This window comes from Ranitomeya variabilis, chromosome 1 (genome assembly GCF_051348905.1).
Source record: "Ranitomeya variabilis isolate aRanVar5 chromosome 1, aRanVar5.hap1, whole genome shotgun sequence".
NCBI lineage: Eukaryota > Metazoa > Chordata > Amphibia > Anura > Dendrobatidae > Ranitomeya > Ranitomeya variabilis.
The window spans coordinates 874985277-875057365 of NC_135232.1; the positions used below are offsets into that span (position 1 = coordinate 874985277).

Below are 72089 nucleotides of genomic sequence, written 5' to 3' on the forward strand. Positions count from 1 at the left end.
TACTACATGGCTCTGTGCTGTATACTACGTCGCTGTGCAATATACTACATGGCTCTGTGCTGTATACTATGTCGCTGTGCAATACACTACGTGGCTCTGTGCTGTATACTACGTTGCTGTGCTGTATACTACGTCACTGGGCAATATACTACGTAACTGGGCAATATACTACGTGGCTCTGTGCTGTATACTACATCACTGGGCAATATACTACGTAACTGGGCAATATACTACGTGGTTGGGCAATATACTACGTGGCTGGGCAATATAGTACGTGGGCTGTGCAATATACTACGTGGGCTGTGCTATATTCTACGTGGGCTGTGCTATATTCTACGTGGGCTGTGCTATATACTACGTGGCTCTGTGCTGTATACTACGTCACTGGGCAATATACTAAGTAACTGGGCAATATACTACATGGCTGGGCAATATACTACGTCACTGGGCAATATACTACGTAACTGGGCAATATACTACGTAACTGGGCAATATACTACGTGGTTGGGCAATATACTACGTGGGCTGGGCAATATACTACGTGGGCTGTGCTATATTCTACGTGAGCTGTGCAATATACTACGTGGACATGCATATTCTAGAATACCCGATGCGTTAGAATCGGGCCACCATCTCGTCCATCATAAATGCCTTCTTAAGATTTTGACATTGTTCATTATAGTTTTACATTCTCTGCCTTCTTTATGTAATGTGCTGTAATATTCCTTGTACTTATGCTAAACACTGAGTTTATGCAATAGCAACCTATTACACAAGCACATAGAAGGGTACAGCTTCAGGGATAAGTTCCAAAATATAGAAAAAAGTCTAAACAGTAATAAGAATATCTTTAATAATAAACATACATTGCATGTTACTTGTTATACTACGTTTGAAAATGACAAAATTTAAAGAGGCTGTGCATTACATTCCATAAGCTGCAATTCAGTTTAATTTACTAAAACAAGCACTTATTTGAATACCTTCTGCTGTCGTCTCAACCACTGAGGGGTGCAATCCTATGATGTCACGTCAACTTCCGGCCTCTGAGGAGCTGAATGGCGCTGTTTGGAGATAAGAATGAGGTTTTCTTCTTTTTTTACATAGAACTAATTGTTAGTGATCTGAGGATGTATTTTTGGGGCAAAGAAACATTGATAATATTACTATATGGGGACTAAATGCGTGATGATGATGCATGCTGTGGGAGGTATTGCGTGGGGCTGCTTACAGGGAGACTGTGCAGGGAAGGGGGTGATGTCCCTCATGTGAGGTTGCCTGTTGGGCTGCAGCGCCAGAAAGAGGATGATGTGATTCACATGGTGCTAATCAGTTATAGAGGTCATATGGGTCAAAACAATTTTTACAGATTTTTTTAAAGGGACATATGTTGCTGAGGGTCTGACTGCCGGTGTTCCATAAGACAGGCTCTGGCAGAGGTCACACTACATATTTTAAAGAGGGATAAAAATACACTTCTTAGCAATTTTGAGGAGTTTATCTAATGAGAAGGACATAATTTGCAGTAAATAACTCAATCTGTAGTAAATAGATGTCTGTACACCTACATACAGTTGTTCTCAAAAGTTTACATACCCCGGCAGAATTTTTGCTTTCTTGGCCTTTTTTCAGAGAATATGAATGATAACACCAAAACTTTTTCTCCACTCATTGTTAGTGATTGGGTGAAGCCATTTATTGTCAAAATACTGTCTTCTCTTTTTAACCCCTTTACCCCCATGGGTGGTGTGCACGTTAATGACTCAGCCAATTTTTACATTTCTGACCACTGTCCCTTTATGAGGTTATAACTCTGCAACGCTTCAACGGATCCCGGTGATTCTGACATTGTTTTCTCGTGACATATTGTACTTTAAGATAGTGGTAACTTTCTTTGATATTACATGTGTTTATTTGTGAAAAAAAAGGAAATTCGGCGAAAATTTTAAAAAATTTCACAATTTTCCAACCTTTAATTTTTATGCCCTTAAATCACAGAGATATGTCACGCAAAATACTTAATAAGTAACATTTTCCACATGTCTACTTTACATCAGCACAATTTTGGAAACAATTTTTTTTTTGTTAGGGAGGTATAAGGGTTAAAATTGACCAGCAATTTCTTATTTTTACAACACCATTTTGTTTTAGGGGCCACATCACATTTGAAGTCATTTTGAGGGGTCTATATGATAAAAAATACCCAAGTGTGACACCCAAGTGTGACACCATTCTAAAAACTGCACCATTCAAGGTGCTCAAAACCACATTCAAGAAATTTATTAACCCTTCAGGTGTTTCACAGGAATTTTTGGAATGTTTAAAAAATAATTAACATTTAATTTTTTTTCACAAAAAAATTACTTCAGCTCCAATTTGTTTTATTTTACCAAGGGTAACAGGAGAAAATGGACCCCAAAAGTTGTTGTATAATTTGTCCTGAGTATGCTGATACCATATATGTGGGGGTAAACCACTGTTTGGGCGCATGGCAGAGCTCGGAAGGGAAGGAGCACCATTTGACTTTTCAATGCAAAATTGGCTGGAATTGAGATGGGACACCATGTTGCACTTGGAGAGCCACTAATGTGCCTAAACATTGAAACCCCGACAAGTGACACAATTTTGGAAAGTGGACCCCCTAAAGGATCTTATCTAGATGTGTTGTGGGAGCTTTGAACCCCCAAGTGTTTCACTACAGTTTATAACGCAGAGCCGTGAAAATAAAAATAATTTTTCCACAAAACACCCAGTTTTGTATTTTTCCAAGGGTAACAGGAGAAATTGTACCCCAAAAGTTGTTGTGCAATTTGTCCTGAGTACGCTGATACGTGGGGGAGAACCACCGTTTGGGCGCATGGCAGAGCTCGGAAGGGAAGGAGTGCCATTTGGAATGCAGACTTAGATGCATTGGTCTGCAGGCGTCATGTTGCATTTGCAGAGCCCTGATGTACCTAAACAGTAGAAACCCCCCACAAGTGACCCCATATTGGAAACTAGACCCCCCAAGGAACTTATCTAGATGTGTTGTGAGAACTTTGAACCCCCAAGTATTTCACTAATTTATAACGCAGAGCCGTGAAAATAAAAAAATCATTTTTCCCACAAAAATGTTTTTTAGCCCCCCAAATTTTTATTTTCCCAGTGGTAACAAAAGAAATTGGACACCAGAAGTTGTTGTCAAATTGTTCTGAGTACGCTGATACCCCATATGTTGGGGTAAACCCCTGTTTGGGGGTACGGGAGAGCTCGGAAGGGAAGGAGAACTGTTTTACTTTTTGAACGCAGAATTGGCTGGAATTGAGATCGGATGCCATGTCGCGTTTGGAGAGCCCTGATGTGCCTAAACAGTGGAAACCCCCAATTCTAACTGAAACCCTAACCCAAACACGCCCATAATCACAACCACACCCTAACCCCAACCCTAACCACACCCCTAATGCTGACACACCCCTAACCCTAATTCCAACCGTAAATGTAATCCAAACCCTAGCCGTAACCCTAACCCCAACCCTAACCCTAGCCCCAACCCCTAACCCTAACACTAGCCCTAATGGGAAAATGGAAATAAATACTTTTTTAAATTTTTTTATTTTTCCCTAACTAAGGGGGTGATGAAGGGGGGTTTGATTTACATTTATAGTGGGTTTTTTTAGCAGATTTTTATGATTGACAGATGTCAAACACTAAAAGACGCTTTTTATTGCAAAAAATATTTTTTTGTGTTACCACATTTTGAGAGCTATAATTTTTTCCATGTTTTGGTCCACAGAGTCATGTGAGGTCTTGTTTTTTGTGGGACGAGTTGACATTTTTATTGGTAACATTTTCGGGCACGTGACAGTTTTTTATCGCTTTTTATTCTGATTTTTGTGAGGCAGTATGACCAAAAACCAGCTATTCATGAATTTCTTTTTTTTGGGGGGGGCGTTTATACCGTTCCGCGTTTGGTAAAATGGATAAAGCAGTTTTATTCTTAGGGTCAGTACGATTACAGCGATACCTCATTTAGATTTTTTTTTATGTTTTGGCGCTTATATTCAATAAAAACTATTTTATAGAAAAAATAATTATTTTTGCATCGCTTTATTCTGAGGAGTATAACTTTTTTTTTCACTGATGATGCTGTATGGCGGTTCGTTTTTTGCGGGACAAGATGACGTTTTCAGCAGTACCATGGATATTTATATGTGTCTTTTTGATCGCGTGCTATTCCACTTTTTGTTTGGCGGTGTGATAATAAAAGGTTGTTTTTTGCCTCGTGTTTTTTTTTTTTTTTTTACGGTGTTCACTGAATGGGTTAACTAGTGGGACAGTTTTATAGGTCGGGTCATTACGGATGCAGCAATACTAAATATGTGTACTTTTATTGTTTTTTTTTATTTATATAAAGGAATGTATTTATGGGAACAATATATATTTTTTTTTTCTTTATTTAGGATTTTTTTTTTTTTTTTTTACACATCTGAATATTTTTTTTTAACTTTATAACATTGCCCCAGGGGGAGGGGCATCATGTTATAGGGTCAGATCACTGATCTGACACTTTGCAGAGCACTGTGTCAGATCAGCGATCTGACATGCAGGGCTGCAGGCTTACCAGCGCTTGCTCTGAGCAGGCGCTGGTAAGCCATCCTCATTTTGGATCCGGAGCCTGCAGGGAGGAGATGCTCGGTACAAGGTGAGCACATCGCCTTGTACCGAGGGTCTCAGGGAAGCCTGCAAGGAGCCCCCTCCCTGCGCGATGCTTCCCTATGCCCTCGGAATGCTGCAATCATGTTTGTTGCAGTGTGTCGGGGGTTAATGTGCCGGGGGTGGTCCGTGACTGCTTCTGGCACATAGTGCCGGATGTCAGCTGCGATAGTCAACTGACACCCGGCCGATCGCTATAACATACCATAGTGCATCTAATGTCAGAAAGGGGTTAAATAATAATGACAACCCAAAACATCCAAATGACCCTGATCAAAAGTTCACATACACCATTTCTTAATACCATGTATTGCCTCCTCTAACATCAATGACAGCTTGAAAACACCCCCATAGCACGATGCTGCCACCATCATGTTTCATGGCTGGGATTGTATTGGGCAGGTGATGAGCAGTGCCTGGTTTTCTTCACACATACTGCTTAGAATTATCACCAAAAAGGTCTATCTTCGTCTCATCAGACCAGAGAATCTTATTTCTCGTAGTCTGGGAGTCCTTCATGTGTTTTTTAGCAAACTCTATGCGGGCTTTCATATATCTTGCACTGAGGAGAGGCTTCCGTTGGGCCACTCTGCCATAAAGGCCCGACTGGTGGAGGGCTGCAGTGATAGCTGACTTTGAGGAACTTTCTCCCATCTCCCTACTGCATTTCTGGAGCCCAGCCACAGTGATCTTGGGGTTCTTCTTTACCTCTCTCACCAAGGCTCTTCTCCCACAATAGTTCAGTTTGGCTGTACGGCCAGGTCTAGGAAGACTTTTGGTGGTCCAAAACTTCTTCAATTTAGGGATTATGGAGGCCACTGTGTTCTTAGGAACCTTGAGTACTGCAGAAATTTTTTTGTAACCTTGACCAGATCTGTGCCTTGCCACAATTCTATCTCTGAGCTCCTTGGCCAGTTCCTTTGACCTCATGATTCTCATTTGGTCTGACATGCACTGTGAGCTGTGAGGTCTTATATAGACAGATGTGTGCCTTTCCAAATCAACCGTCTCAAGGAGGATCACACGGAAATGGACAGCATGTGTCTTAAATATGAGTGTCTGAGCAAAAGGTCTGAATACTTATGACCATGTGATATTTCAGTATTTTTTTAATACATTTGCAAAACTTTCTACACACTGTTTTTTTCAGTCAACATGGGGTGCAGAGTGTACATTAATGAGAAAAAAAATGAACCTTTTTGAATTTGCCAAATGGCTGCAATGAAACAAAGAGTGAAAAATTTAAAGTGGTATGAATACTTTCCGTACCCAATGTAATGACCATTGTTACGTTTGGAGGAAAAATGGAGTAGCTTGGAAGCCTAAGAACACCATCCCAACTGTGAAACATGGGGGTGGTGCATTTCACAAAATAGATGGCATCATGAGAAAAGAAGATTATGTGACAATACTGAAGCAACATCTCAAGACATCAGACAGGAAGTTAAAGCTTGGGCGGAAATGGGTCTTCCAAAATGGACAATGACCTGAAGCATACTGGCAAAATGGTAACAAAGTGGCTTAAGGATAACAAAGTCAATGTTTTGGAGTGGCCATCACAAAGCCCTTATCTCAATCCTACTGAAAATTTATCGGGAAAGCTGAAAAGGCAGGAGCGAGCAAGGCGAACTACAAACCTGGATCAGTTTTGTTATGAGGAATGGACCCAAAGTCCGACCAATTATTGTGAGAAGCTTGTGGAAGGATATCCCAAACTCTTGCCCCCATTCAGTTTAAGGGCAATGGTACCAAATACTAATGAAATGTATGTAAACTTTTGACTTTGTAGTAATAAAAATGCCTTAATACATTCTCTCTCTCATTATTCTCGCATTTGGCAAATAGGAAAGGTTTATTCTGATTTCAAGTCAGATATTGAGAAAAACATGCATATGTGTCTTATTATATAGTGTATGCAAACTTCTAGTTTCAAATGTATATATATCTATATATATGGCTGGCACTGCACGGTGCTGCTGACGGTGGTGATCCAGGTCCTGAGATCCCTATGGATCAGTCAGGATCCATAGCTCCTGCATGAGCTGCGTGCAGAGAGATGTCAATGGCTTCAATCGTTTTCTATGGGTCCATGCATTCTCTCCCACACAACTATCTATGAAACAATAGATTTATCGGTGGGGGTCTCAGAACCCGAACCACCACCAATCAACATCAATGTGAAGTGCCTGTCATATTTAAAATCTTTTATATAGTGACAGTTAGGGTACGTGTCCACGATCAGGATGGCCGGCGGTATCGTCAGAGCGGCAAACCCGCTCGGCGCTAAGCCCCGCCCCCTTCTGGGACGTGATGATGCCGGATGTGTTCATTGCACACATCCGGTATCATCGCACCCCTCGCATAGGGCCCTGTGTTATTCCTTGCGGCGGCGCAGCATTGCCGCAAGGAACACGGACATGCTGCGATCTTAAAAGACGCGCAGCATGTCCGGAGTCGTAGGGCCGACGGATGCGTGTTACCACGCATAGTGGACACGGGATTTCCTAAAATGTGGCCCCACGCAGCGTCAAACACGCAGCGTTTCCTGAACGTGGACACGTACCCTTAGGCTGTGTTCCCATGATGAGTATTTGGTGAGTTTTGGATTATGCTGATTTTCTGCACCTATTATGTAAAATAGGTTACTTTCATTTTTTTTACATGTGTTTTTATCGTACTTTTGAGGCTGCACTTTTTGTCGCTTGTGTCACATTTTAAATAAAACTGCTTTATTTCTGATACTTCTTGGTACTTGGCTTTGACCAAACTCTATTGATATAGTCATGACAGAATTACATGTGTTTTTAGTGCGTTTCTGCAGTGGAACCACACATTAAAAAAAATGCATATGCATTGTTTTCCTTTGTATTTTTCACATCTAATTCAATTCTATGTGCACTTAAAACTCAGTGTACCCAAAAGAGAAATTGACACTTTGTGGATTTGAAACCGAGACGTCTAAAAATCTCATCCACTTTGATGGAACCGTAAGATGCTGAGTTTTTGGTGCAACGAAATACGCAACGTCAAAAACTCACCAAAACCGAAATACGCAGCATCATACACTCACCAAAAATGAAATACGCAGCATCAAACACTCACCAAAACCGAAATACGCAGCATCAAACACTCACCAAAACCGAAATACGCAGCATCAAACACTCACCAAAAATGAAATACGCAGCATCAAACACTCACCAAAACCGAAATACGCAGCATCATACACTCACCAAAAACGAAATACGCAGCATCAAACACTCACCAAAAGCGAAATATGCAGCATCAAACACTCACCAAAAACGAAATACGCAGCATCAAACACTCACCAAAAACGAAATACGCAGCATCAAACACTCACCAAAAACGAAATACGCAGCATCAAACACTCACCAAAACCGAAATACGCAGCATCAAACACTCACCAAAAACTCATTATGGGAATTTAACCATACACTTTAAGCAGAATGACTTTACTAAAAATGCAGCAGGACTAAAAAGCTAAAAATAATAGGTAGTGAAGGAAGATGTGTGCGGACCTGTATGTCTGTCACACCTGGTGGAAGCTGTCTTCTTGGTAATGTTGGTTTGTATAAATGCTGCCAAAAGAAGGCTCTTTAAAGGGTGTATTCAAATTTAGGCACAGTCCTCTATAAAAACTGTGCCTGGTTCAGTCTCATAGCAGAAAAGTTTTGTCAGGCAGAATAAACCTGATAATCTGTTCCTCCTTCTTCTCAGGACCTTCTATCTGAGCAGAGATGTCAACTGCAGGAAAGGTAAGCAAGCGTGCACCCATCAGGGATCAAATATATCAGGGATCATATATATCAGGGATCAACTATAAAGTTTAGTGGAATGTGTAGCTAACTTGCAATATGGTAAGATCTATAAAAGCTATGCTGAGTTTATAGCATGGTGAATATCTGTATAGATCTCATGTTTTAGAATAAATGTATGCCCAGTTTTATAATCACTTTCTGGCATTTATCCGTGCTTTGTGCAAACAGCTCTATGGGCAGCATTTGTGCTCACGCACATAATACACCCACGTACAAAGTCAGGAACACACAGTTTAGGATCTAAAGACTTCGTCAGATTCCGTACTCTACAAATAACATTAAAAACTCACATTACTTTTAAACACCAGTCAAAATAAATTCTGTGATAGCTGGATTATCTAGATTACTACATTTACGTTATCGGAGTAGACAGAATAAAACAGACTAAAATCATTAAGTTATAACAGATGTAATAGCAATCTGTGGAATCACACAGTTCATATTCATGACCCTGTTGCATTGATACTTAGCATCGAAAACTTCAGCAGAAGACCGCTTCTTCTAGAAGACCACCACTGATCTAGGTCAGACTTCATTGTGGCAGGACTTTAGTTTCCGTACATCTTCTACGTATTAGCCCTTCTCTAACCACATATCTAGGAGACCATTTCTAACCATTTTGGATGGCCATGTTAAAGAGAATTCTGGACTTGTCCAAATCCTATATTTTCAGACACTTTTTGTACATAAATATATTAATAATAGATTTACAGTATATGGAACTATAATGTGCGTAGAAGCAAACGGTAAAAAGATAAACAGGAATCATTTTACATTTCTATAGGGCTTAGACTAATCTACTAATTAAATACAAGGGCACATAGGGAGGAACACGAATTAGCTTTCATTTTTTTAAGTATAGATTTGTATCTCTAATTACATCATCCGTTTCTATCCAGAAGCCATTACCATTGTATTTTATCACATGCATAATATATTCGTTTGACATGACACTACATGTGTAAGTTGATTTATTATTTTCAAGGCTAGAATCCACCTTCTGAGTAAGTGCTCTCCGTTATAGTTGATAACTGTATGTACTGCTGCCTCGTAGCTCAGACAGCCGAAATGAGGGAAGTTACACGTTTTAGATTATCCACCATTCAACCTGCATGATGAAAAGGGAAACTGTGCCTGCAGTCTGCAAATACGGATTGTGCGAATTAAGGAAGGGTTTGATGATCCGACTTTGCTCAGACTGTCCGCTTAGTGTGATCCGATTGGCTCGGATGAGGAGAAGTTGGAGAACAAAATTCTTCACTCCATTGTGGAGTCGGCAAAAATCAGACTGCACTCATATGTCATCTAAGTGCAGTTTTCCACGTACCTATAGACTTGAATGAATGAGTGGCATCCGATTTAAAAGTGAAAAAAATAATTGGTCATCACTAGCACTGCCCCATTGAATAACATTGGTCCCAGTGCTATCCTGATTAAAAATTGGATAGCACTAGACTGATTTATATTTTCATGTGACCCTCGCCATACGCTGCCACACCCCACAGAACGCCTGAGTCAGGGCTCATTTATATACGAGTTCAATTCATGGTTTGCACTTATAGACCTATAAGGGTATGTGCACTCGTTGCGGATTTCATGCAGATCCACAGTGTTTTTTACCGTGCAGAAACGCTGCAGATCCGCAAGTGATTTACAGTACAATGTAAATCTATGGGAAAAAAAATGCTGTGCACACTTTGCGGAAAATCCGCATGGAAAAGCTGCGGATTAAAAGAAGGAGCATCTCACTTCTATTGTGCAGCGTTTTTGTACCCATTCCATTATAGAAATCCGAAGGGGAAAAAATGCATAACTCCGCAAAAAATCTGTAGTAAATCCGCAGCAAATCCGCACAAAATCTACACAAAAAACGCATCAAATCCGCACCTGCGTTTTCTGCCAAGAGATGCAGAATCTGCACAAAAAATTACAGAGGCAAATCTGCAACGTGTGCACATAGCCTTAGGCTATGTGTGCACATTGAGCTTTTGGTGAGGCTGTGGGCAGCTCAGTGGCTCAGTGGTTAGCACCGCAGCCTTGCAGCTCTGGGGTCCTGAGTTCAAACCCCACCAAGGACAATATCTGCAAGCAGTTTGTATGTTCTCCCCGTGCTTGCGTGGGTTTCCTCCCACACTCCAGAGACATACTGATAGGGAATATAGATTGTGAGCCCCATCGGGGACAGTGATGATAATGTGTGCAACCTGTAAAGAGCTGCAGAATATGTTAGTGTTATATAAAAATAAAGATTATTGTTTTAATGTAAGAATATAAGTCCGCAAGCACAGGGTCCTCTCCCCTCTGTACCGGTCTGTCATTGTAAATTTGTTTACTGTTAACGATATTTATAACCCTGAATGTAACCCTTTTCTCATGTACAGCACCATGGAATTAATGGTGCTATATAAATAATAATAATAATAATAATAATGTAGATTTTCTGCACCATTTCTGCATCGGTTATGGAACAAGAGTTTTCTTACTTTGAGTTTGAGCGCTTTTTTGACATGTGTTTTATCTCGTTTTTGACACTGTGTTTTTTGTCTTTTGTTTTTGATAATTCCTGGTATTTGGCTTTGACATCACTTTACTGATACAGTCATGTGAGGATTACATGCATTTTTTTCTCAGACCGCACGGTCCGTGGAGAAAAATGTACATGTAAATAACCCCATAGAAAACCACAGGTGCGAGTGCAATCCATTAAAAGCCAGGTATAACACTCGTCCGATATAATCGGTTGTATGCTCGAGTACTTCCCAAAAACACTATGCCCTACCTAGCAGGCTATTAGAGGAAAGAGGCCTATACACAGTGACAAAAATGGGCAAATTAGCGCAGAAACCATTTCTGGGAGTGGTGTTACTTATTGGAGCAATTTTCTTAGTAGGAAAGATAATGTTTTCTCACTTGTAGACACATTCTATGCAAATGTCAGTTAGAATATGCACAAACTCTAATGTGCATGGTGTCTTAATTAGTAGTTTCAATAATAATAATTCCGAGCTCACTACTAGTTGTAGAAGATTTTCTGGTAATCAAAGTGTATAGGTCAGCAGTTATTTTTAATGTTTTAGCCACTTAGACATGAAAGATGGAGAGAAATGTCAACACTTGAAGCAGAAATCTTTTACAGATCAGATGGCAATATATAAATATATACCACACACAAGAAGCATTCTGTAGTGTGAAGGCCAGCTTCCTATTACATCTGGGCATGGACATAAGAACTGGAGATGAAGGAGGGGCAGGAAAGCTTTTACTTTGTTATGAATATCTTTGGCAGGCACAGTGTTGCCACTTAGGTTGTTCAAGGATACAGTTAGTGCATTGGTCATATCTGGTAGTGATTGACTTGCATAAAAAAAAAATAAGATATGCGCATAAAGCAGCCAGAGCAGGATTCAGTCGCTTGGTTTTGTTCTACTTTGCCAAAAGCCACTCAATTTCCCCCTTACAAATAGATGATTGTATTAGTGCATAACCATGCTAGGTATACAACATGCTGTCAAGAGTGTCATATCGTTATGGAATCTATCAGTAAGATCAACCTTCCCAAACCACATATATGAGCATGCAGATCTTTGAAATGAAACTCCGTTGACACCTTTATATATTCTATCTGTTGCTGCATTCCTAATAAATTTGAACTTCCAACATACACAAATTAGACATTAAGTTCTCTAAATTGTGACAGAGCACCTAAGAAGCACTACCTCCTGAGGTTTTTTTTCCCTACCCAGCACTAGAGATTGGCGGACCCCTGGATGTTCGGGTCCTGCAGGTTCAGACAAACAGTTAAAAAATGTTCGGGTACCAGAACAGTACCAGGATCTCTCTCACTATAATGGGGTACTCGAACACCCAGTGTTTGCCACGCTGACAATTGCATGTATTTTATTATCAACGCATTTCAAAGTTATCAAATGTCTTCCCCAGGAAGCAACCACAATCTGTTGTGCTCAGTACAAGCTGCAGTTGTCAATCAGACTGGCTTAGATTTACACTTAGGTGGCATTTTATCAAAGTGTTTTTGCCAGAAATCTGGCATAAATCATTTAGAAAAGTCCCAAAATTCTTCAGCAATGCAGAGTGTCACAAATAAGTTTCGAATTTTGGCAAAAATAGCTTGAGTGCAGCCATGGCAGGACGGTGTGACTACACCCATCCATCAAATTCATTGAAAGTGATAAAATACATTATGCCACAAATGTTACTTCAGCCCATGGAAAGGTGCAAGGAGGCACACACCATGAATAAAATGAGCCAAATTCATTAAATGAAATCTGTCAGCAGGTTTTTGCTATTTAATCTAAGAGTAGAATGACATAGCGCACTAGGAGCCTGATTCCAGGAATGTGTCGCTTATTAGACTGTGTGCTGTAGTTTTGATACAATGAGTGATTTATCAGCAGGAGATTATCACTGCCTGACTGGGTCTCATACACAGAGCAGTCAGGCTAATCTGTGTAACCCTGCCCCCACCACTGATTCTCTCAAAGGCTTTTCATACTGACTGAGTGCACCAGTCTCATCAGGTGTAAACTGTCTATTTAATAGTATATGCAGTTTATATTGTGAAATCTGGTGACAAAAAGTTGGTACAGAGGTATTAAATGACATGTTTGACTGTAATAAGCATTTTGAAATACTACATGTCATTTAGCAGTGTTCCAGTTAGACCTCATTTCCATTCACGAACCGTCCACTCCTATCTGCATGATAAGAAACGCTAATGGTTTTTTATGGGATTGTTCTCTTTCATTCAATGCATCAATTCTTGCAACATGTTGATTTTATATCTGGGATCAGAAAATGCAGCATGCGTGTTTTTTTAATATGGATGCTACACATTGCACAATGTGCTAAACATTGCATCAGGTATATCTATCTTAGGCTTAAAAAAACTGACTGGATGAAACTGATATATGTAAATCCTGCCGTGGGCCCCATCAAGATTTCCATTTTTCACGTACTAGTTCTTCTGACGGTTGATTTTCCGAAAATAACAGGTTTCCTGTATAGTATATACATATATATATACAGCGCCCCAGAGTCCTGGTTGTTGCAGTACTGTGGCTCCGCCGCTAAGGGGGGCTATGGTACGTCTGATGGCACTGAAGGAGTTCATCTGACCAGGTATCACAGACACCAATACATTTCACAGTCTGGCCTCCAGGGGGAGCTAAGGGTTCTATTTAGTAGGCCACTCCTCACAATCTGGTAAAACTGGGGGTTAGACAGGAAGTTAGAGAGAAAGCTGACTGGGTTGGAACCAGGCAACACCTTGTGGCAGAGGGTGTTGTAGGGGAAGATTCAGAGGGGTCCCTGTCAGGGGTGGGATCCTGACAGAGGCCTAGCAACCAGAGAGAAGGTTACGGGACCGCGCCTGCACGATATAGCGGCGGTACCCTAAGAAAGGAAAAGAAGCGAGGTTTATTGTGCTGAGTGAGAAACGAGATCAACGCAACAAGGAGAATACCAGTAGGAGTCATGCTGTAAGACGAGGCAACATCCTATTGAGGCGCATAACCGGTTGCCGGAACGCCAAGGAAGTATAGAGCTCCAAGCCAAACTTCAAACCTACGGCAGGACAGTCAATTACAGGCGGGCTGTCTCACCCAGACCCAGGAAGACACAGGGGGGTAACAACAGGAGTGGGGCGACGCTGGAGTCCCGGAAGAGCTCCGAGCCTCCCCGTCATACGGGTGCGTCCTATCCGTAAGATCAGGGGGACGTAGAGGGAGAACATGAGAATCGAGTTGTGAGGGAACACGAGAAACAGACACAATAGTTGTGGGGTACTATCCCGTAAGCACAGCAGGGGAGGACCACAACACAAGCGCAGGAAGGTAGGCACAGATTTCCACCTGCAAAGGGAACTCTGGAGGTGCCATCGGACCGGCCGGACTTGCGCAGCCCTGTTAACCGTATTCCGGATTGAGGACTCAGAAGCCTTCAGTGAAGAGGTAAAGAGACTGCAACTTGGTGTCCTCGTTATTGACCGCGACCGGCACTACACCGCACCATAACATCAGCACCATCATACCACCACCTTTCATTGTGCGCCCCTCAGCAGGGTCACGGACCGGGTCTAGCCACCGTGACAATCCCAGAGCAGAGACTCAGAGGCCCGGTACCGGGTACCCCTCGGCCCTGCGGCAGTGGGGGCGCTACAACTTGGCGTCACGAACAGGATCTACTTAAGCCTGAAGAATCGGGTCATGTGTGCCTTGGAACTGTGATTTACTACACTTGGACTGTGACTTATTGCAAAGACTGTGCCTTGCCATTTACCGCCAAAAATTGCTGCCATTACAGCGCTGAGGAGAGCGCAGGAGAAGAAGAGGGGCGTGGAAGTGGGCGTAGACAAGCTGAAGAGCGCGAAAGACAATGGCCGCCCAGTCTAAATATTTCTGCACCGTGAGGACGTGTCCGTCAACAGCCGAGGTCCGCCTTCTCATCCTTGTTGGAGGGTGGAGACCATGGAGACGGGGCCGCCCACGAAAGAGACCGCGGGAAGAGGACACTGGAGAGGAAGCGAAGATGGCGATGCCGGGAGCACCATGTGGGAATGACCCGACTCAGCGAGAGGCTGCACAACCCGACACAGCCTCGGACACGCCATAGCCTCGGACACGCCATCATTGCGGGAACTGACCCTTGCGGAGCTACCGATGGGCCGACCCCCCCTGGCCGCCGTCCGAGGAGTGTGTGGCTGCAGCCGAGGCCCGGCGGATAGCCCACCGCCTGGAGGCCGATGCCCGTGTGATCGCTCGGCTGGGCCAACCTACAGAGGTCCGCCTGTCTCCGGTGTCCCCCGCTTCTTTCATCCCGACCGCGGCGGAGTGTGAGCTGCAGGCATAGGGTCTGAGGATCCTGCCGGAGGCGGAGCACCTGCAGCGCCTGATGACAGCGTGGTGGAACAGACCCCAACCAGCAGCCCAGGTCGATCTGAGGAGCGTTGAGGAGGTTCCACCGTCGCACTGGGGTGTAGTGATATCCTTTAACTCCCAGAAAGGAAGGGGAGTTATCCAGGAGATCAGGGAGCCACTACAGGTCCATGTTGACCGGGAGGAAGTGGAGCCATGTGGAGGAAGGTACGATTCCGATCTGAAGCCTGGTGACGCAGTGACCTATACCCGGTGGAGGAGGGAAGCTGGTGAAACTGGCTGGATAGCTCGAGGCGTCCAGCGGTGCGTCGCCCTCCAGGCTGCTGCCAGAACGCCGGAGGACGAGCCTTCTGCAGGGAAGGTGCCGGAACCCGTCCCCGCGGAACCTCAGGAGGTCCGGGTCCACCGCGTGCCTCTGGGTCGCGCTCGCCCACAAGCAAGGAGGGCATCCCGACGAGGGATCCGGTCGCTGCTGGAGCCAGGACCGGCCCTTGCTGCACCAACGCGACCCGTTGGCCGGGTGAGGCCTGGAAGAAGACCACCCCCTGCTCAGCTACAAGATAAGTAAGCAAAAATGCTTTAATGATTGTAAATAAGTTCATCGTTTTCACTGTTTTGCTGCTAAAACCCGTTTATGGTTATTATTAAAGGGATCCCTTTGTTGACCCGGGATCCCTATTGCTTTTTGTTTGTTTTCTACTTTTTGCACAGTTATCAAAGGACTGCCGAATCATGGACGGTGAATGATTCAAAAACTAATGTTGTAAATAGTTTGCACCTTCTTAAAGGTGCTCTCTACTGGTTTTATACAAGAAAAGGACTCTTTGCGAAGATACTGTTTTTGAAGACATTACCGGAGTCCTTATTGCGAACAGACTTGCAGCTTGAAAAGTTGCACTACCTCATAGAGACTTGGTCCCCTCTTAAAGGGGATGTTCATCGAAAGCACTTAAAGAATGATGATGTGTTGAAAGAAAGTACTGATAATGCTGATATGTAAAAGTTATATGTAGCTAACTGGTTGATTGTAAGAAATGTTTAATGATGTTGATAGAAGAACGAGGACAGGAAGTGAACCCGTACGGGGTTAGTTAGTGAGTCCTCCTAGGAGCCATACAGAAATGGCTCAGTGATCTTGAACTGAAAGAAAAATGATATGTTCTATACTGTGTATAGTAGTGGAAGGACAGTAGGCCCGGGCGGAAAGGGGCGGTCCTGTACAGAAAGGAGAGGCAGTAGGTCTGGAGCAGTTAGGACAGGCGGTCCTGCAGACGTAAAGTAGGAGAATGCAAAAACGTTAATTAGCCTTATATGTGATATAAGAAGGTCTTTAGTGGATTTAGCGAGTACGTCCTTAAAGGCAATGTTAAATTATTGTTCACAAGTTTTGCACTGAGTAGAATACCCGGTTGGGTAAGAAAAGTTATTTATAGTAAGTTAGTTAAAGTATTTAACTATGTTTGTAACGTTCAAGTGTCCTCACCTCCCATAAAGGGAAGCTCTGTTAAAAAGTTTACTTGTACTTGCATTTTCAAAATTGTATGTATTTTTGCTGACATGTATTGTTGTTTTCTTCCCAGTCCAGGAGTACTGGATTTAACCGGGGGGGAGTGCAGCGCCCCAGAGTCCTGGTCGTTGCAGTACTGTGGCTCCGCCGCTAAGGGGGGCTATGGTACGTCTGATGGCACTGAAGGAGTTCATCTGACCAGGTATCACAGACACCAATACATTTCACAGTCTGGCCTCCAGGGGGAGCTAAGGGTTCTATTTAGTAGGCCACTCCTCACAATCTGGTAAAACTGGGGGTTAGGCAGGAAGTTAGAGAGAAAGCTGACTGGGTTGGAACCAGGCAACACCTTGTGGCAGAGGGTGTTGTAGGGGAAGATTCAGAGGGGTCCCTGTCAGGGGTGGGATCCTGACAGAGGCCTAGCAACCAGAGAGAACGTTACGGGACCGCGCCTGCACGATATAGCGGCGGTACCCTAAGAAAGGAAAAGAAGCGAGGTTTATTGTGCTGAGTGAGAAACGAGATCAACGCAACAAGGAGAATACCAGTAGGAGTCGTGCTGTAAGACGAGGCAACATCCTATTGAGGCGCATAACCGGTGGCCGGAACGCCGAGGAAGTATAGAGCTCCAAGCCAAACTTCAAACCTACGGCAGGACAGTCAGTTACAGGCGGGCTGTCTCACCCAGACCCAGGAAGACACAGGGGGGTAACAACAGGAGTGGGGCGACGCTGGAGTCCCGGAAGAGCTCTGAGCCTCCCCGTCATACGGGTGCGTCCTATCCGTAAGATCAGGGGGACGTAGAGGGAGAACATGAGAATCGAGTTGTGAGGGAACACGAGAAACAGACACAACAGTTGTGGGGTACTATCCCGTAAGCACAGCAGGGGAGGACCACAACACAAGCGCAGGAAGGTAGGCACAGATTTCCACCTGCAAAGGGAACTCTGGAGGTGCCATCGGACCGGCCGGACTTGCGCAGCCCTGTTAACCGTATTCCGGATTGAGGACTCAGAAGCCTTCAGTAAAGAGGTAAAGAGACTGCAACTTGGTGTCCTCGTTATTGACCGCGACCGGCACTACACCGCACCATAACATCAGCACCATCATACCACCACCTTTCATTGTGCGCCCCTCAGCAGGGTCACGGACCGGGTCTAGCCACCGTGACAACCCCAGAGCAGAGACTCAGAGGCCCGGTACCGGGTACCCCTCGGCCCTGCGGCAGTGGGGGCGCTACATATATATATGGAGCTATTCACATATCCATGGGGATTTTTTCAGACACCATTCTTCACAAAAACTCATGGGGGCATGTATGTTTCTGATAGCAATCATAGGTGAATATTACACTTACAAATCTATGGGTCTGAGAAGATCATGGACAGCACAAAAATGAAATCAGTGTGCACTCTGTGTGTTGTCCATGATTAAAGAAGCACTCCTCCTCCCATCAGAGTGTCACTACACAGCTGTTGAGTGACCCAGAAAGAGGGGCTCCTTCCCTGGCCCTAACACTAGGGGGGCTCACCCTGCTCCCCTGGATAATTCAGATGGCAATGATGCCAGGACCTCCGCCCTTGCCTCATCTCCTAAGTTAGCCCTCCGTCTGTTCACTTACTCCACCCAGGGAAAAGGGGGTGCTACTGTGCACCATAGTATACCAACCCGACAAACAAGGCAACACAAACAACGGTTAACAGAAAACTTCAGGCATACAAAATATTCACTCACATATAACAAAGGAATGCATCGGGGCATGGAGGTAGGAGACTAAACCAAAATAGAGAAGGATAAGGAATTACCACGCATACAAACCAAGTAACAGTCACTAATAACTCCTTCAACTATCCTTCTCATACCAACTCCTCTCTCACCGTTAGCCATGTAGCAAATGCTACCTCTGACAAGAATTAATAACAGAGCCCAGATTATAAAGGGAAAAGGAGTGGCTAACCGAGCACAGGTGTGGACACAGGTATTTCCAACATCGCCGATTAACCCCTGTTTTGCCAGAAGAAATAAACACATTTAAAGTGAAGGAGAAGTACTTCTTCTCAGAGCCGTAGTAGGAGCAATGAGACACTGCAGTCTTCTGGCTCCACACTGTCATGGTAACCCCATGACACAGAGTTGTTATCCTCTTATTATGCTGCAATCATCATATTACATAGTACTGTGTAGCTACAATTGCTCATTTTGCCTTTCTACCCAGTAAAATTCTTCTATTTTCTCTGCTCTATGTAGAAACAGAAAGTGTCTTGTTTGTACGTTTATTATTCCCCTCTTCAACTTCTAGCTGCTCCCCCCATAGACTTTTGCTGTGACTCATGACCTAGACAGGGATAATTGACCTCCTGTTTCTACATAGAGCTTAGAAGGATTCAGCTAGTCAATTTTTATTCATGTGATGTCATAGACCTAATGGAGAAGATTAGAATTAGCTGGGTAGAAAGGCAAAATGAGCAATTGTAAGTACTGTAGTGCGTCGATGTTCACACCGTGTGGTAATGAGGCAGTGACCCAGGAAAGTTCAAAGTAAATGTCTTTAATGTCCAAAACAACTCACATATGATATACAAAATGGTATTGTTATGCTGCTGCAGTGCAGTATAACGCAACCTCCACCAGAGGGAGCTTAAGAGGGAAGTGAGACTGCATACACAGAGAAGCACCACAGAACAGCAGCACAGGCGCCACCAAGTGGAGAGAGAGAGTGGTCAGACAAGCCGAGTCAAAATACAATCATAGGCGGAAGTATCAAAAGGGATAAGCAGTACACATGGTCAGAAATAAGCCAGGAGGTTCAGCAATGGTCAGAAGTGGATAAGACAAAGTCAGAAGGCAGAAGCGAGTCCGAATACGAGCCAAGTCAGGAACCAGAGAAGCAAATAGACAAGCAGGGAAATGCTGGGGAAAGGGCAGACAGAGGGAGTCAACAGACACAGGGCAAGTCAGAGATCACAGCAGGACAAATCAAGGGTTACCAGTGTCAGGTTCACATGCCGAAGGCAGAGCTATTGCTGACACCACCAGCATGATGCATGGGAGCTAAATAGCAAACCGGAACCCAGAATGATGCAGAGCAAAGTTAACCCTTGACATGATCCGCCCAGAAAAGGGCAGACAGGATTAAACCCTGGAACGGATCATGACAGGTATCCACCGGATCACAGCTGGGACATCAAGACAGTACATATCTGAGACCGGTTACCAGGGGTGATTGCGCTATTATGTCATGCTGAGGGGTGCCAGGCATCTTGCTTCCCTTGGCTCTGTGTTCACTTCACACAAGCTGGATGTTGCAGAGCCACCTGCTCTGCAGTTTGCAAACCAATACTGACACACCCAACCCTTTACTGCAGGGTTTTTTAAATGAGATCTGTGGCCATGCGCCACTTGTAAGACCCATCTGGAGGGAGTGAACTGCCCCACTACCATCCTGTAATTCACTCCAAAAATAAAATCCTATGCCAGGTTTTCTTAAATCTGCCTGGGGCAAATAGCTTGTCCAAGACCAAAACTTACTTTTACTTTGCACTGCAACCACAGCTATGTCTGTGACTGCAATGCACTCCCATGGCTCAATGTGCTTCTATGCGTATTCTAGGGGACGCATATCGACCCTCGCATACAATGCCCATCACAGCTTCACAGTACACAGTGCAGCATAACATGATTACAATATATTAAAAGAATAAAACATTGATGGGAGGAGGAATGCTTGTTTATCTTTGTAGTGGATATAAGAAGCTTTGCAACTTATATATTTATTTTTTTCATCAGTGAAAAATACTGCTGAGACACTGATGTTAAATACTGACAAACTGCCAAACATTTGGTTCCAAAACTCTGAAAAGAAAAATTGCAGTGGGTGATAATCAGGACTGTACATAACATGGGTTGCATGGTCTGTAACCACTAGGAGAATTCAGAAAAATGCTGCTATTAGATTTCCGTGCTATCAAATAACTGGCATAAGAGATTGTAACTTACAACACAGCGCCACCTATATGTTATTTAGCAAATAGCCATATATATTGTCACTGGTTACAAACAGTCCATTGCAGTGTTAAGTACCTTTATTTACGGTTTGTAATGAAATCTTGTCCTGCAGATAAGAACAAAGTCAGCCGGTCGTATAAATCGAACCGCAATGCACGGATTGGCCGCAGCTCTTCTTACCCCAGTGTGATAACTGCATAGAAATATATGATGCTGTCACGTTTGGGTCAGGAGAGTTGCCGCAAGTCCATGCATTGTGGACCGATCTCAGTCTGAATTATACGTCCATCTGACTGCGCCTTATTGTGATAATCATCATATTAGACTTACGAATTAAATGCTATTATTGTGGTCACTATTTAGAATTTTAGATACATATTAATTATGTTTTATTATTTCTTATTGTTTTGCCTTTGAGTTTGAAAAGATTTAAGTTTGTAATAAAAAAATACAAAACCAGTACCGTAGCTTTGTAACCTAATTTATTGCTAACCTATAGATCTGTAATCTATATAAATAAAAACATAAATGTCAAAATCTTAAATCTCCGAAAGTTATTCACCAATTGCATTGCATACGAGCGTGTTTTTATATACCTATGATATAGATGGGACACATGTGACAGGTAAAAACATGCTTTTTTGAACAGTGCAACATTTCCAAAGCATCCGGCAAGGGAAAGTATTGTAGAAATGCAAACTTATTATTTGGGATGAATGCACAATGGCGCACAAAAAAAATCGCTTGAGACTCTTGATCAATAATTGCAAGATTTGCACGGAAACATCAGACCATTTGGGAATGCATTGAAATTGCTTGAATGAGATTTCAGACAAACATTACCTGTAATTCCTCGATCAACACCAGCGGACTAAATAAATGCTTGCCTGAAATACTCTACTTTGTGGCGACACGTAAAGACGTTAAATTAACTACAAATATGTGTGTCCAACTGCAAAACGATCGATCAGCTGAGATATTCTTTCATCAATTGCTGGAAATTGGGAACAGAAAGGTGGCGGTTGATCTGACCTCAGGATGAATTTCATTGCCTCAAAACTTCTGCTATTTAGAGGCGTCAAAGGAAGAATTGATTGAAAAAGAACTTCCCAATATTCAAACCAATTACAAGAATTACGATTGGCTGAGTGAACGAGCCAAGAAATAAGACGTCTACAAACGTAACAATAATATTCAGTCTAACATTCAAAGCGAGGCAGTCACGTGCAAGTCCGTCAACACTGTTGTGGAAGCAGATGAAGCAGTTAATTATCCAACAGAATTTTCGAATTCACTCGATCTGCCAGGGATGCCACCGCACGTACTGGAACTGAAAATCGGCATGCCAATTATCATGTTGCAAACTATCAACCAGCTAAAGCTTTGCAACAGCATGCAACTTGCAGTAAAAAAATTAATGAACGATGTCGTAGAAGCAACAATCTTGACAGGACCTCTCAAAGGTAAAGATGTCCTTATTCCTCGCATTCCCAATTCGATTGGCGTTTGCAATCACCATCGATAAAGCTCAGGGCCAATCTTTAGAATGGTGCGGTTTAGATCTAGACATGGATTGCTTCTCACATGGACAATTATACGTTGCGTGTTCTAGAGTCGGCAAACCAATCTCTATATCTACACAGACAATGGAACAACAAAAAATATTGTATGCCCACCAGCATTGTAAAATTAAACATATTAGAAATGTACGTTTTCTCTTTTCATTTTTTCCATTTATCCAGACTGAGCCACAGCAACTCGTGAATGGGTACAGGTAGTAAATCATAAACTTCTATTGAAACATTCATGCACAGGGGTCAGAGGTTCTCTGGGTCATATAATTTGAGTAATTATAGCTAAAAAATATATCACCTGTCAATACAATTCTTTGCTTTTACCCTAGGTCATAAAATGCAGGGCTGCAGTCGCATATGAATTTAAAAAGCCATTGGTTGTTCAAGATATTGAAGTTGCTCCACCCAAGGCTCATGAAATTCGGGTCAAGGTAATTGGAGTTTACGCCAATCTTACTCTTAATATTTTGATGCTTTTAAGTAAGATGTAACTTTAAATGTACCTTTATTTTAAATGGCTGTCTGTTTTATATTTTCCTCCATCTTGTTAGTGAAGTTATTCTCTGTTCACGTCTGCATTTGGCATCCTTCTTAGGGGTTCCATCGGGTTTTCTACAACTTTCCACTGCAAGTTGTATGGATCAGTTGCATGATATGTCTGGCACATTGCTGTGACATCACTATGCATAAAAGTGATATTGCAGATATGAACAAAGCCATAGACCTTTCCTGTAGTGCCCACTGTAACAAATTGTATATTTGAACTTCCTTTTTTGTGCAGATTCATCAGTAGGAGCCCTGCCCCAGGCAATAGATCTATTGTTCTTCTTTTAAAGTAGTTATAATAGGCAGAATAATTACAAACATTGCTGAGATGCTGTAATCATTCTTAAAGTGCACTTATTTAACCCCTTCACGACATGCCCCGTACTAGTACGGCACATGTTGTGTCTCCCCTTTTGATGTGGGCTCCAGCGGTGAGCCCACAACAAAGTCGCGACATGTCAGCTGTTTTGAACAGCTGACATGTGCGCGCAATAGCGGCGGGTGAAATCACGATTCACCCGCAGCTATTAACCAGTTAAATGCCGCTGTCAAACGCTGACAGCGGCATTTAATCGGCACTTCCGGCCGCGCAGCCAGAAATGAGCGCATCGCTGACCCACGTCACATGATCGGGGTCAACGATGCATCAGGATAGTTACTATACTATAGAGGTCCTTGAGACCTCTATGATTACTGATGCCGGCCTGCTGTGAGCACCACCCTGTGGTCGGCGCTCATAGCAAGCCTGTTATTAAGCTACATAGCAGCGATCTGATGATCGCTGCTATGTAGCTGAGCCGATCGAGTTGTGCCAGCTTCTAGCCTCCCATGGAGGCTATTGAAGCATGGCAAAAGTAAAAAAAAAAGGTTTTCAAAAATATGAAAAAAATAAAAAAATATAAAAGTTTAAATTGCCCCCCTTTCGCCCCATGCAAAATAAAACAATAAAAATAAAATCAAACCTACACATATTTGGTATCGCTGCGTTTAGAATCGCCCGATCTATCAATAAAAAAAAGCATTAACCTGATCGCTAAATGGCGTAGCGAGAAAAAAATTAAAAATGCCAGAATTACGTTTTTTTGGTCGCCGCGACATTGCATTAAAATGCAATAACGGGCTATCAAAAGAACGTATCTGCACCCAAATGGTATAATTAAAAACGCCAGTCATGTTAGGTGTCAATGAACTCGTACTGACCTGGAGAATCAAAATGGCAGGTCAGTTTTAGCATTTAGTGAACCTAGCAAAAAAGCCAAACAAAAAACAAGTGTGGGCTTGCACTTTTTTTGCAATTTCACCACACTTGGAATTTTTTCCCGTTTTCTAGTACAAGACATGGTAAAACCAATGTTGTCGTTCAAAAGTACAACTCGTCCCGCAAAAACAAAAAAAGTTATGGCTCTGGGAAGGAGGGGAGCGAAAAACGAAAAAGGGCTGTGGCGTGAAGGGGTTAATTATGGTTGATGTGTCATGGACTTCAGTTGTCATTGGCTTGTAAGGCAATAACATTTTGGAATTGATTAAATAAATTATTAATTATGATATATTGAATACATTGTTGAGTCTTAAACCATTTAAGCGGGCTGCTGTGTCAGTAACTGTGTAGAGTGGGGGGGGTTTTGCTCCTATACAAATTCATCAGACACATATTAGGCTGGAGTCACACTAGTCTGTACTACGGACGAGTGCTATGTGATAAAAAATCACATTGGACTCTGACCAGTATTTCTCTATGGGGCAGCTCACCTCTTCCGTTTTTTTCTCGTCCATATTACGCTTGCGAGTGAAATCGCAGCATGCTGCGATTGTCCGCGTATCTCAGCTGAGAAACGCCAATGCAAGTCTATGGGTGCAAGAAAAAAAAAAATTGCACAGCACATGGACCATCAGTGTGACTTGCGAGAAATTCTCAGGCATTGGGCAGGTGACAGGAAAGGCTCAGCCATTATTTGCTCATTTTGCAAGTGTATGAGAAAATTTCACCATACGGATGACACATGGATACTTTTTTGAGAAAAAAAAACGCATCCTGGCATTGCACACGGATGAGATACGGATCACCATATGGAGAACATTTGTGCGATTCTCGGCAGGCAAAATCGGACAGATTTTTTATACATTGTGTGTGACCCAGCCTTACTCTGGTGTATTCTGTGATCGCACATATTAGTCAAACGGCACAATATTTTGATTATTTTGGCCAATAGTAGATTGAACCTGCCCCCACACTATTGTACCTTTACATAGCGCATCACAATCCAATGACAAAACCTCTCTACGGCTTTAGTTATCTTATGGTAAACAAGATAGAACATTGATTTAGGTTTAGAATGAAAAATAAATATTTTAAATGTTATTATTGTTAAAAATGAGTCAAATCTTTCCATGAATTTTAAACATATTATGAAACCATTATAGCACTATGCTGGAGTAAATAAAGTCTGATTTTCACCGTATTGTGAATGGTCTGTTAGGCCAAGGTCACATACTGTGGAATCTGTAGGTTCTTGGCTTTCTAGGAATCCAGTAGCATTTTACATTCAATCTACATGAATGTGACATTTATGCTCTAGAAAAGATTGGCATGGAATAATAAAAGCACAGCTCGCTTAGAAATGTGCAGTATGTTCATCATTTGTCCACAATGTACACTGAAAATCCACAGAATGTCAATATTAGAGTGCTTTCACACTGCACTTTGTGCAACACTCAGTGGTCCCGTTGGGGCTATTACCAGACACAAAACAGGATTTGTGTGCATGCTTCCATGGGGCCATTGACTATAGTGGTGTGGACAGAGTCAACGTGCGCTCTGTCATGGATAATTTTGGGCCATATAAATATACGGTAATTTAATCGCAAAGCCACAAAAAGAGGACTAAAAATCCTCCAAAAATTCAAAAATTAATACAGCAAAAAAGGGGCATTAGTGCTTACTTGCCCAGGTCAGTAAAGATGGCGGCAACACAGGTGCATAATACTGATAAGACACCCACTCACAGCCTACCAGTTCATGAAGGGGGTGATTGTCTAGTATTATTGCACAAAAGAGGCTTGCATAGGGCGCTGATCACATACAGGTAATGCACAGTGTCTGGTTTACAGCCTATTAGTGACGCCCAGACTATTAGATCAGGCGGGATGCCCAGCACTATCTAAATACATCCCATGAGAACAGACATCCGAGTTTACAAGGCCAAAAATACTGGGCTTAGCTGCACCCTGAAAAGTTATGTGCAAAAAATATATACATACAGTAATATAGGAGGTATTGGTCAATATTTTGGCCAAGATATGTAGGTATCTTAATATAAGCCTACTGGAGGCAGACACTCAGTCACAGTCTATTACATAGGCCCTTAAACTAAAATGAGGTGGATTAGCGTCCCTATATGTGGCAAAAATCAGAATTCAGCTGTAGATTTGTGTTGTGATATTTGTTTAAAACTATTGAAGAGTGAATCAATTCACAGGACCCATCAGTCATGTCTCTAGCACATGGCTAACAGACAGAAGCCTTGCAAACCTCGTCCTACCTGCCAGCATCTCCGACACATCTTCTGATTAGTGGGCCTGGAGTGACACCATGTGTGCAGTATTGTTGTGGATTCTGTTTTTGGGCTCCCTCTGGTGGTTACAACTGGTACTGGGTGACTTTGGTGGGTTGCGGTCTCTGGTTTCCACCTGTCCATCTGAGGCTGGGTGTTTCCTATTTAACCTGGCTTTCCTGTCATTCCCTTGCCGGCTATCAATGTACTCAGATGTGCTCAGTTTGGTTCTGACTACCTGCTTCCAGATCTCTCAGGATAAGCTAAGTTATGCTTTTCAGTTGTTTTGTTTTTTGTCCAGCTTGCTAAATATTACTCTATGCTAGTTGGAAGCTCTAGTGGGCTGAGGTGCTCCCCATGTGCCATGAGTTGGCACATGGGTGCTTGTAATCTCAGGATGGTTTTTGATTAGGGTTTTTTGCTGACCGCTCAGACCCCTTTTGTATCCTTTTGCTTTCTAGTTATAGCGGGCCTCGTTTTGCTAACTCTATTTTCATATCTATGTGCGTGCCTTCCTCTCATTTTCACCGTCAATACATGTGGGGGGCAACTATACCTTTGGGGTTTATTTCTCTGGAGGCAAGTTAGGTCTTTATTTTCTCTGCAGTGCTAGTTAGCTCTTAGGCTGGCGCGAGGCGTCTAGAATCAACGTAGGCACGCTCCCTGGCTATTTCTAGTTGTGTTTGTCAGGAGTAGGGCAGCGGTCAGCCCAGGTTCCATCACCCTAGAGCTCGTCCGTTATTTGAGTTATTTTTTGCTTGTCCAGTGCGATCCCCTAGCCATTGGGATCCATAACAAGTATGCGCAATAATAACATCATGCCTAGTTCCAAGATAGCAGAACCTGGCATATAGCTTGTAGAGGTGGTTCAGCTTGGATGTTGAATAGGTAAAAAGCATCTAGATATCTCCAAATTAACTCGTGCCACAGTAATATACTGGAGAGTAATAGAAGGAAATTGGAAACTATTGTGCACACCATACACTTTATTTGTATGTTTGTCCTTGCACATTGCACTTTGGGCTTCATGTGGTCTATATTTTACACAGATTTAATAAGTCAATTTTCAACACTAACTGCTACATCAATTGATATACTCTCTGGGTTACCACTCGTTGGCTACGTACAGTATATAAAGTCATGCCAGGCTTACAAGTCAGAAGCCCCAGGTATTCCTACAGGTAAGAAGCAATTTGTAGTGCTTCCCATGTGGCCATTGGACCAGGGCCCTGTAGATCGATTCACCCATCTCTACTTATGTCCCATGGAGATTTGAATAGTGCAAACCCTGACCATGTGAATATACCCTTGTACCATCCTGCTCTAAGTGAAGCTCTACTTATTTTAATGACAACTGCCAATCATGGCGTGCCCAGCTGGGTACCGATTTATAGCTTTAGGTTGGCATTCCAGGTAACCAATATAGCTAGTGAACCAGAGGACGATACACAGTGTATGTTCTACTGGTAGACTGAGAAAAATAACTGGCTCCATTATGCTAACTAAAATGTTTGTTTTACAGGTTTGTGCAAGTGGAATTTGCCACACTGACGACCATGCCCTGAGCGGTGGAATGGCTAGTCTAAATTTTCCTGTAATTTTGGGGCATGAGGGAGCTGGAATTGTTGAGAGTGTTGGGGAAGGTGTATTCAAAGTTCAGCCAGGTAACTGATTAAACTGATATGCTAAAATCAATGCAACAAATGTCTGCAATTCTTCTTAAACATACAGGTTCTCACAATTTCAATTTTCTCAGTGGGCTGTGCATATGGATATCAAGATGTACTTTAATCACTTTGCGACTAATGTTGACTTGAACCTACTTAATACACAAACACATCAATAAATTCCTAAATGGCCGCTTGTATTCACCCCCAAAGTAGTTAGTCACATCCATAGCACAATACACACAAACCTAGTATCCTGACTAGGGTTGAGCGAAACGGATCGGTCATTTTCATAAGTCGCCGACTTTTGGCAAAGTCGGCGTCTCATGAAACCCGACCCGATCCCTGTGTGGGGTCGGCCATGCGGTACGCGATCTTGGCGCCAAAGTCGCGTTTCGTATGATGCGTTTAGCGCCATTTTTTCAGCCAATGAAGGAGCATGGGCAGAGTGATGACATAGGGGTTAGGGGCGTGCACGCCTATCATCATTTTATCGCTTGTGCGCAGTAGGGATTTGCAATGTGTAACACGAGATTTTCTGTGCTGGGACGGAGGAGAGAGAGAGAGAGAGAGAGAAAAAAAAAATGTCCCCCATTGACGTGCATAGGGTCCCGTGTTCCGGCCGATCCTCGACTTTTCGCAGTAATCGGCCGATTTCGCCCGACTCGACTTTTCAAAAAGTCGGGTTTCGCGAAACATGACTCGACCCTAAAAAAGTCAAAGTCGCTCAACCCTAATCCTGACATTATTATCAGGAGTCTCTGTACCATTTGAGGAAATTGTGGCACATTATATTTACTTTATTGAAAAAGAGAGCTTTTCAATTATTTAGAACTCACAAGAGTCATTACTGTTACCATATTAACAATTATCTTTATTATATCTATCTTTATTTTAGGAGATCATGTTATTTTGTTGTGCAGTCCAATGTGCATGCAGTGTAAAGCCTGCCTCCATGAAGACAGCAACTTCTGTGAAAAAAATGAGTATGTTATTTTCTCTTTAATGTTTCATTATTTCCCAATATGTTATTCACCGCTTGGTGATTAGATCCAAGAGAAACTGGTCAATCTCATTGGCCAATAACACATTCAAAAACTCATCTGCATACAGCATAGAATAATAAACTGTCCCCAAGAAGACCAGTGGGATCACCAAAGGGTGACAAACTTTTTTGGGTGGTTACACCTAAATAAAATGGGAATGGTGACAGTTTTCTTGCAAAGGGTGTCTTGCATTGAAATCTGCTGCAATTACCCGGGTACTGCGTTCAACAGACATCAACACCATTTCTATCGCTCCTCACGTGTTAACCTCTGTGACATATCAATGGCTGTAAACAAAGAGAAACTTGTAAATAACTCACGAAAGAATAAAATTACGTTAAAACCAAGCACACCATTGTTTTTCTTGTGAAATTCTCAACAAGTTTGATGTGTCACAAGACCCTCTTCCCATTGAAAAAAATAAAGTTGGATCCAAAATGGCCAACTTCAAAATGGCCGCCATGGTCACCACCCATCTTGAAAAGTTTCCCCCTCCCATATAGTAATAGTAATGTGCCACAAACAGAAAGTTCATATCACCAACCATTCCCATTTTATTTAGGTGTATCCATATAAATGGCTCACCCTGTATATGTGTGCCCCATGTCACAACAACCCTGCAATGTCAGCAAGTGGAGTCATGTTTTGGGCTGGATTCATGTGGATAGTACTAGTAGACCCCTTTATGATCCCTGAAGATGTGAAAACCTTTGACCTTGGCAAAGTATATACAGTTATGTCTGAAAGTGTTGGCACCCTTGAAATTGTTCAAGAATATGAAGTATTTCTCCCAGGAAATTATTTCAATTACAAATGTTTTGTTATACACATGTTTATTTCCTTTTTAAGTATTGTATCAGCACAAAAAAACACAGAAAAAAGGGCAAAATTGCCCAGACAAAATTGTTTGCACCTTTCTAAAATTGTGGGTAAGCAAGTTTGCTGTGATGCTTTTTCTAACTCACCTGTGGCAAGCAACAGATGTGGACAATATGAAAATCACACCTGAAATCAGATAAAAAGAGAAGACAATCACTCAAACTTTGTATTTGAGAGAACAGAAAGAGGAGAACAGAACTGTCTGGGGACTTGAGAACCAAATTGTTGAACAATATACACAATCTCAAGGTTACAAGTCCATCTCTAGAGATAATGAAGTTCCTTTGTCCACGGTGCGCAACATTATCCAGTTTACAACCCATGGCTCTGTAGCTATTACAAAAGGATGTGGATGACAGATAAAGTTTGATGAAAGGTTGCAACACAGTATAGCCGGGATGGTGGATGAGCAGCCCCAATCAAGTTCCAAAGAGATCTAAGCTGTCCTGCAGGCTCAAGGTGCATCGGTGTCAGCTTGAGCTATCCGTAGACATTTGAATTAAATGAAATACTGACAGGAGACCCTGGAGGACCATACTGCTGACACAGAGACATAAACAAGCTAGGTTGCAGTTTGCCAAAGTTTATGGTGGAGGTTCAAAGATGTTTTGGGGTTGTTTTGATGCCTTTTTTTACTGGATGCCTTGACTGTGTGCAAGGCATTAAGAAAACTAAAGATTACCAACAGATTTTGGGTTGGAATGTAGTGCCCAGTGTCAGAAAGCAGGGATTTTCATCCCAGGTCATGAGTCTTTAAGCAGGACAATGACACCAAACAAACTTTAAGAAGCACCCAGAAATGAACGGTAACAAAGCGCTGGAGAGTTCTGAAGTGGCCAGCAATAAATCTGGATCTAAATCCCATTGACCAACTGTGGAAAGAAGGCACTTTTCAAATATGAGAGACCTGGAGCAGTTTGCAATAGAAGAGTGGTCCAAAATTCCAGTTGAGAGGTGTAAGAAGCTTGTTGATGGTTATAGGAAGTGATTGATTGCAGTTATTTATTCCAAAGGGTGTGCAACCAAATATTAAGTAGAAGGTGTCAACATTGTGTACAGCCCATTTTGGAGGTTTTGTGTGAAATTATGTCCAATTTGCCTTTTTTCTCTTTTTTGGTGTTGTTCCAATACACACAAAGGAACATGTGTATAACAAAAATTGTCTTTCTGCAATAATTTTCTGGGAAAAATACCTAATTTTGTGGTATAATTTCAAAGGTGCCAACATTTTTTGACCTTGACTGTATGTTGCAGACATAGGATACATTAGTTCACTATTAGTTTCCATAATAGTTGTGCCCAGTGTTGTCCGATCTCAACATATTTGAACACTGCATTTTGAGGAGCCCATGATGCCACTCTTCAGAGGAGATTCAAACAGGAGAACAACTTGCAAGTGGCCACCTTAAGTAGCTTTTCTCATGATTGCATACACCTGGCTATGAAGTTCAAAGCTCACTGAGGTTACAAAACCAAAAAAAGTGCTTTAGTAAGTCAGTAAAAAGTAGGTAGGAGTATTTAAAACAAGAAAATGATAAGGGTGCCCATACTTATGCACCTGTCAAATTTTGTTTGAATGCAGATTGCAAATTTTCTGTTAGTACAATAAACCTCATTTCAAGGCAGAAACATTACTGTGTCCAACAGTTATTAGATATATGAAACTGAAATAGCTGTTGCAAAAAAAAACAATTTTTATAAAACATTAAGCTTAAGATTAATAGGGGTGCCCAAACTTTTTCATATAACTGTAGCACAGCCAGCATAGTATATAGCACAAACCGTATAGTATATAGCACAGCCTGCATAATATAGCACAGCGCATTTAGTAGATAACACAGCCCACGCAGTAGTATACAGCACAGACCAAACAGTAGTATACAGCACAGCCCAGAGTACTATATACAGCACAGCCCAGAGTACTATATACAGCACAGCCCACAGAGTACTATATACAGCACAGCCCACAGAGCACTATATACAGCACAGCCCACAGAGCACTATATACAGCACAGCCCACAGAGCACTATATACAGCACAGCCCACAGAGTACTATATACAGCACAGCCCACAGAGCACTAAATACAGCACAGCCCACAGAGCACTAAATACAGCACAGCCCACCCCACAGAGTAATATATATAGCACAGCCCACAGAGTACTATATATAGCACAGCCCACACAGTAGTATACAGCACAGAGCACAGCCCGCATCTCTTCTCTTCCTCCACCCCCCCGAGAATGGCCCACAGTCCAGTAAAAAAAAAACAAAAAAAACTCTCCTCAGTCCTCACCTCTCCTCATGCCAGCGTTGCTTCCTGGTTCCTGCTCCTGTCTCAGCAGCTGCAGTCTGCCCGGGGGACACAGCAGGTGCGCGATGATATGACATCATCGCGCACCCGCAGTGTCAGAGGCAGAGCGGGGAATGATGGGAGAGGGAGCGTCTGTAGACGCTCTCTCCTCCATCATTGCGTTCAACTGTACCGGCGTCTATACGCCGGTATAGTTGAATGCGGGGGCGGGGAGAGGCGGATCGAGTGGCCCACTACTGGCACCGGCCCTTCTGGCATTTGCCAGAAGTGCCCGATGGCCAGTCCGGCCCTGGCGTCACAGAATGTTAGAGCTATGTAAGCAATGCAAAATGACTGCATTTTTACTTAGAATAGTTTTTAGATACATATATTTTGATTCTTAACTAATTTGTATTTGTCTTTAGTCTTGGAAAAAATGTTGGGCTCATGCGTGACAAAACCTCCCGATTTTCTATCAAGGGGAAAATGATCCACCACTTCATGACCACAAGTACCTTTACCGAATATACTGTTGTGGATGAATTTGCCATTTGTAGAGTTGACAAACGTGCTCCTCTGGACCAAGTGTGCCTGATCGGCTGCGGATTTTCTACAGGTTATGGAACAGTTCTCAACACTGCAAAAGTAGGTGATATATGTATAATACAGTACCTGAGTGTACTTAACCCTTATGTTGTCAGAATGCAGCAGATCAGTACACTAGGGGCAAATATATCCATTATTAAAGTGAAAATACTACTAAAAATTAAAAATACAAAAATTACCGTACCTGAATATCTGTATTTCTGAAAAGTAAAGTTTTTTCTTGAGATCGACCACTCTTGTCCAAGGATAACTGAAAAGTGAATTGGGCTGATCTGTTTCTTCTTTTATTTTTTGGCAGGTGCAGCCAAGAAGCTCTTGTGTGGTGTTTGGTCTTGGCGGAATAGGCATGTCAGCTGTCATGGCCTGCAAAGTTGCTGGTGCCAGAAAGATAATTGGAGTTGACATCAATCCAACTAAGTTTCCCAAAGCTAAAGAGCTGGGATGCACTGACTGTGTGAATCCAAAAGATTGTTCCAAACCAATACATGAAGTCATAACAGAGATGACCGATGGAGGTGCTGATTATGGATTTGAATGCATTGGCAAGGTTGATGTGATGGTAAGATTTCGTTCATACGAAGATACTGAAGTTTTAGAAACCAATCCACAGATTCCAATTTTACACTGAGGAGATAGAGAATTTAGCAGTTCCTTTCCTAGATAGTGTAAATATAGTGATTAGTATAGGCACAATAATGTTTTAGGGTGATAACTAATGCTTTAATCAATTACGTATTCTTTTCTCTAAGTATCTTTCAAAGGAATCCCAAGCTTCCCCTTGCCAAGGCTCTTTTGCCCCAGTATATTTGTGACAATTAGCTGATAATTTATTTTTATCCCTGATATACAGTGGGGCAAAAAAGTATTTAGTCAGTCAGCAATAGTGCAAGTTCCACCACTTAAAAAGATGAGAGGCGTCTGTAATTTACATCATAGGTAGACCTCAACTATGGGAGACAAACTGAGAAAAAAAAATCCAGAAAATCACTGTCTGTTTTTTAATCATTTTATTTGCATATTATGGTGGAAAATAAGTATTTGGTCAGAAACAAAATTTCATCTCAATACTTTGTAATATATCCTTTGTTGGCAATGACAGAGGTCAAACGTTTTCTGTAAGTCTTCACAAGGTTGCCACACACTGTTGTTGGTATGTTGGCCCATTCCTCCATGCAGATCTCCTCTAGAGCAGTGATGTTTTTGGCTTTTCGCTTGGCAACACGGACTTTCAACTCCCTCCAAAGGTTTTCTATAGGGTTGAGATCTGGAGACTGGCTAGGCCACTCCAGGACCTTGAAATGCTTCTTACGAAGCCACTCCTTCGTTGCCCTGGCAGTGTGCTTTGGATCATTGTCATGTTGAAAGACCCAGCCACGTTTCATCTTCAATGCCCTTGCTGATGGAAGGAGGTTTGCACTCAATCTCACGATACATGGCCACATTCATTCTTTCATGTACCCGGATCAGTCGTCCTGGCCCCTTTGCAGAGAAACAGCCCCAAAGCATGATGTTTCCACCACCATGCTTTACAGTAGGTATGGTGTTTGATGGATGCAACTCAGTATTCATTTTCCTCCAAACACGACAAGTTGTGTTTCTACCAAACAGTTCCAGTTTGGTTTCATCAGACCATAGGACATTCTCCCAAAACTCCTCTGGATCATCCAAATGCTCTCTAACAAACTTCAGACGGGCCCGGACATGTACTGGCTTAAGCAGTGGGACACGTCTGGCACTGCGGGATCTGAGTCCATGGTGGCGTAGTGTGTTACTTATGGTAGGCCTTGTTACATTGGTCCCAGCTCTCTGCAGTTCATTCACTAGGTCCCCCCGCATGGTTCTGGGATTTTTGCTCACCGTTCTTGTGATCATTCTGACCCCACGGGGTGGGATTTTGCGTGGAGCCCCAGATCGAGGGAGATTATCAGTGGTCTTGAATGTCTTCCATTTTCTAATTATTGCTCCCACTGTTGATTTCTTCACTCCAAGCTGGTTGGCTATTGCAGATTCAGTCTTCCCAGCCTGGTGCAGGGCTACAATTTTGTTTCTGGTGTCCTTTGACAGCTCTTTGGTCTTCACCATAGTGGAGTTTGGAGTCAGACTGTTTGAGGGTGTGCACAGGTGTCTTTTTATACTGATAACAAGTTTAAACAGGTGCCATTACTACAGGTAATGAGTGGAGGAAAGAGGAGACTCTTAAAGAAGAAGTTACAGGTCTGTGAGAGCCAGAAATCTTGATTGTTTGTTCCTGACCAAATACTTATTTTCCATCATAATATGCAAATAAAATGTTAAAAAAACAGACAATGTGATTTTCTGGATTTTTTTTTCTCAGTTTTGTCTCCCATAGTTGAGGTCTACCTATGATGTAAATTACAGACGCCTCTCATCTTTTTAAGTGGTGGAACTTGCACTATTGCTGACTGACTAAATACTTTTTTGCCCCACTGTATGTTTGCAGCTCTAGCAAAACATAAGAGACCACCACATCAAAACCCTGTCATGGGCAGCCCAATCTCCGGACTTGAACCACACTGAAAACCTCTGGAATTTAATCAAGAGGATGATGGATAGTCAAGTCATAAAAAAAAGAAGAACTGCAGTGCTTACATTTTTGCACCAGGAGCAGTGTGAAATACTGGTGGAAAGCATGCCAAGACGTATGAAAGCTGTGATTAAAAATCATGGTTATTCCAAAAATTATTGATTTCTGAACTCTTCCTGAGTTAAAACATTAGTATTGTTGTTTCTAAATGATTATGAACTTGTTTTCTTTGCATTATTTGAGCTCTAAAAGCACTGTTTTTTTTATTTTGGCAATTTTTCTTTGTCAGGAAAAAATAGAAAAATTATTGCTTGGAAATTCGGAGTCATGTTGTCAGAAGTTTATAGTATAAATGAACAATTTACATTTTACTCAAAAATATACCTATAAAGAGAAAATCAGACAAACTGAACATTTTGCCGTGGTCTCTTAATATTTGCCAGAGCTGTATATATGTACTTTGTAGTATTTCATCCTTCCTGTAATACATGTCATCCCACTCCTCACTGTTATTCTGGGTAATATCTGACACTGTATTCATAACTGTCTGTCTTAGGAGGCAGGGCTGCCTGGAGAGGAGCATGAACCAACAATGGAGATGTGTCTCAGACTACCTCAGTTTGCCCGTAGGCAGTATAGCTAAACTGCACTCACATGTCACAGCTCTGCCTCAATGGAGTTGACCTAAATAGCACCCAAACAGCACTGGAGAACCATAAGAAACAGCTACTCACAATCTGTAGGCACTAACTGCTACAACAGTTTTGAGGCAATGACTGAAAAAAATGTTCATCTTAATGCAATAACCACTTGATATAGGTTCTACTAGGATCTATAGACATCAGAGAAAGGGATCCCTCACTCAGGACCCACTTTATAACCAAGAACTGAGGGTTAACATACTGTGACTCTCATTAACACAAAACCCATCATTCAAAATGGTGATTTCACAGCTTGCCCTGCTCCCCTCCCTTCAGAATGATCTTTGCACTCTCTCATTAAATGCTTCAATACAATGGCGTAGGGTCTGAGTCAGTCTATTGCTGCTATTGTGAATGTGGATTTTTTTAAAGAACAGAAAGTATAAAGAATAGCCCCAGTTACCAGTATGAAAACTGCATGAACTTTTTTCAATGCAGATTAAAATATGGAAAAAAAACCCAAGAAACATTAACAACCATTGAAAAAAACATCTAAGATAAAAATCTGATTAAACAGTAGGTTATTTTTTAACAACACCTTGCCTTTAAATTCTGTAGATTCATATTATTTCAATAAATATTAACCCCTTCGCGACATGCGCCGTACTAGTACGGCTCTGCAGGAGGTGCATTTCTGCCTAGAGCAGTACTAGTACGCGCCGCGATTGCCGCAGCCTCACACTGAGCACTGCGGCAATCACATGCGGGTGTCAGCTCAGCTGTATGTGACAGCTGACACCCCACAGCAACACCCACGATCGGTGCTAGCACCGATCGTGGGCATTTAACCCCTCTGATGCCACTGTCAGTAGTGACAGTGCCATAGAGGGGGCTCCCTGCGCACTGCCCTCAGAACAATGAGATGCGATTGCATTGTTCTGATGGTATCCATGAAGACATCCGGCACCAAGATGGCCGCGGGGTCCTTCCGGGTCCTGGAGGGAAGGTGGCTTGTGAGTGCCTCCTTCCCTGCCTGTCCCATCTTGATCTGACACTCTGCTGTGCAAAGTGTCAGATCAGCGATCTGATGTAATATAGTAATGTCCCATACTGGGACAATGTAATAAAGTTAAAAACAAATATTAGAATGTGTAAACATACATATTTTTTAAAATCTCCAAATAAAGAAAAAATAAATACATTTGTTTATGTAATAAAAAAACAATAAAAATACACGTATTTGGTATCACCGCGTCCGTAACGACTCGCTCCATAAACTGTCCCACTAGTTAACCCCTTCACTGAACACCGTAAAAGAAAAAGAAAAAATGTGGCAAAAACAACGCTTTATCATCATACTGCCGAACAAAAAGTGCAATAAAACATAATTCCAAAGACAGATGTAAATAATAATGTTACTGCTGAAAACATCATCTTGTCCAGCCAAAAAACAAGCTGCCATACAGCTCCATCAGCAGAAAAATAAAAAAGTTATAGCTCTCAGAATAAAGCGATGAAAAAAATAATTATTTTTTCCTATAAAATAGTTTTTATTGTGTAAAAGCACCAAAACATAAAAAATCATATATCTGAGGTATCGCTTTAATTGTACTTACCTGAAGAATAAAACTGTCACCAATTTTACCACATACGGAATGGTATGGAAAAAAAAAAAAAGAAAAGCAATTCCTGAATTGCTGGTTTTTGTTCATTCTGTCTCCCAAAAATCGGAAAGCGATCAAAAAATGGCATGTGTCCAAAAATGGTACCAATAAAAATGTCAGCTCTTCCCTCAAAAAACAAGCCCTCACATGACTCAGTCGGCCGAAATATATAAAAAAATTATAGTTCTCAAAATATGGTGATGCAAAGACTAGTTTTCGCAATAAAAAACATCTTTTAGTGTGTGACATCAGCCAAACATAAAAGCCCGATATAAATCTGATATCGCTGTAATCCCGAAGAATAAAGATACCTAATCACTTATACTGCACGAGGAACAGCGTAAAAAATAAAGAAAACCAAATCTTCACATTCTGCCTCCCAAAGATCGCGGTGAGGCTCGGCGCACTTTTATCCTGCACTCTGGCGGAAGGTTCCCTATAATGAGACAGATGGAGGAACTGTGGGCACCATAGGACCTGTGTCCATCTTTTTAGGATTGCATAAAAGTGCTGTTGGCCACAGTTTTCTGCACTTCTGAAAAAAAGGAAACCATGGAACAGAGGTCAGATGGAGTCCAGAGTAACTGCTGCCTCACTATAGTGAATAGATCCATTGAGGGTTTCATCTGAATCACATCACTCAGAGATTGAGATGGAAACCACAAAGTAAGTGCTCTGTCATGGTTTGACCCTAACCAACGGGTGGTAAGTCAATGGACTCACAAACAATGGGATAGAAAAGGTGAGAGGAAGGTCCTACCCATAGGGAATGGGGGATGGTTACCACCTGAGCCTGTCCCTGCGCTCACCTAATGCCCTATGTGGGTCCTTCCCCCCCCCCCACTGCCATCAGGATACCTCATCCCTAGTAGTCACATATTACTGCCCTGGCTAGTGCACTTGCCGGCAAGGAGCACTAGCCTCACCTCTGCAGATTATACACACAGGGGGTGAAAAAACACCACACTGAGCTTATAAACACCGCTGCTAAGCTCCACACTGTAGATAACAAAAGCAACTGGACTCCAATCACTAGACGTGGCTGACACCAGAGAGCTGCTCTTGCTAGGCTGGTCTCCAGAAAGAAACTGTGTCACCAGCAGTCAGCCGATGCATCAGGTCACCTTTTAAAGGATGGTGGGAGTAGTCACCACCTGCATCAGCTGACCCAGCACTGCAGTAACGCCAGACTACCAATGGGGGAAAAACTTACATTAGCCCCCAATAGTCCAAAAGGAAAAAAGATTTAAACTTAGTGGAACCAAAAAATGGATCATGACATGCTCAGTGTAGAGCGCCGTATAACTGATCCCAAACGTTAAGTAAAATATTCCCAATAAAAGCTTCCATTCAATCCACAAAAAAGCAAGCCCCCACTCTGATCTGTTGTCTATTAACAGAAATATAGGGGGCTTCCATATTACTGGTGGCACAAAGGTCTGGAAAAGCAAAATAGCTCCTCACTCGCCAAAAGAAATTCAGCAAATTTTCCGCTCCCAAATCCAAACATTTAGCGCCCACTTGTTTGGCATTTCTGTATTAATGAGTGCCCCCCTAATTTACAGCTGCATGTCTCCAGAAGCATGAGCTAGCCATAATGTACTGGTCACTACACTACAGCGTACTGGTCACTACAGCGTACTGGTCGCTACAACGGCAGTTTGCAATTTTCACTCAGCAACATCTACTACTGCCTGTTTCTGGAAAACACCCATGGAGTCAAAATCATCACTACATCTGTACATAAATTCCCAAAGGGTTATAATTTCCAAAATGGGGTCCCTTACGAAGGGTACATCTGCACTGTAATATGACGCTACTTCCCTTCTGAGCTTTGCACTGTACCTCAAAAGTAGTTTTCTACCACATATGGGGTATCGGTGAACTCACGAAAAATTGCACAACAAACTTTGGGGTCCATTTTCTCCTTTTGCCCTTGTGAAAATACAACATTTGTAGTTAAAGATTTTTATGGGAAAAATGTGATTTTTTTTTATTTTCATGGCTTGACATTAAGCATCTGTAAAGCACCTGGGGGTTCAAGGTGCCCAATACACATCTAGATAAGGTCCCAAAGGGCTCTAGTTTCCAAAATGGTGTCACTTGTGGGGGTTTTCCACTATTTATACACATCAGGGGCTCTTCAAACGGGACATGGCATCAACTAACTATTCCATCAAATTTTGCATTCAAAAAGTCAAATGGTGCTCCTTCCCTTCCAGGCCCTTCCATGCGCGCAAACAGTTGTTTTCCCCCACATATAGGGTATCGGCGTACTCAGGAGAAATGGCACAACAAATTGTATGGCACAATTTCTCCCATTACCCTGATGAAAATGCAAAATATGGGGCTAAAAAAGATTAATTTGGGAAAAATGTAATTTTTTTTATTTCCATGGCTTTATGCTATAAATTTCTGTGAAGCACCTGTGGGTTCAAGGTGCTCAATACACATCTAGATAAGTTCCATAAGGGGTCTAGTTTCCAAAATGTTTTAGGCACATCAGGGGCTCTTCAAACGAGATATGGCGTCCGCTAATTATTCCATCAAATTTTGCATTCAAAAAGTCAAATCTCACTCCTTCCTTTCCAAGCCCTGCTGTGCACCCAAACCGTGGTATTCCATCACATATGGGGTATCGGCATGCTCAGGAGAAATTGCACAACAAAATGTATTGTCCATTTTCTACTGTTACCCTTGCAAAAGTTAAAAAAAATAGGTCTAAACCAGGGGTGGGGAATCTTTTTTCTACCAAGGGCCATTTGGATATTTATACCATCCTTCAGGTGCCGTGCAAACTCTGCTCACAAAGTACATCCTGACTCTGGCACTGGTTAACAGAGCAAGAAGAAATTAATGAGCTGGTTGTAATCAAAATACACCTCCCTGCCCAAGAATGTGGTCACTGAGACTCTGCTCGGGCACCTAATAAAAGGTCATCGAGCGCCGTAAATGGCCCTGGGACCTGAGGTTCCCCACCCCTGGTCTAAAGGAAAATGTTTGTGAAAGCAAAGTAAATGTTTATTTTTTCCTTTCTCATTCCAAAAAGTCCTGTTTATTAACACTTCAGGTGCTTCACATCTTGAATGTGGTTTTAAGCACCTTGAGGGGTGCAGTTTTTAGAATGGTGTCATTTTGGGCTATTTTTTGTCATATAGGTCCCTCAAAGTCACTTCAAATGTGAGGTGGTCCCTAAAAAAATGGTTTTGCAAATTTTGTTGTGAAAATGAGAAATCGCTGGTGAAATTTTAACGATTATAACTTCCTAACAAAAAAAATGATGTTTCAAAAATTGTGCTGATGTAAAGTAGACATGTGGGAAATATTATTTATTAACTATTCTGTCTGACATACAGTATCTCTCTGATTTAAGGGCATAAAAATTAAAACTTTGAAAACTGCAAAATTCTCAAAATTTTCACCAAATTTCCACTTTTTTCACAAATAAATGCAAGTCATAGAGAAGAAATTTTAACGCTATCATAAAGTACAATATGTTATGAGAAAACTTTCTCAGAATCACCAGGATTTGTTGAAGTGTTCCAGAGTTATTACCTCATAAAGTGACAATGGTCAGAATTGTAAAAATTGGCCTGGACATTAAAGTGAAAACAGGCTTTGTCTCAAAGAGGTTAAAATATACTTGCTATAAAGCTGTAAACCCTTATAAACTAGACATTTGCAAAACCTCTTTATTCAGAAAAGTAGAGGGCAATTATTCTCCAAATCTCATTGTACAGCTATAACACTAATTGCAGAGTGAATGTCAGTCAGTGTAGGGCTGCCGTCACACTAGCAGTATTTGGTCAGTATTTTACATCAGTATTTGCAAGCCAAAACCAGGAGTGGGTGATAAATGCAGAAGTGGTGCATATATTTCTATTATACCTGGTTTTGGCTTGCAAATACTGACCAAATACTGCTAGTGTGACGGCAGCCTTACAGCCGCCATCCCTGTATACTCAGAGCAGTGACTGAACTAGCACCGACGCCGCCCTGAGACTCAAAACTGGAATGCTGCAGGGGGAATAAAGTTAATTTTCTCCCTGCAGCGATTGGGCAGGCACCAGCATTGGGCAAGTTAATAACACTATTAGCCTGCAGATTAATCCCATATCTGCAGGTTAATAGTGTTTTTTCTGTTGACAGATTCCCTTTAACAGAAACTATAACAAAAATTATGCCATATGGCAGTGGTGGTCATCTTCTTCCTTCTACCTTAGCGCAACACAAAGATTTAATTGTGGATACACACAGCATTTAAGCAATCAATTCATGATGGAATGTCATAACACCAAGAGAGCAAAAACACAGCTAATGCGCATCATTTATAGGTTTACAAAAAGTAAAAGTTTACCAAAAGTGACATTGTTAGTACGGTACTCAGGGGAATGTTACAGTTTCTGGATTCTGGAAACATTAGACTATGCAGCATTTGAAGTTTATTCCTGCATTAGGATATGAAGCTATTATTATTATTATTATTTAGTATTATAGTGTCATTTATTACATGGTGCTTTACATGTGAAAAGGGGTATACATAATAAAAACGAGTAAAGTAATCTTAAACAATGGCTATAGATTTTGTTGATTTTTTTTTCATACTTAGGCATCCATGATTCAGTCCACTCATTATGCCTATGGATCTGCCAATATTATTGGCGTTCCCGTTCACACAGAAAGACTAAGCGCAGATGTGATGTGGTTCCTAACTGGACGCACAGTTCAAGGAGCCTTCTTGGGAGGTGAGTCCTAGAAATATTACATTTAAGTGACATCTAGCAATGCGGTAAATGTTGTTTTTCTGTCAGTTATAACCATTTATATTTAATGGTTCAAAAGATAAAATCTAATTCATTGTATTTGCAGATTACAAGGCATCTCTAGATTTCCCTGGATTAGTGAATGATGTCTTGGCTGGTAAAATTGACCTTAATTCCCTGGTGAGTTGCAGACTGCCTTTGGATGAGATCAATGAAGGCTTTGATTTAATGAGAAATGGAAAAAGGTAAGAGGATCTTTAAGAGTGACAAAATGACAATCAATAGTGGGACTTTATAAAGACCAGCATTAATAAAAAGTCTGTAGGACTGATGTGAAAATGTCTAGCTGCAGATCTGATGTAAAACATAGTACATTTGTTACAACACATGTGACCTGCCCAATCTGCTCCACCCACTCTAGAATGACTCTTTAAATGTCCTTCCCATGTGACTTTGGATAAGAAGCCAAGCCAGAAACTCCATTTGGCGAAATGTGTTTTACACTGTTTGCTCCTCATCAGTGCAAACCCATGGAGTAGAGGGTAAAATTTATCCTGATGCAAGGAGATTTATAATCCATGAAATGTTCCTCGGGGAAATTATATAAGCAAATAGCCTTTACAGAGAGGAACTCTTGTGCCATCTGCTGGAAGTAGCAATCTTAAATGTCAGTGTTGACTCTTTAAAGGGCCTTGCCAAATGTACAGTACATAGATAGTAATGCTGTCGTGTCAGACATATATTCAACATGTAACTAAGTATTGTAAATATAATGGAGCAAGCCACAGTGTCTCCAATGATGCGGCAAACTAGTCATGTGACTGACCTGCTACTTAGACCTAGCACAGCTCTTGTTATATTATCAGGGCTATTTTCCCCCATAATAGGCACTGCTTTGGCATTTCCAGGTATTAGTCAAATAATCTCTAACATAGTAATATCGTCCAAAGGTCTGTTTTCATAGCTTGGTGAATATGTTACACTAAACAGTTGGTGGAAAAAAACAAAACAATGATATTGAAAATTTAAAAATATATTTAAAAGAAAAAAATAACAGCACATCCCATGACAACCAGATAAAAAAAAATAAAAAACAGAGGAAAAAAAGTTTAGACTTTTCGAATCATTAAGAATAATACAAAAACAACCCGTAAAAACAAAATTATGGCCAAAGCTCAGCTTTACAGCATATTAGAGCTCCCCCAAATACTATTGCTGATTACTTGATATAAAATATAACTATTAATACAGATTTTATTTTCTTTATTTTACAGCATCCGTACAGTCATTACATTGTGCAAGCAATAAAGGAGTTTCCATCAACAAGTTGCCTGTAACTGAGAAACACAATATACTTTCATTTCAGTTTTATGTTACCTAATCAAAATGTATTTCTCACTTTGTCTTAGTTGCTACAGATGTGGGGTTTGGTGACTTTGCTCTTGTATTTTAGATGATATTTCTATGTAAAGAGATCAGAAATATTTGGCTTTTACTAGTCATTTATTTTATTAACTTTCTTAGCAAAAATAATAAAATATATGATTGTGGTTTCAAAGTCTTATAGTTTTCCTGATTTTTTTTTTTAATTGATTAAAGTGGTAAAATGGGCAAAGAATTAACCATGAATATTTTCTGAATGTGGGTATCACCTCTGTGTCCTATGTATCACATCATTTATGACACAGAGCCTCCACAAAGTGCTTCTCCTCCAGACATCCTCAGGGGGATGAGGCTATAATAGCGTTTTAACCCCTTCATGACGCATGAGGTATATTTACATCATTTGTCATGATGAGCTAATCAGTCATCAGTGCTTCACCCGAGGCTGTTAACCTGTTAAATCCCACTATCAATTTCTGACAGGGGGATTTAACATGCACTAACAGGGCGCTCATCATTCCACACTCACATTGACATGCCCGTCACAGGATGTCGGGACGCCGACCGGTTGTCATGACAGTCACGGTTCTGCTGATGACAACAGTGCCTGAACGTGGTTACAGCTCCTGCTCACTGTGTACTTTCATGGCAGTTTCCCTTTAAAACATAAAATTTTGGCAGCCAGCTGCCTCTGGAGTAACAGATCTACAAATAAATTAGGTACAATGAAGACTCCAATTATAGACAGGTTGTTTTCAAATAAGTGATTTATTTAATTCACCTGACCATATAACTCCTTTAATTCAACAGCGTTTTGCATACATCATCACCACTGTCCCCATTGGTGCTCACAATCTATACACCTTATCAGTAGGTCTGTGAAGTGTGGGAGGAAATACAGTCAAACATAGAGAGAACATACAAACTCTGTGTTGCCTTGTATAGGATTTGAACCCAAGACCCCAGCACTGCAAACCAACACTGCTAACCACTGAGCCACCATGCTGATAAAAATTTCCATTGAACAAATCCTTGCTCCAGTCAGGAAATAATTTCTTTCCATCCTCACATGTGTCACTGTTTGAAGTCACCTGGCAGCTCCAAAAAGGCAACCACAAACAGGCTTTGCATAAACTACTCCATTTTCCAAAGCCCAGGTGTTGCCCTGACCTTCACCCTTTAACCCCCATACAGGCATTTGGACTTACACAGGGCTCCCTGGGCAAAGGCCATAGTCATCTGCTGTTCGGTGATGGAGCCTGGTAAGAAGGAAAGTCAGGTAGTCAAATGTCTAGCCGAGGTCAAAGAATGGGAAAAATCAGGACAAAACACGTGCACGGCGGTATAAAACAGGATAGCTGGTAGTAGGAACTGGCTATCAAGGGTTTATATAGTAAGAACCGCAGCCAGTGCTGATAGCTGATATAAACCCAAAAGAATGAACCCCACAGCTTCTAGACTGGCCAAAGCCACATCTCCCAGAAATAATACTGGATTGATGAGCAATGTCGACTAGCGGCCCAAGCAGAAACCAGCATAGATGTTACAACATGAAGCAAAATGATCTCCTAGTCGTTACTTTAAAAATATCATGCACTAAGTGACAAGAGCAATTATAAATATTACATCAAGCGGCATTCACTTTTAGTGAGCTTGCCTCTGATAGTAATTCATTTTATTGCTACAATATAAGTTATACAAGTTTAAAGTTTATCATTTATAATTACACCTCAATATAATGGTTCAGAAGTAGAGGGACCCTTGGTATTAGTTAAAAGGAATATATCCTAAGAACATTTCCTTTAGTCATGTGTTTATTCTTTTTTTTAAAGAATTGTTGGTTACTAGAGGCTTTGAAGCTATTACATCACATGGCATAGCTCAACCAATCAGGAAGTATATATAGTCTATAAGAGCAGAAACAGGAAATGAAGAAGCAATTTTGTGGTGAAGTGGAATAGTGAAAGAAATTCAGTAAGGCTGTATGAAGAGGTGTGCTCTAAACTTGAGCATCAGGACCAGATGATGCAGGCTATCAATGTCTTGGCAACTTAGCTAAATGGCATGTCTGTTGCAATGTTCTCCCTCCCTTCTGCCTCTACCTTTTCTGGCAAACTGTCACACCAGGGCAGGGAGAGGCTTGTATGGAACTCAACAGGAAGGGGTGACGAAGCAGGTAAAGGAAAGCCCTGACGATAGGGAGAGGGGGAAGATGGTGACCCCTCAACACTCACCTTATGCTAAAACCTACACTCCCTATAGCCCTAGATGGGTCCTTCCACCCATGCTAGTGTGCAGGGCAGTAAGACACTAGTCTTACTACTACAGTAAAGAAAACACAGAGAATGAAACAGACAGGGTAAACACACAAACAAATGGAAATGCACAAGCTTCAAAGGAGCACAACAGTTTCTCCACGAACACCTTCTCCAGAGTAGTCAGGCACAGAACAGTAATAATAATAATAATAATAATTTTTATTTATATAGCGCCAACATATTCCGCAGCGCTTTACAACTTATAGAGGGGACTTGTACAGACAATAGACATTACAGCATAACAGAAATCACAGTTCAAAAGAGATACCAAGAGGAATGAGGGCCCTGCTCGCAAGCTTACAAACTATGAGGAAAAGGGGAGACACGAGAGGTGGATGGTAACAATTGCTTTAGTTATTTGGACCAGCCATAGTGTAATGCTCGGGTGTTCATGTAAAGCTACATGAACCAGTTAACTGCCTAAGTATGTAGCAGTACAGACACAGAGGCTATTAACTTCATAAAGTGTATGAGAACACGATGCAAGGAACCTGATTATGTGTTTGTTTTTGTTTTTTCTATTTTTAATAGGCCACACAGGGATAGTTAGGTTAATGCATTGAGGCGGTAGGCCAGTCTGAACAAATGCGTTTTTAGGGCACGCTTAAAACTGTGGGGATTGGGGATTAATCGTATTAACCTAGGTAGTGCATTCCAAAGAATCGGCGCAGCACGTGTAAAGTCTTGGAGACGGGAGTGGGAGGTTCTGATTATTGAGGATGCTAACCTGAGGTCATTAGCGGAGCGGAGGGCACGGGTAGGGTGGTAGAATGAGACCAGAGAGGAGATGTAGGGTGGTGCTGAGCCATGGAGTGCTTTGTGGATGAGGGTAGTAGTTTTGTACTGGATTCTGGAGTGGATGGGTAGCCAGTGTAATGACTGGCACAAGGTAGAGGCATCGGTGTAACGGTTGATGAGGAATATGATCCTGGCAGCAGCATTCAGGACAGATTGGAGCGGGGAGAGTTTGGTAAGAGGGAGACCGATTAGTAGAGAGTTACAATAGTCCAGACGGGAATGAATAAGAGAAACAGTAAGAGTTTTTGCAGAGTTGAAAGTAAGAAAAGGGCGAATTCTAGAAATGTTTTTGAGATGCAGATAAGAAGAGCGAGCCAGTGATCGGATGTGGGGGGTGAATGAAAGCTCGGAATCAAGGATGACCCCAAGGCAGCGGGCATGTTGCTTTGGAGTAATGATTGAACCGCACACGGAGATGGCAATGTCAGGCAAAGGTAGGTTAGTAGAGGGAGAGAACACGAGGAGTTCTGTTTTTGACAGGTTCAGTTTCAGATAGAGGGAGGACATGATGTTTGAGACAGCGGTAAGACAATCACTGGTGTTTTCTAAGAAGGTCGGAGTGAAAGCAGGAGAAGAGGTGTATAATTGGGTGTCATCAGCATAGAGATGGTACTGGAAACCAAATCTACTGATTGTTTGTCCAATGGGGCAGTATACAAAGAGAAGAGGAGGGGGCCTAGGACTGATCCTTGAGGAACCCCAACAGTAAGGGGAAGGTGAGAGGAGGAGGAACCAGCAAAACATACAGTGAAGGATCGGTCAGAGAGATAGGAGGAGAACCAAGAGAGAAGGGTGTCCTTGAGGCCGATGGAGCGGAGCATAGTGAGGAGGAGCTGATGATCCACAGTGTCGAATGCTGCGGAAAGATCCAATAGAATTAGCATGGAGTAGTGACCATTAGATTTAGCTGTTAGTAGGTCATTAGAGACTTTAGTGAGGGCAGTTTCAGTAGAGTGTAAAGAGCGGAAGCCAGATTGAAGAGGGTCGAGAAGAGAGTTATCTGAGAGATAGCGGGTAAGACGGGAGTGGACCAGGCGTTCCAGGAGTTTAGAGATGAAGGGAAGATTAGAGACAGGTCTATAATTAGCGGCACAGTTTTGGTCGAGGGAGGGTTTTTTAAGTAATGGATATATGATGGCATGCTTAAATGAGGAGGGAAAAATACCGGAAGTGAGGGAAAGGTTGAATATTTTTGTTATGTGAGAGGTGACAGCCGGGGAAAGGGACTGGAGGAGATGTGACGGAATGGGGTCACTGGTGCAAGTGGTCGGGCGAGAAGATGCAAGGAGCCTGCTTACTTCTTCTTCAGTAACTGGTTCAAAGTCAGAGAGTGAACTAGATGCAGTGGGGGAGGGAGGACAGTGCCTGATATGAAGAGATTGGGAGTTGATTTCCTGTCGAATGTGGTCAATTTTTTCTTTGAAGTAATTGGCCAGATCGTCAGCGCGGAGATCTGTGGTTGGGGCCTGCTCTCTTGGGTTGAGTAGGGACTGGAAAGTGTTGAAGAGACGTTTAGGGTTATTGGACAGCGAGGTGATGAGGGTGTTGAAATAGGTTTGTTTGGAGAGGTGAAGGGCAGAGTTGTATGTTTTTAGCATGAACTTATAATGGATGAAATTCTATAGCTGGCATGGAAGAAAGCCAGGAGCTGGTTTATATAATGAATGGGGTTCCAACAAGCAGCACCTGACATAAGAGCCAGTAGAAAAACTCAGCAGAGTTACAACAAGTAACTCTTAACTCTTTCCATACAACAATAAACCATATATAGTGGTAAAAAAAAGTATTTAGTCAGCCATGAATTGGGCAAGTTCTTTCACTTAAAAAGATGAGAGAGGCCCGTAATTGACATTATAGGTAGACCACAAAGGCTACCCTCAGTAACACACTACGCTGCCAGGGACTCAGATCCTGCAGTGCCAGATGTGTCCCCCTGCTTAAGCCAGTACATGTCCGGGCCCGTCTGAACTTTAAAGAGCATTTGGATTATCCAGAAAGTGTTGGGAGAATGTCATATGGTCTGATGAAACCAAAGTAGAACTGTTTGGTAGAAATAAAACTCGTCTTGTTTGGAGGAGACAGAATTCTGAGTTGCATCCAAAGAACACCATACCTACTGTGAAGCATGGAGGTGGTAACATCATGCTTTGAGGTTGTTTCTCTGCAAAGGGACAGGAAAACTGATCTGTGTACATGAAAGAATGAATGGGGCCATATTTTTTAAGATTTTGAGTGCAAACGTCCTTCCATCAGCAAGGGCATTAAAGATGAAAGGTGGATGGGTCTTTCAGAATGATAATGATCCCAAGCACACCACCAGGGCAACAAAGGAGTGGCTTCGTAAGAAGCATATGAAGGTCCTGGAGTGGCCTAGTCAGTCTCCAGATCTCAACCCCATAGAAAACCTTTGGAGGGAGTTGAAAGTCCGTGTTGCCCAGTGACAGGCCCAAAACATCACTGCTCTAGAGGAGATCTGCAAGGAGGAATGGGCTAACCTAACACCAACAGTGTGTGCCAACCTTGTGAAGACTTACAGAAAATGTTTTACCTCTGTCATTGCCAACAAAGGATATACTGTATAACAAAATATTGAGATGAACGTTTGTTAATGACCAAACACTTATCTCCCACCATAATTTGAAAAATAAATCTTGCCAAATCAGACAAGGTGATTTTATGGATTTGTTTTCTCATTATGACTCTCATAGCTGTGGTCTACCTATGATGTCCATTACAGGTCTCTCATCATTTTAAGTGGGAGAACTTGCACAATTGGTGGCTGACTAAATACTTTTTTCCCCCACTGTAAAGTGGGTACGGAAAGTATTCAGACCCCTTTAAATTTTTCACCTTTTGTTTCATTTGCCATTTGGTAAATTCAAAACAGTTCATTTTTTCACATTAATGTACATTCTGAACCCCATCTTGACTGAAAAAAACAGAAATGTAGACATTTTTGCAAATGTAATACAAAAGAAAAACATGGTCATAAGTATTCAGACCCTTTGCTCATACACTTCATATTTAAGTCACATGCTGTCCATTTCCTTGTAATCCTCCTTGAGATGGTTCTACTCCTTCATTGGAGTCCAGCTGTGTTTAATTAAATTGATAGGACTTGATTTGGAAAGGCACACACCTGTCTATATAAGACCTCACAGCTCACAGTGCATGTCAGACCAAATGAGAATCATGAGGTCAAAGGAACTGGCTAAGGAGCTCAGGGACAGAATTGTGGAAAGGCACAGATCTGGCCAAGGTTACTACATAATTTCTGCAGTACTTAAAGTTCCTAAGAGCACAATGGCCTCCATAATCCTTAAATGGAAGAAGTTTTGGACCACCAGAAGTCTTCCTAGACCTGGCCATCCAGCCAAACTGAACAATCGTGGGAGAAGAGACTTGGTGAGAGAAGAACCCCAAGATCACTGTGGCTGAGCTCCAGAGGTGCAGTAGGGAAATGGGAGAAAGTTCCACAAAGTCAACTATCACTGCAGCCCTCCACCAGTGAGGCCTTTATGGCAGAGTGGCCCGACAGAAGCCTCTCTATGTGCAAGACATATGAAAGCCTGCATAGAGATTGCTAAAAAACACATGAAGGACTCCCAGACTATGAGAAGTAAAATTCTCTGGTCTGATGAGACAAAGCTAGACCTTTTTGGTGATAATTCTATGCGGTATGTCTGGAGAAAAGCAGGCACTGCTCATCACCTGCCCATTACAATCCCTACAGTGAAATGTGGTGGCAGCATCATGCTATGGGGGTGTTTTTGCAAGGACAGGAAAACTGGTTTCCATTGAAGGAATCATGAATGCAACCAAGTACAGAGATATCCTGGATGCAAACCTCTTCCAGAGTCCTCTGCACCTCAGACTTGGCCGAGGGTTCACCTTCCAGCAAGACAATGACCCTAAGCACACAGCTAAAATAAAAAAGGAGTGGCTTCAGAACAACTATGTGACCAGCCAGCCCTGACCTAAACCCAATTGAGCATCTCTGGAGAGACCTGAAAATGGCTGTCCACCAACATTCACCATCCAACCTGATCAAATTGGAGAGGATCTGCAAGGAAGAATGTCAGAGGATCCCCAAATCCAGGTGTGAAAAACTTGTTGCATCATTCCCAAGAAGACTCATGGCGGTACTAGCTCAAAAGGGTGCTTCTACTCAATACTGAGCAAAGGGTCAAAATACTTATGACCTTGTGATATTTAGTTGGTTTTTTTTTAAACATTTTTTAAAATTACTACATTTCTGTCCTTAAGTCAAGATGGGGTGCAGAGTGTACATTAATGAGAAAAAAAATGAACTTTTTTGAATTTACCAAATGGCTGCAATGAAACAAAGAGGGAAAAACTTAAAGGGGTCTGAATACTTTCCGTACCCACTGTACCTGTTTAACCCGTGAATGGCAGAGTAGATTTCAAAGAGGACCTGTGCTCAGCTAATCACTGAGATCTTCTAATTAGTGTTGAGCGATACCGTCCGATACTTGAAAGTATCGGTATCGGAAAGTATCGGCCGATACCGGCAAAATATCGGATCCAATCCGATACCGATACCCGATACCAATACAAGTCAATGGGACTCAGGTATCGGACGGTATTCCTGATGGTTCCCAGGGTCTGAAGGAGAGGAAACTCTCCTTCAGGCCCTGGGAACCATATAAATGTGTAAAATAAAGAATTAAAATAAAAAATATCGCTATACTCACCTGTCCGACGCAGCCGGGACCTCGGCGATTGTAAGCGGCAGCGTTGTTTCTTTAAAATTCGCGCTTTTACTTGCTTACGTGAATTCCCGGCTTCTGATTGGTCAGGGCGGCCATGTTGCCGGGACTCGGACCAATCACAGCAAGCCGTGACGAAATTACGTCACGGCTTGCTGTGATTGGTCCGCGTCCCGGCAATATGGCGCCGTGACCAATCACAAGCCGTGACGTCACGGGAGGCTGGACACGCGCGCTTTTCAAAATAAGCGCGTGTCCAGCCTCCCGTGACGTCACGGCTTGTGATTGGTTAATGGCGGCCATGTTCCTGGGACGCGGACCAATCACAGCAAGCCGTGACGTAATTTCGTCACGGCTTGCTGTGATTGGTCCGCATCCCGGCAATATGGCGCCGTGACCAATCACAAGCCGTGACGTCACGGGAGGCTGGACACGCGCGCTTTTCAAAATAAGCGCGTGTCCAGCCTCCCGTGACGTCACGGCTTGTGATTGGTTAATGGCGGCCATGTTCCTGGGACGCGGACCAATCACAGCAAGCCGTGACGTAATTTCGTCACGGCTTGCTGTGATTGGTCCGCATCCCGGCAATATGGCGCCGTGACCAATCACAAGCCGTGACGTCACGGGAGGCTGGACACGCGCGCTTTTCAAAATAAGCGCGTGTCCAGCCTCCCGTGACGTCACGGCTTGTGATTGGTTAATGGCGGCCATGTTGCCGGGACGCGGACCAATCACAGCAAGCCGTGACGTAATTTCGTCACGGCTTGCTGTGATTGGTCCGCGTCCCGGCAACATGGCCGCCCTGACCAATCAGAAGCCGGGAATTCACGTAAGCAAGTAAAAGCGCGAATTTTAAACAAACAACGCTGCCGGTTCCTTCGCTGAGGTCCCGGCTGCGTCGGAGAGGTGAGTATAGCGATTTTTTTTATTTTAATTCTTTCTTTTACACCTTTTTACATTAATGTTGTTTCGATACCGATATCCGATATTACAAAAATATCGGATCTCGGTATCGGAAATTCCGATACAGCAAGTATCGGCCGATACCCGATACTTGCAGCATCGGAATGCTCAACACTACTTCTAATCCCAGACACACTATAGGTCCTAGCAGACTGTGGCACTCATGATGCCAACCCTCCTTAGGACTGTCAGCCTCCTGAAGGGATCCACCTAGAGCCTTAGTTTCTGGTGGAACTGTTAAGCTCCAGCCTCCACTTTCATACCACTACAAAGGAGAGCCACAGTTTAATTAATCAGTGTCAGATCCAGTTCACACTTTACACTTATGTCTTTCTTTTACATTAGCCCAAGATAGCTTTTATAGTCTCTGATTGTCTGGACAAGTCCTGACCTGGGCAAATCCCAGGAGAGCATGATGGTCTGGAGACCGGCAATGTTGGGAGGTTCCAGGAGATGTTCTGAGCAGTATTCAAGGTTCCAGGCCACATCCCCCTCAGCTGCCTCATCCTTCTTGTCTCTAAGGCCGAGCAGATAAACCATGACCTAGTATACCTTACCCTTCTGTACCTTAGTGGCAGAGCTGGCTTGCATTGCAGAAGCGCTGGTGGCATCCTTCTTGTAGGTCCTGTCCAGTTGTATCAAGGATGAGTTGGCAGGCAGAGACCTACCATCTTTCACAACTTTCATACCAAGCCACACCAACAGCCACTGAGCCAATGCAGGTTGAGTGGTATATGCTTTCTGCGCAGGAACGACAGCGAGGTACAGGTACAGAGAGAATTTATACATGTATTGTGGAGGCAAGGGAAATTTTGTTCACTAGTACCCTGAGAGACCAGGACTCCAGCACATAAGGGTTAGCCAGAGCAACAACCCTATGTGAGAGTAATTGTTCTCCAAAGTTTGTGACCAAAGTTGCCCTGGCCTAGGAAAAGTCCCTCTCCGTGACTGCCCATCTGGATTCTGGCTTCTTAGGCAACTTCATCCATAAGAATCAGGTCCATCGACTTCAGCTCCCTATTAGTGTTGAGCATTCCGATACCGCAAGTATCGGGTATCGGCCGATACTTGCGGGTATCGGAATTCCGATACCGAGATCCGATACTTTTGTGGTATCGGGTATCGGTATCGAAACAACATTAATGTAAAAATGTGTAAAAGAAAGAATTAAAATAAAAAATATTGCTATACTCACCTCTCCGACGCAGCCTGGACCTCACCGAGGGAACCGGCAGCGTTGTTTGCTTAAAATTCGCGCGTTTACTTCCTTTCGTGAAGTCCCGGCTTGTGATTGGTCGCGTGCCACCCATGTGGCCGCGACGCGACCAATCACAGCAAGCCGTGACGTAATTTTAGGTCCTTTAGGATTTTAAAATTACGTTCTGGCTTATGATTGGTCGCGTCGCGGTCACATGGGCGACGCGACCAATCACAAGCCGTGACGTCACGGGAGGCTGGACACGCGCGCATTTTAAAATGTGCGCGTGTCCAGCCTCCCGTGACGTCACGGCTTGTGATTGGTCGCGTCGCCCATGTGACCGCGACGCGACCAATCACAAGCCATAACGTAATTTTAAAATCCTGAAGGACCTAAAATTACGTCACGGCTTGCTGTGATTGGTCACATCGCGGCCACATGGGCGACGCGACCAATCACAAGCCGTGACGTCACGGGAGGCTGGACACGCGCGCATTTTAAAATGCGCGCGTGTCCAGCCTCCCGTGACGTCACGGCTTGTGATTGGTCGTGTCGCCCATGTGACCGCGACACGACCAATCACAAGCCAGAACGTAATTTTAAAATCCTGAAGGACCTAAAATTACGTCACGGCTTGCTGTGATTGGTCGCGTCGCGGCCACATGGGCGGCACGCGACCAATCACAAGCCGGGACTTCACGTAAGGAAGTAAACGCGCAAATTTTAAGCAAACAACGCTGCCGGTTCCCTCGGTGAGGTCCAGGCTGCGTCGGAGAGGTGAGTATAGCAATATTTTTTATTTTAATTCTTTCTTTTACACATTAATATGGTTCCCAGGGCCTGAAGGAGAGTTTCCTCTCCTTCAGACCCTGGGAACCATCAGGGATACCGTCCGATACTTGAGTCCCATTGACTTGTATTGGTATCGGGTATCGGTATCGGTTTGGATCCGATACTTTGCCGGTATCGGCCGATACTTTTCGATACCGATACTTTCAAGTATCGGACGGTATCGCTCAACACTACTCCCTATACAACAGCTCCCTACACAATAGTCAGTATCGACTCCTGACTATTGCCTCCATTGACGGACAACTGCTGGCATAACCTTTTTGATTCATCATGCTGCAGATTGGAGTCCTGCATTCTCAAGAAAATTATTTCTATGTACTACCCAAATCCTTGAATCCTGTTCTCCTGGGTCTTCTATGGCTGTGTGTACACGTTCTCGATGTTGACTGGTCCACCCGTCAGGTGCTTCATTGGGGACCATATTATGCTTTCAACTGCCTAACCAACGTTAAGCTCAAGACTCTGTCCTCCTGTGAGTTCAAATCTTGATTCTCTTCCCACCTATTATCATGCCTTTGCAGTCGTCTTTTGTGAAAAGAAGGCAGAGGTCATGCCCCCTGGTAGACCTTGTCATTGTCCTAACTATCTGCAGCCTTGCACCTCTCCACCCCGAGGTTGCGTGTATCCACTATCATTGTCAGAGATTTGTGCCATGTCAGAACACATCCAAAAAAACACCTATCTAAGGGATTCATGCTTAAGTCCTCTTCTCCTGCCAGTGCTAGCTTCTTCTTCGTGACTAAGAAGGATGGCTTCTCTGTGTCACTTTAATACCCGTGAAGATTACTACATGTATCTCATCATGCCCTTTGGTCTGTGTTATGCACCTGCCATGTTTCAGGAGTTCGCTCATGACATCTTCCGGGATCTCATCTATGTTTCCTTGGTTGTGTATTTGGATGATATCATGATATTCTCTGTTGTGAATTCCGTTCTCGAACTCCCTCCTGTGGTCATGAATGGTACTTCGGCGAGTTCTGTCTGTGAACTCCCTCTGGTGGCTGTGAGTGGAGCTACTAGTGCTTGAGGTTCCTTCTCAGCTGCCCTCGTTATTGCTAGACTGGCTGCTCTATTTAACTCCACTCAGATCATTATTCCATGCCAGCTGTCGATGTCTTAGTACTGGTTCAGATCTCTCTGGCTTTTTCTGATGACCTGACTACTCCAGCAGAAGCTAAGTTCCTGCTAGTTTATTTGTTGTTCATTGTTTTTCTTGCTAAGTTTCAGTCCAGCTTGCTACCATGATATTGCCTTGCTAGCTGGAAACTCTGGGGGTGCAGAGTGGCACCACCGCACCGTGAGTCGGTGCGGGGGTCTTTTTGCACACTCTGCGTGGTATTTTGTAGTTTTTTGTGATGACCGCAAAGATCCCTTTTCTATCCTCAATCTGTTTAGTTAGTCGGGCCTCCTTTGCTAAAACCTATTTCATTCCTGTGTTTGTAATTTCCTCTTAACTCACAGTCAATACTTGTGGGGGGCTGCCTTTTCCTTTGGGGAATTTCTCTGAGGCAAGGTGAGGCTAAATTTCCTTTCTTTAGGGGTAGCTATCTCTTAGGCTGTGAAAAGGCGTCTAGGCAGTGTTAGGCACGCTCCACGGCTAGTTCTAGTGTGTGTGATAGGAGTAGGGTTTGCGGTCAGCAGAGTTCCCATTTCCCCAGAGCTTGTTCATATTCTTAGATTAACTATCATGTCATTCCGGGTGCACCTAACCACCAGGTCCATAACAGTACAGCTGGCCACAAAGTGTTAATGCATCTCAATAGAGGGATAAGAGAAGTTCTGAGACCATTTTTTTTTCTCTGCAGTGTGTTTTGTCTTTCTTTTCCCCTTAACCTCTGGGTGGTTCAAGACTCAGGTGTAGGTATGGACATTCAAGGTCTGTCCTCTAGTGTGGATCAACTCGCTGCAAGGGTACAAGACATTCAAATTATGTAGTTCAGAATCCTATGTTAGAGCCTAGAATTCCAATTCCTGATTTGTTTTCTGGGGATAGATCTAGGTTTCTGAATTTCAAAAATAATTGTAAACTGTTTCTTGCTCTGAAACCCTGCTCTTCTGGTGACCCTATTCAGCAAGTAAAAATCATTATTTCTTTGTTACGTGGCGACCCTCAGGACTGAGCATTCTCCCTGGCGCCAGGAGATCCTGCATTGATTAATGTAGATGCATTTTTTCTGGCGCTGGGATTGCTTTATGATGAACCGAATTCTGTGGATCAGGCAGAGAAAATTTAGCTGGCTTCGTGTCAGGGTCAGGATGAAGCGGAGGTATATTGTCAGAAGTTCAGAAAGTGGTCTGTGCTTACTCAATGGAATGAGTGTGCCCTGGCAGCAATTTTCAGAAAGGGTCTTTCTGAAGCCCTTAAGGATGTTATGGTGGGGTTCCCCACACCTGCTGGTCTGAATGAATCAATGTCCTTGGCTATACAGATCGATCGGCGCTTACGTGAGCGCAAAACTGTGCACTATTTGGCAGTATCCTCTGAGCAGAGGCCTGAGCCTATGCAATGTGATAGGACTTTGACCAGAGCTGAACGGCAAGAACACAGACGTCTGAAGGGGCTGTGTTTTTACTGTGGTGACTCTACTCATGCTATCTCTGATTGTCCTAAGCGCACTAAGCGGTTCGCTAGGTCCGTCACCATTGGTACTGTACAGCCTAAATTTCTTTTGTCCGTTACTCTGATTTGCTCTTTGTCGTCCTACTCTGTTATGGCATTTGTGGATTCAGGCGCTGCCCTGAATTTGATGGACTTGGAGTTTGCCAGGCGCTGTGGTTTTTTCTTGGAGCCCTTGCAGTGTCCTATTCCATTGAGGGGAATTGATGCTACGCCTTTGGCCAAGAATAAGCCTCAGTACTGGACTCAGTTGACCATGTGCATGGCTCCTGCACATCAGGAGGTTATTCGTTTTTTGGTGTTGCATAATCTGCATGATATGGTCGTGTTGGGTTTGCCATGGCTACAGGTCCATAATCCAGTATTGGATTGGAAATCAATGTCTGTGTCCAGTTGGGGTTGTCAAGGGGTACATGGTGATGTTCCATTGTTGTCTATTTCTTCCTCCACTCCTTCTGAAGTCCCTGAGTTTTTGTCGGATTACCGGGATGTATTTGATGAGCCCAAGTCCAGTGCCCTACCTCCTCATAGGGATTGTGATTGTGCTATTAATTTGATTCCTGGTAGCAAGTTCCCTAAGGGACGACTTTTCAATTTATCTGTGCCAGAACACGCCGCTATGCGGAGTTATATTAAGGAGTCCTTGGAGAAAGGGCATATTCGCCCGTCGTCGTCACCATTGGGAGCAGGGTTCTTTTTTGTGGCCAAGAAGGATGGTTCTCTGAGACCTTGTATAGATTACCGCCTTCTTAATAAAATCATGGTCAAATTTCAGTACCCTTTGCCTCTACTGTCTGATTTGTTTGCTCGGATTAAGGGGGCTAGTTGGTTCACCAAGATAGATCTTCGAGGCGCGTATAATCTTGTGCGTATTAAACAGGGCGATGAATGGAAAACAGCATTTAATACGCCTGAGGGCCATTTTGAGTACCTGGTGATGCCATTCGGGCTTTCTGATGCTCCCTCTGTGTTTCAGTCCTTTATGCATGACATCTTCCGAGAGTATCTGGATAGATTCATGATTGTATATCTGGATGATATTTTGGTCTTTTCGGATGATTGGGAGTCTCATGTGAAGCAGGTCAGAATGGTGTTCCAGGTCCTTCGTGCTCATTCCTTGTTTGTGAAGGGATCTAAATGTCTCTTTGGAGTTCAGAATGTTTCCTTTTTGGGCTTCATTTTTTTCCCCTTCTACTATCGAGATGGATCCTGTTAAAGTTCAGGCCATTTATGATTGGACTCAACCTACATCTGTGAAGAGCCTTCAGAAATTCCTGGGCTTTGCTAATTTTTACCGTCGCTTCATCGCTAATTTTTCTAGTGTTGTTAAACCGTTGATGGATTTGACCAAGAAGGGTGCTGATGTGGTGAATTGGTCCTCTGCGGCCATTGAGGCTTTTCAGGAGTTGAAACGTCATTTCTCTTCGGCTCCTGTGTTGTGTCAGCCAGATGTTTCGCTCCCTTTTCAGGTCGAGGTTGATGCTTCTGAGATTGGAGCAGGGGCTGTTTTGTCTCAGAGAAGTTCTGATGGCTCTGTGATGAAGCCATGTGCTTTCTTTTCTAGGAAGTTTTCGCCTGCTGAGCGTAATTATGATGTTGGCAATCGGGAGTTGTTGGCTATGAAGTGGGCATTTGAGGAGTGGCGACATTGGCTTGAAGGAGCCAAGCATCGCGTGGTGGTCTTGACGGATCACAAGAATTTGACTTATCTCGAGTCTGCCAAGTGGTTGAATCCTAGACAGGCTCGATGGTCGCTGTTTTTCTCCCGTTTCAATTTTGTGGTTTCATACCTTCCGAGTTCTAAGAATGTGAAGGCTGATGCCCTTTCAAGGAGTTTCGTGCCTGATTCTCCTGGAGTTCCTGAGCCGGCTGGTATTCTCAAAGAGGGGGTAATTCTGTCTGCCATCTCCCCTGATTTGCGGCGGGTGCTGCAGGAGTTCCAGGCTGATAGACCTGACCGTTGTCCAGCGGAGAAACTTTTTGTCCCTGATAGATGGACGAATAGAGTTATCTCTGAGATTCATTGCTCGGTGTTGGCTGGTCATCCTGGGATTTTTGGTACCAGAGATTTGGTGGCTAGATCCTTTTGGTGGCCTTCCTTGTCGCGGGATGTGCGTTCCTTTGTGCAGTCTTGTGGGACTTGTGCTCGGGCTAAGCCCTGCTGTTCTCATGCCAGTGGGTTGCTTTTGCCCTTGCCGGTCCCGAAAAGGCCTTGGACGCATTTTTCCATGGATTTTATTTCAGATCTCCCTGTTTCTCAAAGGATGTCGGTCATCTGGGTGGTTTGTGATCGCTTCTCTAAAATGGTCCATTTGGTACCCTTGCCTAAGTTGCCTTCCTCCTCGGATTTGGTTCCATTATTTTTCCAGCATGTGGTTCGTTTGCATGGCATTCCGGAGAACATCGTGTCGGACAGAGGTGCCCATTTTGTTTCAAGGTTTTGGCGGTCCTTTTGTGCTAGGATGGGCATTGATTTGTCTTTTTCTTCGGCTTTCCATACTCAGACAAATGGCCAAACCGAACGAACCAATCAGACTTTGGAAACATATCTGAGATGCTTTGTTTCTGTGGATCAGGATGATTGGGTGACCTTCTTGCCATTGGCTGAGTTCACCCTTAATAATCGGGCCAGTTCGGCTACTTTGGTTTCGCCTTTTTTTTGTAATTCTGGTTTTCATCCTCGTTTTTCTTCAGGGCAGGTTGAGCCTTTGGACTGTCCTGGTGTAGATTCTGTGGTGGACAGGTTGCAACAAATTTGGACTCACGTGGTGGACAATTTGACATTGTCCCAGGAGAAGGCTCAACGTTTCGCTAACCGCCGTCGTTGTGTTGGTCCCCGACTTCGTGTTGGGGACTTGGTTTGGTTGTCGTCTCGTTATGTTCCTATGAAGGTTTCTTCTCCTAAGTTTAAGCCTCGTTTCATTGGTCCTCATAAGATTTCTGAAATTCTCAATCCTGTGTCATTTCGTTTGGCCCTTCCAGCTTCTTTTGCCATCCATAATGTGTTCCATAGGTCGTTGCTGAGGAGATATGTGGCGCCTATGGTTCCCTCCGTTGGTCCTCCTGCCCCGGTGTTGGTCGAGGGGGAGTTGGAGTATGTGTTGGAGAAAATTTTGGATTCTCGTATTTTGAGACGGAAACTTCAGGACCTGGTCAAATGGAAGGGCTATGGTCAGGAGGATAATTCCTGGGTTGATGCCTCTGATGTCCATGCTGCCGATTTAGTTCATGCCTTTCATTTGGCTCGTCCTGATCGGCCTGGGGGCTCTGGTGAGGGTTCGGTGACCCCTCCTCAAGGGGGGGGGTACTGTTGTGAATTCCATTCTCGAACTCCCTCCTGTGGTCATGAATGGTACTTCGGCGAGTTCTGTCTGTGAACTCCCTCTGGTGGCTGTGAGTGGAGCTACTAGTGCTTGAGGTTCCTTCTCAGCTGCCCTCATTATTGCTAGACTGGCTGCTCTATTTAACTCCACTCAGATCGTTATTCCATGCCAGCTGTCGATGTCTTAGTACTGGTTCAGATCTCTCTGGCTTTTTCTGATGACTTGACTACTCCAGCAGAAGCTAAGTTCCTGCTAGTTTATTTGTTGTTCATTGTTTTTCTTGCTAAGTTTCAGTCCAGCTTGCTACCATGATATTGCTTTGCTAGCTGGAAGCTCTGGGGGTGCAGAGTGGCACCACCGCACCGTGAGTCGGTGCGGGGGTCTTTTTGCACACTCTGCGTGGTATTTTGTAGTTTTTTGTGATGACAGCAAAGATCCCTTTTCTATCCTCAATCTGTTTAGTTAGTCGGGCCTCCTTTGCTAAAACCTATTTCATTCCTGTATTTGTAATTTCCTCTTAACTCACAGTCAATACTTGTGGGGGGCTGCCTTTTCCTTTGGGGAATTTCTCTGAGGCAAGGTGAGGCTAAATTTCCTTTCTTTAGGGGTAGCTATCTCTTAGGCTGTGAAGAGGCATCTAGGCAGAGTTAGGCACGCTCCACGGCTAGTTCTAGTGTGTGTGATAGGAGTAGGGTTTGCGGTCAGCAGAGTTCCCATTTCCCCAGAGCTTGTTCATATTCTGAGATTAACTATCAGGTCATTCCGGGTGCACCTAACCACCAGGTCCATAACAGTACAGCTGGCCACAAAGTGTTAATGCATCTCAATAGAGGGATAAGAGAAGTTCTGAGACCATTTTTTTTTCTGCAGTGTGTTTTGTCTTTCTTTTCCCCTTAACCTCTGGGTGGTTCAAGACTCATGTGTAGGTATGGACATTCAAGGTCTGTCCTCTAGTGTGGATCAACTCGCTGCAAGGGTACAAGACATTCAAAATTATATAGTTCAGAATCCTATGTTAGAGCCTAGAATTCCAATTCCTGATTTGTTTTCTGGGGATAGATCTAGGTTTCTGAATTTCAAAAATAATTGTAAACTGTTTCTTGCTCTGAAACCCTGCTCTTCTGGTGACCCTATTCAGCAAGTAAAAATCATTATTTCTTTGTTACGTGCAAAGTTGTCCAAATGTGTCTTTGAAAAACCCTCCTTGCACTTTCTCAGTCATATTATCTGCAACCAGGGACTAGAAATGGGTTCAGAGAAGGTTTTTGCCATCCTCTTCTGGACTCCTCAAGGTCTGCATGCCATCCAGCGCTGCATGGGTTTTGGCAACTTCTATAGGCAATGTATCCCACACTTCTCGTTCCTCATGGAACTCATTTTCGACTTAATCGTGTCAACCTTCCAGCACTTGAATGAGGCCTTCTGGAGAGCTCTGGTGCTGCACCACCCCAATCCTATCAAGCAGTTCCTCCTAGATGTGGATGCCTATCAGTGTTGGAGCAGTCGTTATGCAAATAATTTTTGGGGGGAGTTCCTATGGTTTTATCTCTAAGCTGATTTATTTGGCTAAGCAAAACTAATCTATTGGAGAACTACTGGCCATTAAAGGGTTGTCCGTTCCAAATCAATAAGTCTGAAGTCAGTCTGCAGACTTATGAATCCCCCCTAGTGGCACGGCGGATCCACCTCCCGAAGGTAAGCCAGGTACAAGCAGAGGAACAACAGAGGTGCCTAGTAACTGAGGCACTAAGGCCGTGGGAGAGCCTGTAACCATCTATGGCTCCCGCATACATTCATACCTCTATGGGTCCCGTAGAGATGGGTAAACAGCTGAAGAAACTCTGGGAGGAGTTGAGGATGGCGATGGTAAAGATGGATAGAGCCTCCCACTCAAAAACACCTGAGCACTCTGCCATGGTGAGGAAGCTGAAGGGGTTAATTGAGAGGCTGGAGGAGAATAGGAGCATCATCTTGGCTGGCAGTGGTCCCTTTAAAGAGAAGCTACAAAATGATGACCGGTTTAGAGTCATAGCCTGGTGAAGGACTCCAGAGGGGTCGCAGAGTCCTATCCAGGTGGAGGAGGATGAAGTGGAAGATGAAGTGTCATGCCCACATGAAAGTCTGGTAAGGGATCTCCAAGCATCACCCAATAGGATAACCCCTGAGTAAGTGGCTCTCCCGTCTGACTCCAGTTTTTTGTAGTGTTGCAGGAGTGATTGGGAAGACACGGATAGTAGCAGTAGTGAAGGGGGCTGCTGTTGTGAACTATACTTCTTGGCTCCCTCTTGTGGTCACTAGTGATTTGGCACTTGGATTGTCTTTTACCAGGTTGGTACTCACCTGCTTCGTTAGGCCTGGGGTGTTGCTATTTAAACTTCCTGGATTCTCAGTCCAGTGCCTGGCATCGTTGTAATCAGTTCATTTCTGTTTGCTCCTGTCTTCAGGTCCTGGTTCTTTGCAAGATAAGCTAAGTCCGGCTTTCTTATATTTTGTTATTTTGCTTTGTTCATATTTTTGTCCAGCTTGTACAAAATGTGATTCCTGATATTGCTGGAAGCTCTAGGGGGCTGATATTCTCCCCCCTCACCGTTAGTCGGTATGGGGGTTCTTGGATATTCAGCGTGGATATTTTGCAGGGTTTTTTGCTGACCATATAAGTCATCTTACTATTTTCTGCTATTAGTCAGTGGGCCTCTCTTTGCTAAAATCTAGTTCATTCTTACGTTTGTCTTTTCTTCTTACCTCACCGTTATTATTTGTTGGGGGCTTGTATTACTTTGGGGTCTTTTCTCTGGAGGCAAGAGAGGTCTTATTTTCCCTGATAGGGTTAGTTAGTTCTCCGGCTGGCGCGAGACGTCTAGGATCAATGTAGGCACGTTCCCCGGCTACTGTTAGTGTTTGTGCTAGGATCAGGTATATGGTCAGCCTAGTTACCACGTCCCTATGAGCTGGTATTTATGTTTGCAGACTTTTGCTGTAATCTCTGAGATCCTTGCCATTGGGATCATAACAGTATGCCAGGCCTTGAATAGTTAATGCATTGCAGAAGTGGGATTAAAAGAAAAGGAGTTCTGAGGTTTTTTTCTCCTCTTTCTTCCTTCCCCTTTTTCTCAGAGTGGCTGTAAGCTTTGCTGCAGACATGAATGTTCAGACCTTGATTACTAGTGTGGATCAGCTTGCTGCATGAGTGCAGAGCATTCAGGATTTTGTTGTTAGCAGTCCTATGTCTGAGCCTAAGATACCTATTCCTGAGCTGTTCTCTGGAGATCGATTTAAATTTAGGAATTTTAGGAATAATTGTAAATTGTTTCTATCTTTGAAACCTCGTTCGTCTGGAGATTCAGCTCAGCAAGTTAAAATTGTTATCTCCTTTTTGCGTGGCGACCCTCTGGATTGGGCTTTCTCGTTAGCGCCAGGAGATCCGGCATTGGCGGATGTTGATGCATTTTTTCTGGTGCTCGGATTGCTTTATGAGGAGCCTAATCTTGAAATTCAGGCAGAAAAAGCTCTACTGGCTATCTCTCAGGGCCAGGATGAAGCCGAAGTGTATTGCCAAAAATTTCGGAAATGGTCCGTGCTTACTCAATGGAATGAATGTGCTCTGGCCGCAAATTTCAGAAATGGCCTTTCTGAAGCCATTAAGAATGTGATGGTGGGTTTCACAATTCCTACAAGTCTGAATGATTCTATGGCGCTGGCTATTCAGATTGATCGGCGTTTGCGGGAGCGCAAATCCGCTAATCCTCTGGCGGTGTTGTCTGAACAGACACCTGTTTCAATGCAATGTGATAGAAACCCCGATCCAGCAATGCAATGTGATAGAATCCTGACTAGAACCGAACGACAAAATCATAGACGACAGAATGGGCTGTGTTTTTACTGTGGTGATTCTACACATGTTATATCAGCATGCTCTAAACGCCTAACCAAGGTTGTCAGTCCTGTCTCCATTGGTAATTTGCAGCCTAAATTTATTTTGTCTGTGACTTTAATTTGTTCATTGTATTCCTACCCTGTTATGGCGTTTGTGGATTCAGGTGCTGCCCTGAGTCTTATGGACTTGTCGTTTGCCAAGCGCTGCGGTTTTGTCCTGGAGCCTTTAAAAATTCCTATTCCTCTCAGAGGAATTGATGCTACGCCACTGGCGGAAAATAAACCACAGTTTTGGACACAAGTGACCATGTGCATGACTCCTGAACATCGGGAGGTGATTCGTTTTCTTGTTCTGCATAAAATGAATGATTTGGTCGTGTTAGGTCTGCCATGGGGTTGTCAGGGAATTCATTGCGATTCTCTGCCGGTGTCTATTGCTACTTCTACTCCTTCAGAGGTTCCTGAGTATTTGTGTGACTATCAGGATGTATTCAGTGAGTCCAGGTCCAGTGATCTTCCTCCTCATAGGGACTGTGACTGCGCTATAGATTTGATTCCTGGCAGTAAATTTCCTAAGGGACGATTATTTAATTTGTCTGTACCCGAGCATGCCGCGATGCGTTCTTATGTCAAGGAGTCTTTGGAGAAGGGGCATATTCGTCCATCCTCTTCCCCTCTTGGTGCGGGATTCTTTTTTGTGGCCAAGAAGGACGGGTCTTTGAGACCTTGTATAGACTATCAGCTTCTGAATAAAATCACTGTTAAGTTTCAGTATCCTTTGCCACTATTGTCAGACTTGTTTGCTCGGATTAAGGGTGCCAAGTGGTTCACCAAGATAGATCTTCGTGGTGCGTACAATCTTGTGCGCATTAGGCAGGGAGATGAATGGAAAACTGCATTCAATACGCCCGAAGGTCATTTTGAATACTTGGTGATGCCCTTTGGGCTCTCTAATGCTCCTTCAGTGTTTCAGTCCTTTATGCATGATATCTTCCGGAAGTATCTGGATAAATTTATGATTGTTTATCTGGATGATATTCTGGTTTTCTCGGATGATTGGGATTCTCATGTAAAGCAGGTCAGGATAGTGTTTCAGGTTTTGCGTGATAATGCTTTGTTTGTGAAGGGCTCAAAGTGTCTCTTTGGAGTGCAGAAGGTTTCCTTTTTGGGTTTTATTTTCTCCCCTTCTGCTGTGGAGATGGACCCAGTCAAGGTCCGAGCTATTCATGATTGGACTCAGCCCACGTCTGTTAAGAGTCTTCAGAAGTTCTTGGGGTTTGCTAATTTCTACCGTCGCTTTATCGCTAATTTTTCTAGCGTTGTTAAACCTTTGATGGATATGACCAAGAAAGGTTCTGATGTGGCTAATTGGGCCCCTGCAGCCGTGGAGGCCTTCCAGGAGCTGAAGCGCCGGTTTACTTCGGCACCTGTTTTGTGCCAGCCTGATGTCTCACTTCCCTTTCAGGTTGAAGTGGATGCTTCTGAGATTGGTGCTGGGGCTGTTTTGTCGCAGAGAGGCTCTGGTTGCTCTGTGATGAGACCATGTGCCTTTTTCTCTAGGAAGTTTTCGCCTTCTGAGCGGAACTATGATGTTGGTAATCGGGAGTTGTTGGCCATGAAGTGGGCATTTGAGGAGTGGCGTCATTGGCTCGAGGGTGCTAAGCATCGTGTGGTGGTCTTGACTGATCACAAAAATCTGATGTATCTCGAGTCTGCTAAGCGCCTGAATCCTAGACAGGCTCGTTGGTCATTGTTTTTCTCTCGTCTTGACTTTGTGGTCTCGTACCTGCCTGGTTCGAAGAATGTTAAGGCTGATGCTCTTTCTAGGAGCTTTGTGCCTGACTCTCTTGGAGTCTCGGAGCCAGCTGGTATTCTTAAAGAGGTAGTAATCGTGTCGGCCATATATCCTGATTTGCAACGTGTGTTGCAGAGATTTCAGGCTGGTAGACCTGACTCTTGTCCACCCGACAGACTGTTTGTTCCTGATAAATGGACCAGCAAAGTCATTTCCGAGGTTCATTCCTCGGTGTTGGCAGGGCATCCGGGAATTTTTGGTACCCGAGATTTGGTGGCTAGGTCCTTTTGGTGGCCTTCCTTGTCACGGGATGTGCGGTCATTTGTGCAGTCCTGTGGGACTTGTGCTCGGGCTAAACCTTGTTGTTCTCGTGCTAGCGGGTTGCTTCTGCCCTTGCCCGTCCCGAAGAGGCCTTGGACACACATTTCCATGGATTTCATTTCTGATCTTCCGGTGTCTCAAGGAATGTCTGTCATCTGGGTGGTGTGTGATCGTTTTTCCAAGATGGTCCATTTGGTACTCTTGCCTAAGTTGCCTTCCTCTTCCAATCTGGTTCCTTTGTTTTTTCAGAATGTGGTTCGTTTACACAGCATTCCGGAGAATATCGTGTCCGACAGAGGATCCCAGTTTGTGTCCAGATTCTGGCGATCTTTTTGTGCTAAAATGGGCATTGATTTGTCGTTTTCATCTGCCTTCCATCCTCAGACTAATGGTCAAACGGAGCGAACTAATCAGACACTGGAGGCTTATTTGAGATGTTTTGTTTCTGCGGACCAGGATGATTGGGTGACCTTCTTGCCATTGGCGGAGTTTGCCCTTAATAATCGGGCTAGTTCTGCTACTTTGGTTTCGCCATTCTTCTGCAACTCTGGTTTTCATCCTCGTTTCTCCTCGGGTCTTGTTGAGTCTTCTGACTGTCCTGGGGTGGATTCCGTGGTGGATAGGTTGCAGCGGATTTGGAATCATGTGGTGGACAACTTGAAGTTGTCACAGGAGAAGGCTCAGCGTTTTGCCAACCGCCGCCGCGGTGTGGGCCCCCGACTTCGTGTTGGGGATTTGGTTTGGTTGTCTTCTCGGTATGTCCCTCTGAAGGTTTCCTCTCCTAAGTTTAAGCCTCGCTTTATTGGTCCTTATAAAATTTTGGAAGTTCTTAACCCGGTTTCTTTTTGTTTGGATCTTCCGGTGTCGTTTGCCATTCACAACGTGTTCCATAGGTCTTTGTTGCAGCGGTACGTTGTGCCTGTGGTTCCTGCTGTTGAGCCTCCTGCTCCGGTGTTGGTTGAGGGTACATGGTAGAGAAGATCTTGGATTCTCGTCTCTCTAGACGGAGGCTTCAGTATTTGGTCAAATGGAAGGGCTATGGTCAGGAGGATAATTCCTGGGTGGCCGCCTCTGATGTTCATGCGGCCGATTTGGTTCGTGCCTTCCACGCTGCTCATCCTGGTCGCCCTGGTGGTCTTGGTGAGGGTTCGGTGACCCCTCCTTAAAGGGGGGGTACTGTTGTGAACTATACTTCTTGGCTCCCTCTTGTGGTCACTAGTGATTTGGCACTTGGATTGTCTTTTACCAGGTTGGTACTCACCTGCTTCGTTAGGCCTGGGGTGTTGCTATTTAAACTTCCTGGATTCTCAGTCCAGTGCCTGGCATCGTTGTAATCAGTTCATTTCTGTTTGCTCCTGTCTTCAGGTCCTGGTTCTTTGCAAGATAAGCTAAGTCCTGCTTTCTTATTTTTTGTTATTTTGCTTTGTTCATATTTTTGTCCAGCTTGTACAAAATGTGATTCCTGATATTGCTGGAAGCTCTAGGGGGCTGATATTCTCCCCCCTCACCATTAGTCGGTTTGGGGGTTCTTGGATATTCAGCGTGGATATTTTGCAGGGTTTTTTGCTGACCATATAAGTCATCTTACTATTTTCTGCTATTAGTCAGTGGGCCTCTCTTTGCTAAAATCTAGTTCATTCTTACGTTTGTCTTTTCTTCTTACCTCACCGTTATTATTTGTTGGGGGCTTGTATTTCTTTGGGGTCTTTTCTCTGGAGGCAAGAGAGGTCTTATTTTCCCTGATAGGGTTAGTTAGTTCTCCGGCTGGCGCGAGACGTCTTGGATCAACGTAGGCACGTTCCCCGGCTACTGTTAGTGTTTGTGCTAGGATCAGGTATATGGTCAGCCTAGTTACCACGTCCCTATGAGCTGGTATTTATGTTTGCAGACTTTTGCTGTAATCTCTGAGATCCTTGCCATTGGGATCATAACAGGCTGCCTCATAATGCAGCAAATCAGGCAGATTGCCCATTTGTTTTAACAAGCTGACATTTAAGAACGAGGTCTGAGCTGATGAGGCAAGTACTAGAGGGAAGAAGAGAAGTAGGAAAAAGAAAACATTGGAGGTGAAATTTGTTTATGCCCCCCTCTCTGGGTCCCACTGTGTGAAATCTGTTACCCACCCCAGCTCAGACCCTGTTGTGGGCCCGCAGCAATGATGGAGTGAGAATAGTATGATCCACCTTGTATTAGACATAGTGATGAGCGAATATACTCGTCACTCAAGATTTCTCGAGCACGCTCGGCGGGCCTCCGAGTATTTTTTAGTGCTCGGAGATTTAGTTTTTCTTGCCGCAGCTGAATGATTTACATCTGTTAGCCGGCATAAGTACATGTGGGGGTTGCCTGGTTGCTAGGGAATCCCCACATGTACTTATGCTGGCTAAGAGATGTAAATCATTCAGTTGTGGCAAGAAAAACTAAATCTCTGAGCACTAAAAAATACTCGGAGAACACCCGAACATGCTCGAGAAATCTCGAGTAACGAGTATATTCGCTCATCACTAATTAGACACCATCTCTGCTAGCAGTAGAAGACGGGGTAGCAATGTGCATTAGGCTTCAAATCCGAACATTGACATGGAGTGTGGCTTGGAGAGTGACCCAGCCATCGGGTGTTAAAATCAGTAATGGAAGTACTCAGGTCAGGTCATCAGTGAGAGGAGGGGCTGACCTGGCATCGGATGTGCCCACTGATGTGCAGGGTATGGCTTGCGTGGTGGCTGCCATCTCCCACACTCTCAGTTGTGTGCTGATAGCCGGGGTCGTGTTTCAGGTGGTGGGTGCTGGGGTGTCTGGGTCCCCCACATGCAGATTTAATGCTGGATCACTTTCAGGAACCCGCAAACTAGTAAGAGTTAAAGGGGTGAAGTCTGCAGTGGTTGTCATGGCCACAACAAAAATGTCTGGGGTCGCATCCTCGATGGTGTGCGCTGGCAGGTTGGGGTCTCTTGCATGCAGATCCACTGCTGGATTGGTGTCAGGGGCCTCAGCACAGGCAGATGCTAAGTGGGCAGCCAGTGGTTGTAATAGTCGCAGAATGTGTTGCTGTGGCCGTGTCTGATCTGCATGCAGATCTAGAACTCAATTGGCGTTGGCGATCCTGGCACAGCTTGCTCATGGGGGTGTGTCTTTGGCACAACTTGTTCATGGGGGTGTGGCTTTGGATGGAAGACCAGTGGTGGCTGTGACAGCCGCAATGAAGATCAGTAAGACCACATCCTCAGCGGAGGATGCAGGGGGTGCCTGACTGCTGTACCCTGTACATAAGACCTTTCCTTTGTCAGGGAAGCAGGGGCCCCAGCAGTAAAGCCATTGGTGGAGGGAGCAGGAGCAGAGTGAGTGGCATGAGTGGGGTTTGTGTCACTGGAGTAATGATGTGAATGGGATGGGGAAGATTGATGGTGATGGTTCTAGTGTGAAAGGTGTGAATGGTGTGTCTGGTGTAAGTACAGCTGGGAGATGGGCAGCTGGAATGAATGATGAGAATGATGTGGATGATGTCGACATGGAAGTCTCTACGGGTGAAAGTGGAGATGTGGATAGGGAGGGAGAGGGGGAGATGGTGGTGGAAGGCAGTGTCAGAGGGGTATCAGAGGATGGGGAGGAGGGGACTACTCCATCTGCCCCCTCAACTGTGGGTACTCGTAGTTTTGCAGATGCTGCATCTGGGGCTTCAGGGGATTCTCTGTGGGCTTTCTTGTCTATGGACTCTGGGGACAGTGTTTTGCACCAACCTTTCCTGTAGGTCCTCAAAAAGGGAGAGCAGTCAGTAAAGGTACATGGAAGAGAGTTGGATCTGTCTTTCTGGATAGAGAGGTATGGATTTTCTGCCATCCAAGTTAAAAGAGAGGGGGAACTGCATGGTCCCTCCCAACAACCAGGCCAGGGGTCACCAGAAGGAATATGGTCCATCTTCAATGGAGGGGTGATGAAGCATGTCCGCCAAGGGCTAAAGTGGTGGAGCTCCTCCTGAAGATGGATTTCAGGGAAACTGACATCTTTGCCGTTATACATTCTTTTGGGACTTCTATCTTTGACATCAGCTTTGTTCGATCGGAGGGCCTAAAGTTCTGTTGGTTGAATTATGAGCTGGAGAAAGAGATGCCTGGCTGGCGAGGCTTGGCTATGCAGGCAGTATTTCACTAGAATGGGATAAACAAAGTGACTGTGCTGACAAGTAACGAGTCACTTTCTGGAGTTGACATGGCTGAGGCAGTACGGCGAAGTCACAGAAGTCACAAAGAAGAACCGGGACAAATTCGGCATCTGGTCAGAGGGCTGGACCTTGTTGATGAGGTGTTGTGATCTCCACCACTTTAGTGTGGGGTACAAGGTGCACAAATATGCATTGTATGGTGGGGTGGGCCATCTCGCTGCATTCTGCAATCTAGGTAACCCATATAGCTGCTGCCCTCGTTCTTTTACTTACTCCATCTCTGGCCAGGCAGGGGAAAGTTATGAGGAGGTCTTTGGCTGTGCAACTACTGCTGAGGCTAGTGATGGCAACAGGGAAGGAGCTTAGGGGCCAGTGAAGAAGGGCAGTGCCAGCACTGCTGTTTATCAGAGGCAGCAGGCAAAGTGTCAAAGGGGCAGGGAGCAGTGAGAGCCACGGGAAACTTGGTTGATGTCTGTTGCTTTCCTGGAGAAGGTGGCCTGTGTCTTTGAGGCTCCAGGGGAAGAAGAGGTATGTGAGGAGATCACGAGTATGGAGAAAGAGGAATTGGTTTATCCCGTGTATTCCTACCAATATGAAAATTTTAATGAGGAGGTCGAAGAGCAGCCTAAAAAAAGCGTGATGCAGGTACCAAGGAAAAAAAGAAAGAAGGAAAAGAAGGGCTTCACTCTGATCCCCCTCTCCAACCAGTTCCAAGCCTTCTGCTGAAACAGAGGTCAGGGTTAAGATGTCAGGGGTACCACCTGGGGGGTATTTTGGGAAGAGGCAAGGTCCATCCTCCAGAGTGTATACATTATTCTGGAGGTGGAACTGTTCTGGTGTCTTGAGGCTAGAAAGCAAAATCGGGTGAGGCTAGATTTATGACCTTTGATTTTTTCACCAAAGTTGAGGAGGCTGATATATTGTTTTTGCAGGAGTCCAGAATAACAGGCATGGGGACCATGTATAAAGCGAAGAGAGAGTGGAAGAGTGGGCCCTCATACTGGTCTCTTGTGGCCAAGCCGTATAGCGTGGTGGCAGGTTTTTTTTATGTCA

At 43.6% G+C, this 72089-nt stretch overlaps 1 protein-coding gene across 1 annotated transcript; it reads left to right on the plus strand.

Moving 5' to 3' along the window:
- Positions 1–8324: 8324 nt before the first annotated feature.
- LOC143788229 (alcohol dehydrogenase 1-like) lies at positions 8325–44264 on the plus strand. Its single transcript, XM_077277743.1, has 9 exons — positions 8325–8465; positions 22837–22938; positions 28127–28268; positions 29170–29257; positions 32913–33132; positions 33392–33652; positions 42553–42688; positions 42813–42951; positions 43981–44264. The coding sequence occupies exons 1-9, from the start codon at positions 8448–8450 to the stop codon at positions 44012–44014; spliced, it is 1140 nt and encodes a 379-aa protein (XP_077133858.1). The 5' UTR covers positions 8325–8447; the 3' UTR covers positions 44015–44264.
- The last annotated feature ends 27825 nt before the right edge of the window (positions 44265–72089 follow it).

What these genes read in the sequence shown, in the direction of transcription:
- LOC143788229 (XM_077277743.1), top strand. An exon ending in CTCATGAAATTCGGGTCAAG is followed by an intron (nt 22,939 to 28,126) that starts GTAATTGGAGTT and finishes TTTGTTTTACAG; the next exon opens with GTTTGTGCAAGTGGAATTTG. An exon ending in TTGGCAAGGTTGATGTGATG is followed by an intron (nt 33,653 to 42,552) that starts GTAAGATTTCGT and finishes TTTCATACTTAG; the next exon opens with GCATCCATGATTCAGTCCAC.